We start from the raw sequence: 71768 nt of genomic DNA on the forward strand, positions 1-71768 counted from the left end.
GATGACAATAATCATACATATAACCTTCTTTTTCCACTAAGTTATATTTAAACTAAAGCTGCGCACCCACTAACTTAACCAATGGCAGTTTCCAGAGGACGCGCACCAGCTTTTCTTTCTTAACCATATAATAATAATAAATAATAAAACTTTATTTATTTGTATAGCACCTTTCATGACATGAAATGCAGCTCAAAGTGCTTTACAGAACAATGGAGAATAAAAGAAAAGCAAGGCAACGACATTAAAAAATAAGCAGCAAATAATGCAGTACAGTGAGGACATGAAAAATAAAAAATAAAAGATCAATTAAAGGCAATGATATAACCTCTTGTTGTTGTTTCAGCCATCAGTTATCATAGATGCATTCTACCATATAACCTCTTCTTGTTTCAGCCATCAGTTATCATAGATGAATTCTACCATATAACCTCTTCTTGTTGTTTCAGCCATCAGTTATCATAGACGCATTCTACCATATAACCTCTTCTTGTTGTTTCAGCCATCAGTTATCATAGATGCATTCTACCATATAACCTCTTCTTGTTGTTTCAGCCATCAGTTATCATAGACGCATTCTTTGGGGGAAAAGAGACATTTTGAATGAATTAATCCTTTGAATTGTGATTGTTTGTTTGTTAACAGCACAAATATGCTGAAATTCAAATGAGCAAATTCTGACACATACCCTCTCCGATGTCGTCATAGATATCATCATTATGCCTGTTTAAAATGAAAAATAGATCCGTCAAAAATGGACATACACAGAGAGTAGACTAGGCCATATTTTGCATAATCATGAGCATATTGTCTCTGAGCTGGTTCTGTGTGTGTGTGTGTGTGTGTGTGTGTGTGTGTGTGTGTGTGTGTGTGTGACAGAAATAAACTCACTGTTCAACATTCACCAGTGCCACATAGCCAACTGAAAAAAGAACAGCATATGTAAGTTTTGAAGTTGTACACACCCACTCAAACCAATCTGTTATAATGTCAAATAATTGTAATGCAAGAAGCTTACATTTCCCATCTCTATTCCTGCCAATCAGTTTACCATCAACAGCTTCTTGAATGACATCAATCTCTTCTTCTGGGTTCAGAGGCAAATCCTTGTTCCCCAATTTGTTATTGGTCAGAGTCGTTGCTATAGTAACACTGTACAGCACCTGGATTTTGCCTTCAAACTAAAACATGGAAAACATAGATGATGATGATGCGGTTAAGACAAAAGTCAAGACTGTATGTGGAGAGAGAGGTTTGTTTGCTAAGCCGCCTATGTTTTCCTTTAAAAGAGCCCCTACTCTGAGGGATAAACTCATGCACAGCTATCTTCCACCTATTAAAACAGACTATGAATAACGCTTTAGAAACCAACATTTCGGCAGATGCAACTGCCTTCTTCAGGGTATGAAGACCCTGAAGAAGGCAAGCCTATTGTATTGTATTGTACTGCATTGTACTGCATTGTACTGCATTGCATTGCATTGCATTGCATTGCATTGTATTGTATTGTATTGTATTGCTTTATCTGACCTGTGAAGCACTTTGGTACAATTGTTTTTTAATAAATGTGCATTATAAATACTTTTGAATTGATTTGATAGCAAGAGCTCTTACTTTAAACCTCTTCCTGAACGCCTTTTCTTCTTTGTCAAATGTCTTCTTCTTCTGTGGATCCATCACCTCTATCTTTCCTTTAGTGGTACTTTGTGGGAGACTATGGAAATAAAAAAGACATACAATGTATACAAATGAAGAAAAAAGACACAATTGCTCATTATTATAAATAGCAATGTCCATGTGTAACAAAACAAACTTTTCAGTATTACCTGTATTGCCACTAATCGGTGTATGATGGTTATGTGTACACTATGAAAACTTGCAAAACCTGTCAGTCAGTCCGTCACACCACCATATATGGCCGTCAGTCCGTCACACCTAGTGACACGGTATATGGTCGTCTCCATATATGAAGATCACGACACTGACCTCAGCAAAATCTGGATAGCCATACATGAAGACTGCATCATCACCTAGATCTGCATATATGGAGCCGGCCAGCAACTCTACATCTGACCTCAAACCCTTAGATCTCCATATATGGAGCTGACCTGTTCTGACATTCCATATCTTAATCCTTCCCCATCCGTCCTTCCTCTTCGATGTCTCCCTTTTCACTGATACCTGTCCATTCAAACTCTAGACGGGTCCGTTCCAAAGTTATTAGCGCAGCCACGAGCCGGCGAAAACTAGAGTTCTCAACAGGCCCGGAAATTAAGGCCCGGCCCTACCTTGACCCTAACCGGGCGTGGCCCGAGGCCCCGCCTGCCCTTACTAATTAGCACACATTTCTCACCCTACCCGCCCCGGCCTGAAAACCATATTGGTGTTATGTTGTTGTGTGCTATGTTGTTTTGTGCAATATGGTTATGTTATATGTGTTTTTCTTGTTGGAACAGACTGAAGATGAATATCCCTGAGGGGACAATAAATACTATTATTATTATTATGTGTGCTTCTGAGGCTTACCAGTTGAGAAGCGGTGGTGGGGGCAGACAGTCCTGGGATCCAACATCATCATAAAAATCATCTGAGGACATAAGCACGGTTTATTTTACTTTACTTCAGTCAACTCTAGCAGTAATTATAATACCAGAACTTTGAGAGTTGTAAATCACAATAATATGTGTTTTAAAATGGCATTGGTAAAAGCTGAATTCAAATGTTAACACATTTACCTTCATATCCAATCGGTGGTGGTGGTGATAGAGGAGGAGGAAAGCCTCCATATCCAATTGGTCCGGGTGGTGATAGAGGAGGAGGAAAGCCTCCATAACCAATTGGTGCGGGTGGTGGTGGTAAGCTGAAAAAGAGAGTTGTTTACTATTGACTTACATACTGTATACAGTATGTAATTATCTATAGAGGTTAAATTGCTCATACATTTAGAAAGTTCTATTGGGTGTGGTTTGGTTTGGTTTGGTTTAAAAGCATGTGTAGAAGCCATCCTCACTGTTTAGTATGTCTATTTATTATTGCTATTATTATCATCACAATTGTTGTATCATTTGGCATTATTGGGTTATTATGTATTTGAATCACTGTTTGGACACCATGGGCACGCCTCCCCAGGCCTAATTGATTGATGGAGACTAGAGAGCATATGTAGGCCTGGGTGATTGGGGAGCGGCATGCACCAGTTTCTACCAGATAGACAGACAGACAGACAACACAGAAGAGACAAATGCCAGAAGGGGCTGTTTGTAATATACCATCACTGCACTTTAAAGGAAAGTAAATACAAACAAAATGACAATGAATCTGTGGACTTCTTATATCTGCGTACATCCATATTCCCTAGGTGCATCAGTGGGTTTGTTGGCTATAAGGTAGAAATGTTTGGAACCAACAAAGAGCCACAACAGCATAAGAAGAAACCTCATAGTACAGAACGGTGGTTGCAATAACAGTGCCAACCAATAGGTGTCTCTCAAAGACAAGAATATCAAATTCTAAAGCTAGAGAAGGGATAAAAATTGAATGATATGTTCTCCATACAACCTTTAATGGTAGTGGAAACAGTAGTATTATATTGATATTATTACCATTCATCTTCGACCTGAACATAATCATCGTCATCCTCGCCTGTTTTAAAAAAGTGTAAAAATGTTATAACAAAGAAAACATTATTTGATTACAAATAAATTAATAATACATGTCGTTGTGAAGGAGATCCCAAATAACCCATCACTCACTATTTTGGCCTTGTGCATCACTGAAAGAAAACAGGTCAAAAGAAAGATTACTGAAATGTCTGAAGGTTGGTTTTAGAGAGCTTTTGGGCTGTATTTTGCGTGTCTTAAGTACCAGGTCTTAACTTAAGACCTGGAGGCGTGATCAATGCCATTTGGCTATTCTGAGTGGCCAAAGAGCATTGACCACGCCTCCAGGTCTTAAGTTAAGTAATAAGACCTGGTACTTAAGACACGCAAAATACAGCCCTGTGTCTCTTAGAAGTCAAATTAATGTTTCAGAAATGTAATCTCATTGCTTGTTTTGGTGGCATTGTTCTTTTTTACCAACCTGGAGAAATCTGATTGGGCCCCAATGTCATCATAAATTTCAGAGGTAGTAGACGCAAGCGCATTTGATCTGAATCGTTTCAAACGATCCTTAGAATCAATAGAATCAATAGAATCAGTATTCACGTAGCCATCTGAAACAGCAGAGAACATCTCATGAACACACTGTGTGTGTGTGTGTGTGTGTGTGTGTGTGTGTGTACTGTTTACTCTTCCTGTGGTCCAAACACTCATACAGTAACAGTACTTCACAATCAAATTAAAACATAACAGCCTACAATGGAATTCTACCATTACATAGGTAAAAAATAATTGAAGATTTTGGTCTTCATACCTTCTATAAATTATATCACTGAATTACAAACAAATTACAAACAAAACATTGTATATCCAATTACTCATAGTTCAAACACTTCTTTACTAGCCACTGCTTCCTTCAATTTATTTTTAAAGCTTGATTTATTGTCTATGCTTATCAGATGTGGCGGGAGCCCATTCCAAAATGTGTTCCTGCTCTATACATTGCCCTTCTCTTAACCCATTCTGAACGGGCACCCATTTTGGTGTCAGCATCATGTTATGCTTTAGCTATTTAAAAATAGCAGATCTACAAGCTCATATCGCGCCACCGAGTGGCGCGATACGAGCTTGTAGGTCTGCTATTTTTGAAAAATCGAAGAGCGACTGAATTTTTTAGAATCTGATCTCAGGTCAGAATGGGTTCGTCAGACCAGTGTGTGTCCGGCGGAAACCTCGTATGAATCTGATCTCAGCTCAGAATGGGTTAAGTAAAGTGTGTGCGTGCATGCGTACTGAGTAACTTACAGCAGCCATCTGTGTTCCTGGCCAGCCATCGCCCCTTTGGGTTGTCTGTGATTCGTATTATCTCTATGGTCTCTCCTTTCTTCAGAGACAGGTGTGTCTTTCCTTCTTTAGGCCTACAGTCTAGTCGTACCGTTGCCTCGTGGAGTACCTGGACTGGCCCTTTAATCTTTAGGCGTGGAAAAACAACTGTCAACTATCTTTGCTACTTGACTTGAATTCATACAACTTTAACACAAGGTCTATATGTTTCAAACCATTGAGTATGATTGAATGAATGCAAGAATAAAGTGAGTAATTTCATATTATATTGTAGTGATATTTAAAGTAATATTTAACTTTGGTAGAACCTTGTGCTGTACGTCAATACAACCCAGGGCACGAGATAAGTCCAAATATTGTTTATCATCTTTATCTATTGTTTCTGTGCTCTATGATCAAGGAACCAGAAGTAGATATTCCTTTTGCTCTAATTTTATGGTGAGAATGTCTCAAATTCAAACTTTTAGCACATAAACAAATGCAAACTGCTTTGTTTCTTTTATATTAGTATATTTGACAGAATGCACTTTGTTTGTATTAATTTTAAAGTGTTTCAACGTGCAATGAATAATAGTTGTATTTATATCAAGTCCATATAACCACTAACCTACGGTCCTACCAAAGTTGAATATTGTGCAAATCCAGTAAAGTATAAAATATATAACATAACATGTCTGGAGAGTGGGCCTATCCCTTTACCTTAAAAGTCTTTTTGGCTGCTTGTTCCCTCTTCTCGTTGGCTTCCTGTAGTTTCTTCTCCTGCTGTAGCTGTTTCTTGTCCTTTTTCTTAATTTCCTTTGGTATGTTGGTTTCAATCGTCTTCAGCTCTGGCCTGATTTGTGAAAATAGATTGGAACATAGAACTAAAAAGGTAATATTTATATAGCGCTTTTCTAGGTACCCAAAGTCGTAGGGTAGAGCAAGATATTGCAATTTCGCCCAGGCCGTAGCGTAACGGTCTGGGCACCGGACTGGTAATCCAGTCGCAGTGTGCCGCGGGTTCGACTCCCGGACCCGACACGGCCTTTACTGCATGTCATCCCCCCATCTCTCTCCCGTTTCCTGTCAGCCTACTGTCTGTCCCTTCAAAAATCAATAAAAGGCGTAAGCCGCAAAAAAATATCTTAAAAAAAAAAAAAAAAGATATTGCAATTTCCAGCTGTACACAGTACTGTACTGTATGTCACACACTGTTGCTAATATCCACCTGTGTCTGTGCTAAATACTCACATTGAGAAAAAGAGAAAAAGTCAAAAATATATATCTCACCATTTTTCATCAACATATTCATACGTATCCTCCCCATCGCTGCATTCCGCCTGTAGGGAACAAGATTATTAACCCATTAAAACCAGGAAAGTCTCATTTTAGAAAAGTTTTCGATTTCATCTGGTCTTTAAGGATGCCGTGTGTGGAATAATGATTACCTCAATCTGTTGCGATAGATGCCCTGCAGAAATAACAGGCCAATGTGAAAAGGGTGGGAAAGAGAACAGAACACAGGAGGCGTAATATGACAATCGAGTTTCTTCTTATTTTAGTTTTGGAGTAAAATGAAATACATCTGTGTTGTGAGATGACAGACAGGTGATACTCGGTGTATTGACTGAAAATTTACCGGCACCTCGAGAGGGAAGACACGGTGTGGGCTGCACGACCTCATCAATATCTTCATAGTTGTCATCATCAGAGCTCCACTCCTGTTCCACCGGTGGGCTCCTACTGTACAACACGTCGAGACAGGAAAGTTGCTAGTGTAAGTAATGTTGCCAGGAGACATTTGTTTTTTATCTGATTGTTTGGTCATTCCCATGGAAATGGTTACGGATATTAAACTTTCAGGACAGTCTGTTATTTCTTACCACCTGAAGCAGTGCGTATGGATAGCCTACTGTAGCTACAACAGAAAGAAAATCTTCACAACTGGGTTGTTTACATGTTTACAGATTGATTTGTTCCTCAATACTCATTATGAAAGTGTCAGACTTGTGTGAGAGAGAGATATACAGTATATATAATCAGCGTCTAACAGAAGACCTACTCAGACCTATTGTGGCCATTCAATATTAAGGTCAGAATCTCAGCATTAAAACAAATAAAGGACTGACAGAGCTAGGCTTGAAGCAACACAACGTAGGGCAACAATAACAGCTTCTGTCTGATTGTGTTTTGCTTTTCAGAAACCCACACATCACTTGCGATGAAGGAGAAACAGTCACTGCACTGCGTGTACTGTATGTACAATTGGATTCATTCACTAAAACACTAATTTCTGATGTGACATAATAAGTAACGTTTTTGGACATACAAGTTTTCCATACGACAGCAACGATAATATAAAACACTCAAATGCATAACTTTCTACAGAGTTAATTTGGTTCCATTTGTATCCTCTCAGAGTTACAGATTTGGTTATTATTAACCAATAATTTAGCTGGAGACCCCCTAGAATCCTCACCTACAAGGACCCCTGGGGGTCTCTTGACCCCAGGTTGACAACCAGTGCTATATAGCATTTGTTCAGCAATATGCTGACAGCATTATAAGACATTCTATTCTAGTATTGTGCTAGCTGTACTTACATGGCAAATGAGTGGACACCGTTGGATGCCTTGGTCTGGAGACATCCTGTTGTATTGCATGGACAGTATCACATACAAATATTCCAAAAAGTCAATCCTGCATATTACTCCACAATGCGTGACTATGAATCCCACCACAGATTTAGATAGACCCAACTGATTGGCTCCCGGGAAGGCATAGTTTAACTTTTACTGAGGTTAAGGTTAGGTTTAGGGATTTTACTGACGTTAGGTTTATGGTTAGGTTTAGGCATAGTTTTACTGAAGTTAGGTTTAGGGTTAAGTTTAGGCATAGTTTTACTGAGGTTAGGATTAGGGTTAAGTTTAGGCATAGTTTTACTGAGGTTAGGGTTAGGTTTAGGCATACAATAGTGTCAAAAACGAGAACTGTGGCCAATGATCACAACAGGGTTTGCGTAGAGCTGCAGTGGGATCCATAACGCCTCAACAATAAACCAATGTACTTTAAGGAACAAGGAACAAACGGCCAGACATGTAGCCTACCAACTAGGAAAAAATCTAAAGAAGAAAAAAAAGTTTCCAAAATATTTGGATGTTGGTGGAATGTGTCATATTACTTAAAAAAATGATTCAATTTTACAATCTCACATCAATATTCTCTCACCATCATTCAGAGATACTCCATTCTTTTGAAACAACCGTAAGTCTACATCAGGTGGCCTATTAGGCTTCTGTGGAGGCAGAGAAAACATATTAGGAAGGGGCTTCTTCTTTGGAAGAGAGGGATCCGTTCTCTCCGTAAGTGGAAAGGGTTCATCTGGTGTTCCTGACTTTGGTTTTTGGGTTGTCAGAGGTGTGGGGATTACAGAGGGTTTGGGGGCGTCTGGGAGTTTGGGGACGCCTGGGAGTTTGAAGGCATCTGGGAGTTTGGGGACGCCTGGGAGTTTGAAGGCATCTGGGAGTTTGGAGACGCCTTGGAGTTTGGGTTTGGGGACATTTGGAAGATTAGGGGAAACAGCGGTAGATTCTGACTGATGCTCTTTCCATGGGGGGCTGCCTGTGGCAGGAAACACTTTGGCCTTGTTGTTGAATGCTGCATTCACTGGTGGTTTGATCACTGGAGGCCTGGGAAAGGGAAACGTGGAAGTGTCTCTGTTTCCAGGTGTTTCTGCAGGCCTGCATCTTAATGCTGATGGCTTGGGGAATGGGGGCTCAACATCCTCCATGCGAGAAGCCTCAGTTGTGGCACCCTCTGATAGAGTCTTCTCCAGAGCAGCCATCTTGGCTTGAAGGGCAGATCCTATCCTGGGCTTAGTTGCCAGTTTGGGCTGAACATTCTCAATAGCAGGGCTGCCATATTTGAACTGAGCCATGTGCGCCATTATGTTGAATCTCTTTCCTACAAAGAAACAACAAGACCATTTTTAAGCCTCGAAAAGCTTACCCTGATATCTTTCCAGCTCTCTCCTTGTACATCTTTTGTTCACATTTTAGGGATGAAAATGTAAAAATAAACAATACATTTTACTAACACATGTGCATCGCTGGTGACAGGCAGAAACCTTATCTCCATAATCTAAGTTTTTGTTTAGTTTTATTTTCTCCCCAGTAAATTAATGCCCTACTTGATCATACCACAGCATCATACAGAAGCATTAAAAGTAGCACATATGTATAAATAAGCTATATATTTGAGCTTGTAATGTCGATCTGCTACTTTATTTCTTTATTTGACAGTTTGGTGAAGACAGACAGGAAAGAGGGAGTGAGAGAAGGGGAGAGACATGCAGCAAAGGTCGTCATGAACGGGACTTGCTGTCAGGCCAGACCAGATTGACAGAAAGGGACGTTTTTTACCATATTTGCCTAGACTAGAGAACAGTGCCAGAGGCTCCATGTCAGAGAACAAAGCCATGAAAACTGTAGCTGTTTGTTTGTATCAATTCTAGGCCTATATGCTCACTTGGATCAAGTTAAGTGCAAAACTACTAATAAATATGCAAACACAATTCAACCTGTGGACAATGTGTTCCTTTGCCTGCGTACGGTACTACCTAAGTTTCAAGGAGCGTTGACTTGTTTGTTTGTACATTAATCCTACTTGTACATTAATCCTACTTAATCCTACTAAAAGCAGTACAGTATGGAAAAGCATTTCTCTTTTTTTTCTCACACATTAACCTCCCTCCCCCCACGTCCCCCGTCATCCCCCCTCCAAGTGACTCCATTCCAATGTCTCTGTATAGTCCTCGTTTTCTTCAGATGGAATACATATGGCATCAAAACACGTAACGGGGGCAGCAGGGCAACATCACTTCAGAGTGTACATTTCAGAGGGAGAAAAAGAAGAAAGAGTGGGCAGAAAAAGAAAAAAGAAAGAAGACGATGACAAAAAACATGAATGAAAAAACATGACAGCATCTTTACAATGCAACAGGAAAGAAAATGCACATACCTTTTAATTAATACGTTGAGAGGATCTGCTCAGGGATACTGATGCTACACTGTCCTTCACAGACAATGCAGGAAGTGCAATGAATATCACTGTTAAATGAGAAGTAGATTCTATGAATATTCTTCTTCTATGTCACAGATACAGCCGTGGAGCAGCATGGACTACACACGAACATTGTCAGGTTTACAGTATAGTGACAAACAGTGGCTTCTGTTCAATTTGTTTTTTGTTTTACTAAAATGTAGGCCTATTGTCCTTTATACACTACACATTACATGCAGAACTACATGTGACAAAACATTGCCCAATAAATTACATGTTAAAATTTAAAATAAACAGTCTCACCATCATCCCAAGCGAGAGAGAAGAGCAGCTCACTGAGGGTGCACGTAGGAACTGATCTACTTCTTCAATTCTGACTTCACATGAGTCAACATCTTTTCTGAAAGACACGTGTGGTATATACGTTGCTGTGTGTGAGAAGAGTGAAGTAACTTCCTACATTCCTACAACAACACACACACACAAACTGCCAAAATTGTGTTGGCAGTCCATGTAGGCACTATATGTCATTGTTTTTTTTAACAGCAGATAAGGAATGTGTCCAAGACAAATGTACCTTGGAACAATAAGCTATCTTAACTTTTCACATACACTGTATGGAACAGGACTATGCCATTGTACCTCATTAACATCTGGTGCTTATTTTTGTTTTGTGTGCTCATCCAGAAGAACCAGAGATAGCTCCACAGCAGCATTCTTCCCCATGAGGTTTTCATTGCAGTCAATCGTTTACAAAGACATTGGGTTACTACTGTTCCCCCACAGACTGAGGAACAGTTTCTTCCCACAGGCTACCAGATTAAATTATAGTGAAAAGTGAATGTGCAAGAACTCTTTGTACTCTCTTTTTTTTTTTTTTAAGATATTTTTTTGCGGCTTACGCCTTTATTGATTTTTTAAGGGATAGAAAGTAGGCTGACAGGAAACGGGAGAGAGATGGGGGATGACATGCGGTAAAGGCCGTGTCGGGTCCGGGAGTCGAACCCGCGGCACACCGCGACTGGATCACCAGTCCGGTGCCCAGACCGTTACGTTACGCTACGGCCTGGGCCTCTTTGTACTCTCTTTGACTGATATTCTTGCCCTGTGTTTGAGTGTTTTAGGTCTTTTTTATCATGTTTTTATGATCATGTTTTATTGTATTATAGAAGGGAGAGTCTAGGCTCTCTCGAGCAGAGACGATGTACTCCGAACCAGTTTAGTCCAGAGTGATATGCGGCCGCTAGAGGCGAGATCAACGTGAGACTGATGACATATTGAAGCACTGCCACGGAGAAATTATTATGGACATATCAGATTTTTGTCCCGCTGTTTCCGGTTCATCGTTTCTGCCTGAGAGAGCCCAGATGCAGGCAGGAGGAGGGAACTTGTGAACTCAATACTGCCGCAATCTGGAGGAGTCAGGTTACCTAAACAGTGCATCAGTGTCAATAAAGTGAATCTGAATCTACATTGTCTAACCACAATTTGTCACATTTGGGTTGATGGTGCAAACTAAGCTGCTAACTCAGCACAAAGTTGTTACAGTAACTATGTGTATAAACATTGTTGGTTTTCGATAATAATATCAGTGCTTTAAACAGTCAGAAAAGTATGGGGAGGGGGGAAAAAAGTATGTTAGGTAGATGCAACCATATATAATGACATATATATGGTTATATGTACCGTATATAATAATATATTTAGTCTTCAAACATTGCATTTCTTACTACCACAGCTAATAATTCAATCACTAAGACTTCTTCTTGATGGTAATACATTTAATATTAAAACAAAATACTGTATGCATTTATGATTGACAGGTACGGGCTAAAACAGTCATACATCTCATCAATAAGGAAATGTATTCAATGGAATGGGTAAACATGACATTATATCAAAAAGGTGCATTCACTAACCCAAGTACCAACAGTAAACTTTGACAATGAGCAGAATATTCCTTTTTCTAAGTATCTCTATTAAGCAGCACAGTTTCCTCGAGTTTGGTTCCTGAAAAGAGTGTGTCAGAAGTGTTTCAAAAGAGTGTGGTTGCTGAAAGGAGTGTGTCAATGTCCTGTATAGCTCTGGATGTTCTCTGCAGTGCCGCAGCAATGCAGTCGTCATCCACTGGTTCACTAGAAGCCTCTGCTTCCATTGCGCTACCTATCCTCTCATGAGAACTTTTAGGAGTTCCAGGCAGATTGCTGTTCTCCAGCAGAACTGGTAAGACGTTAAAGAACATGTTTATTCAGTAGTGTGTACCAAAGCTAGGACAATATGAGGGCCAAATCAATTGGTATACAATGCCAAATACAGAGCTTGAGTTAAAATGTAAACCCCACCAAAACATCCGTTTATGCACCCAGCCCAAAACCATTTAAAACCTGAAGGATACAGTTAAATCGTTTTATCTTCTCCAGTTCTGTATCTACAAGGTTTGACCTGAAATTGGAAAGAAAGTCAGTCAACAAACAGCAGTTCCTCTTTGTTAAAAACACCCCTGTACGCCCCATATACTATCACACAACAAATAGTGGTGTATATACTGTATAATGCACGTCGCAAAGCAATGCGTTGTGACCTTGTAGATCTGCCAAAATTGAAAAAACGAATAATAATTTAAAAACATCTTAACATTTTTCAGTGAAACACCACCTACCAGCTTTGTTCCACCTGTGGCACTAAAATGCCATGGTGTAAGGCTGCACCACTGCATACCTCTTGTTCAAATGACACTGGCTGAGAAGAACGTCTGTTCTGTACACAGGAGGAAAACGATGTAATTTAAATTATATATTTTTATTACACATAGAATGTAGCTCATTCATGGAACGCCCTACCAACAGCCAATAAGACATGTGAATCCCTCGACTCCTTCAAAACCGCTCTCAAAGGGCACTTACGGACGGCTGCAATTCGAAACTGGCCCCCGTAAAATCTGAATCCCCCCGCCCCCTTTCCACCTTACTGTATATGTTTCCTTCCCCTTTTTACCTCCTTACATGATTTCCTGTTTGTTATATAAAAGTGTATATCTGTTTGTCTCTAAATGTTATGATGATTGAATTGCAAAAGGTGGACCCTGTTGTAAACAACTGAAATGCACTGGTTTCTGATTTTTAGCTGCGTTTTTCCGTCAGTTTTCCAAAAAACGCATCCAGTGTGCAACCACCTTAACAGTCTTTGTATTGAGTTGTGCTTTCATGTGAAATGTACCCATTCTGCAAACTGTTAATACTTAAATCAATCAATAAATCACTCAAGGGGTTTTAATAGAATGCAACAAAATTAGGTTTGACAGAAAATGGTCAAACAAATACAGGACCTGTTTTACAGAAGTGTATACATATGCAACACTACTGATAAGATAACATGTCTGTTATCACGTCTATCTGCAATGCTTAACATTCATGTGACGTCCACCCGGGTCTTAACCACAAGATTTCTCAATAGAAGATCTGAGCAGGGAGACCAATTACAACAACAACCACAGTTTCTATGTTAGTTATAATAAAATAATTATGGATTGTAGATCACACTCTAACCTGTTCCAAACAGCTGGGTGGGACTGGAAGCGTTAACGAGACACTGGCCTGGTTGTAGCACGTTAGGATCCTGCAAACAATGCAACATGCAACACGGATGAAAGAGTGCTGCAGTTGGCATCAAATCCATTCGACTGTGCTGTTTTAGGCTCGTCACAACCACAATTCATCTAATTAGCCTAATCAATTAACCTAATCGCAATTATTTGAGATAATCTCAATCATTTTTGCATAATGGAATCATCCGCAATTTTATAAATGTCTGCCTTGTTTACGAATTCAAAAAGGCAAACAGAAATACAAATTGTATAACGACGGTTCCAATGTTCAATGCAAAAAAACGCAATTAAATCATTAATCACAAGTATTTGTATGACAATTAATCATCAGCTTAAAGTTGGAACCGTGACATGGCATTCTAGCTCACTGGCTCTCAACATCGGGTCTCGGGGGCCCCCAGGCGTTCTTGAGGGGGTTCCCCTGACAGTAGACCCTTACATGTCCGTAACTCAGAGAGTCTATACATTTTGGTAGCAGTTGTAAGTTACATTAACAATAATTTACACAAACGTAAATCGTGATCCTAGAGATACATTTTTTTTAATTACATTTGGGTCCGTGATCTAATGGATCCTTGAAATGAAAAAGGTTAATAGTCTCTCTTCCAACTTACCTGCTCGCAAGACTCACAATAGAGTCCACAGAGTACACCTGTCCAGGTACATCCGGTGGAAGGCTGTTTAGATGATGCGTAACCTCTTTCACCTAGAAGACAGTTATATACATTTATAATCATTTAGATTGTGAAAGTAGGATATTATTTTTATTGATTTTAATTGCACAATTTCAAAAGATTTTTTTTAAACCCATTTAGACCTGAGGCACATTTCTGAAAAATGGTTACCTTTCAGGATTCAAATGCAAAGTAACTAAAGTAGCAGATTAGATAAGATCAGCCCAAAAGCAAGCATAGCAACAGCTAATATGATGCTGAGGTGTTCCCGGCTTGCCTTGAAATGTATAACCAGTAACTACGTATGGGTGTTAAGATCTACAAGCTCACAACGCATCTCATGAGCTTGTAGCTTGTAGACATTTTTTAAGCTCAGCTCAAGACCCACTTCTACATTGCCTTTAATTGATCTTGTATTTTTTATTTTTCATGTCCTCACTGTACTGCATTACTGCTTGTTTTTTAATGTCGTTGCCTTGCTTTTCTTTTATTCTCCATTGTTCTGTAAAGCACTTTGAGCTGCATTTCATGTCATGAAAGGTGCAATACAAATAAAGTTTTATTATTATTATTATTATTATAGACCGGCAATCTTTCCATATTAGTGGTACGACAGTATGTACATGACAGTTTACCTCCACTGAGTGGGGCTCAGTTCTGTGGTGGGTGAAATAGCTGTTAAGTGCACCGTTAGACCGGATGACTGATCCATCACCTGGGGAAACCTCTATCACTGGAGTACTTCCACTGAGGATCCTACATAGGACACACGCACACAAACACACACGGTGCATTTATATTGCGCTTTTATCCAAGCCGCTTTACATAGATTGTGCATTCTTGTGCATTCTTATTCACCCATTCACACACAATCATACACCAATGGAGGAGGAAACCACACACACACACACACACACACACACACACACACACACACACACACACACAAACAAAAGCTGAAAGCTCAGTACAGTACCTGTAGATCACTCCTTGACACCAAATGACTTTGATCTGCTCCGATGGAAGTTCTGAATGTTCTCCGTCTGACAGGAATAGATCGTTGAACTTCCACCTAACACAGATGATTAGATTCAGATTCCAATTCAATGTATAAACCACCAAATAATCCTGAAATAGCATAAACCTATCCTAAAATGACCCTTATTCAGTATTCAGTTATTACTCTCGTCCCATTGGTAGCATGTGTCAAGTGTCGCCTGGCTGTGTCGGTGTCTGCAGAAGTATTAAAGTGCCACTTCACCCCTTTTGCAACCCGATCTTATTTTAATGATGAAGAAACACTTTCCTGGCGTTTGTGTGTGTGTAATATGTGTTTTTAGATATTTTAGTCATGACACCATGTTCATGTCCAAAATTTGACATGAAAACGTGGTCTCACTTCCTTCCTGGACTACAAGTCACCCCTCCATGCAGCCTCACCCCTCTCCACAAGGAGGGAGTGCACCAAAGCATTATGGTAATCGTAGGAATGCAGCAATCCAGTCAAACCCTAGTCACACACAGACTTCATTTTGTTTTTCTGGCCATAGGGTGCAAATTTCAAATTGTGCTACTGTTATCTACTACAAATACTATTAACATTGAGTGACTGCCGTTTCTTCCAGCTGTGAAATGTCCCTTTAATCATTTCTGGATGTTGTATACATCTCTGGATTATATTTTGTGTACAGCTCCAAAGCGTGACTAAATCTCAGGTTGGCAAGAAGTGAAGGAGAGAATGGAGATGAAGTGTGACGAGCAGTTGGGCTGCTTTCCGTTGCACCTGGTGAGACACTTATAGGCACCAGAAAGGTGGACTGCTCTTTTTCCCTCAGTCTATACCAAACCTCTTTGCCGCACTGTGAGCTTGTCGATCGGCTATGGTACATTTGTCAGGTTCCATTGCTCTGTATTTCCGTTTACCTAGATAAGAATTTGATTGATTGATTGATTTAAAACTTTAGTAACTAGTTTGCATAAACACAGGAACACAGGAACGTACAGTTCAATACAAGGTCTGCTAAATGGGTTTAAACCCATGAAAGCCTATTGGCTTGTTTACTTCATAAAAAATAGTGTCAGAAATGTCAGAATAGGTTTTATGTACTGCTATTTCGGTTATTAGTTAAGTAGTCAGACGTCAGGTTTCCATAGTGGTTATGGAAGTGTTATTAGATTTTTGGTTTAATGTATGATTTGGTTCCAGCTCAACCCTCTTGCACTAGCTCCTAACGTACATACCTCGTCTTACATTATGTTTAAAACTGTTTCAATGTAATAAAACATAGTTTTTGCAAACCCCCCCCCCTGCCCAGTGATAACAATGTCATGTGACACGTTGAGAGCTTGTAGATCGGCTATTTTGCTGAACGTATGAAGTGGCCTACGTGGTTAAAATGGGTAAGTCTATCCCTTGTACCTGTGCTGATGAGGCGAGGTGCAAGTGAGAGGAAGTGCCTCTGGAAGACAAGATTTCCTCTCTTCTTCACAGGATTCCACTGTCGAGTTCATCGTCCTGCATGTCTGGCTGCAGTCTACATCTCCAGGAGGCTTGGAGCGACGAATGGCCCTGTGGTGGCGAGCCACAGTGACAGGGTAGCGCCACATGGGGGCGATATGAGCGCAGGAGCAATGCTGGACCACTGCAGTGGAGCGGTACATCTTCTCCGGCTTAGATGATGAAAGGAGAGTAAATATACGAGAGAATATACGTAATAGAAGATTAAGATGAAGAGAACAGAACAAAGATAACAAAACAATATAAACAAGAGTTCACCCGTAGAGTAGAGTGCAAACCTCTATCAAGTCCTAGAAATCGCCCCAGTTTGCTTATCATTTAGTATCGTAAAGTTAGGCCTGCTGGTGGCGCTAGACAAGAGGAAAGAACAATTAATGTGCACAGCACAATTTGTGTCTTGTATGCAAAAGGGTAACCTCAACCCTCAACGGCCTCTGACAGAAATATGCCCTATACCCCTCCCCTACTGGGCGGGGATTTTCTCGCTTTTTACATGGTAAATGGTAAATGGTGCATTTATATAGCGCCTTTACCCAAGGCGCTTTACATAGATTGTGCATTACATTCACCCATTCACACACACATTCATACACCGACTGCGGCGGAAGCCATGCAAGGTACCAACCAGCACATCGGGAGCAATTTGGGGTTCAGTGTCTTGCCCAAGGACACTTCGACATGTAGACAGGAGGAGCCGGGATTCGAACCGCCGACCCATGGATCATTGGACGACCTGCTCTACCTCTTGAGCCACAGTGAGTTGGGCGTTGTCATCTTCTACTACCGACTGAAAACCCATTCTGCCAGCCGCAGCATAGTGGTCTAGTGACTCGACTTTCAATCCACACCTCCTGGGTTCGAATCCTGCTTGTGCCACTATTTTTGTGCCAACCACAAATAACTTTTTTTGCAGATAAAGTGAAGTTTTAGACCGTGACGGAGTCTGTGAGGTTAGAGTTAGGGTTAGTGTACATTTATCACACTGTATTTCTATGAGAAATGCATTAATCAGATGGTAATTCTATCAGAAAGACATTTATCACACTGTATTTGAAGGTGAGGAGGGTGTATGTGAAGGCGAATGTTTGTACAGTATGTTTGTACACATAAATATGAGACATGCCGAATGCATTGCAGGGGGGCCTTTACCTTGGGCTGAGCAGTGCGGTGGGTGCTATTCTGTGGAGAACAAGATCTGTGCACCTGCTCCTTCTTATTTCTCTTTCCTTTAACCTGATCATCATTATTGGTGGTCTGGGGATTGCTCTGTTGGTGGTGGTGGTGGTGATGCTGTCCGACTGATGTGCCGCCAGGCTCTCCTCCGCTTAGAGCACGCGACCCGTGGTGGTGCTGCTGATTTGGAGCCTGACTTAGACTGCACATGAACTCTACAGAGAACTCCTCCCCCGAGGAGGACAGCGTCACACTGGCCCTCCCATCCACTGACCTGATGAGGGTCTCACCACAGGCTCCGACCTCAGCAGCACCACAGGAAGACGACTCAGGCCACTCCACATATGAGTCAATACTGAAAAAAGGCTAAAAGGAGAGAAAGTAATCATGATTTGCTGGTGGATGAAGACGACCCATGAATCTATTATTATACCACCTGGATTAGGCTTTGACAATCTGTCAATATTATATTGATATCTTGACTTTTTGATATAATATTGTGATGTTAGTGGCATAAGTGTTGCTTTTACTATGTGTGTGGTATAAAACATATATTACAGGTATGTATGTACACCGTATATAGGTGCGCACTGTGATCTTTTGGCTATGAAAAGTGTGCCATGGCAAGTGGCTAACACTTCTACAATGTATATCTTATAAATTGCCTATTTTTTTACAAATTTGAAACGTTATAAAGACAATAGGTGTCAAAATATTGTGATTTTTGACCACATGGCCCAGCCCAACCTGGAGGATTACAGAGCGATTCGTTGTGAGCTTGTAGAACAGCTATTTTCAGCAAAGAGGTTTGGTGTAGAGGGAAAAAGAGCAGACAAAGTACAGAGTTCAAGGTCAAGATTACTACTATTACTATACTATACTAAGTATTGAGTGTTTAAGTGGTTAAATGACGTAAAATACACATTAACGTGAATCCAGCACAACAGATGACAGTGCTGTCAAACAAGTCTATGAATATGAAATGAATATGAAAAACTTTAATCTGCAACACAATTTCATACAATATGTAGTGGGGGTCCCTTGCTGAGTGGTCCTTGGGCTGAAAAACGTTGAAGACCCGCACTTTAGGCAGAACAATTAGCATACCAGAATTATGTGAGGAGGAAAAGACACTGTACAATACTAGCCCTTGTTACCTTTATACGAGCAACAGGGGTAAGTTCCTCCGGCAGGTATGGCCGAAGGGCATATTTATTCCTGAATGCCAATATATCCACCATCAAGTCCTACAAATCAAAAGGTCACGTTGGAGTGTCAGAGTGGGTCACAACATCAATGCCAGCAGCCATATTTACAGAAACATATGATGTAGGAGCCATTATTTAGATTATTTCCAGTATTATTTTTGACCACTTGGTGGCGGGTTTGAGAAGCACAGCACTGGGTGTGCATTTATAAGGTGACACAGGTGCCCGGCTAGACACAGGGATTGGGGAGCCAAACCGTTCCTACCAGCAGCACTCAACAACCACAAACAGGCAGAAAGGAAAGAACCATATTCAATATAACTGGTATGTTTGTCATTTCAACTGCTCACTTCTACTCAATAAATAACACTCAAACTGGATCAAAGACTGGACATCCATCTGTTACTATTTTTCTGTGTGTACTGCGTGGAATCACTCCTGTAAAGTAACTGCAAAGGAGACAATAGGACCTGGCTGGAAGGTGAAAAATGGCAGTTACTTTCACTCCACTACATTTCAAAGACAATTGTACTTTTTACTATGGTATATTGTACTTGTATTATACAATTAACACTGATCAAATTTCAATTGTAGTGAAATTAAGTAATATCTTACTAGGAGGATTTACAGTATATATACTTTGACTCAAGTACTGGGGTTCTGTAGGCTACTTTGTCAGTTTTCTTCAGTTAGTTCAGTTGGAATTGATTGATCAGTGATCAATCAATGCCTTGCACAGTTTTCCCTGGTTACAATTTAAGTCAAGCCCTGAAACGTGGCTATATAGTCAAGTCTGTACTCTGTATGTCATGTAATAATGACTATAGCTTGGCTAGCTACTTCTGTAGTACCTTGTAGGTGCTGATGGCAAACCTGGTCCTCTGTCGAACCTTCTCAGAGGTGTACAGAGGATGCATGGCCGGGTCAGGGGCTTTGACCAGCACGAACTCAGAACCGCACGGCGACAAGAGCACACGCGACCCGTCCTCATAACGTACATCCAAAGACTCGTCCGCGTACATAATCATCATCACAGCGGCCACGTTGGAACTTATTGTTGCCGTCATGTTCAGTTCTTCAACTTCTTCTCCGAGTTGACAACAGCTTGACTTGACAGCAGACACTAGACAGCAGTTATTTTGCAGCCTTGCAGGGGCGGGGGAACTCAAACAGCGTGACGTCATCAGACAGAGACATTGGTGTGTTTGATTGATTGAAGTATTTATTAACAGTTCGCAGAATTACAGTACATTTCAAGCACAAGTTGCACAACTCAATACAAAAACGGTTAAATGTGGGGTTGGTTTGATTCTCTTTAATCTCTTGTCATGGGACTAGCGGATTAGCCATTAAAGGCATTCAGTCTTTATTGCTTCACTTAATTAATATCAGCAGGCCTATAGCCTACATTCCGTTGTTAATACCATAACGTTATATGGCCCAGTGAAAGACACATGTTTTTGTATACAAAGTGAGGATGCCCCTGAAAACTAAAAAGAAAACAGACCAGATTAATTTCTGTGCATCTGTTTTGTCTCACTGTTATCCTGTGCTGTGCTAGTGTGCTTACATTTATGTAAACTTTAATTGATCCCTGGGGTAAGCTCCTATGGGAAAGCTAGAGTAGTCAGTAGTGAAGTAAAACACAAGGTAGGCCTTGGTCTAACAATAACAGGCAGAAGAGGGGAGTAGCCGTATGGACTACTATAGGCTCACTAGGGAGATAAGAATAGGCTACACAGACAATAGACTTGTCACTTAATTGTCCTAACTTTAGTATTTTATCAATACATTTATATTGTACAATCACCAGTGATATGTATACTAATTTACTGTACAAATTCACCCATGAATGAGCTTATAGGCCTATGTATCTCAACAGTTAACAGTAAGACTGCATTTGTCTGTTTTGTCAGAAGGCACAATTGAAATTGAATCAAAAGAATAGTGGGTGTCTGGATAATGTTAAGTATATCAACAGTGAATATAATGACATTGAATACAATTTAGACCCAAGACCTGGATCATTTCAAAAGCTTAAATACAGTGCAGTTAATCATATGCTTTCCTTTCAGTATATGTAGGCCTCTTTACATACATACATACATTATGTAGTATGTATGTAGGCCTGTGTGTGTGTGGTGTCATTAAAAATGCCACAATTGTAGCCTACATGAGAAATAGATTGATAGTGATGATATTGAAACAGAATAGTCACTCACACTCACACATTATTTGTATAGGACTTAAACGTCCAACAACCCAGTACAAGTAGCCTACCACTCGGAAAAGTATGTGTATCTCTGTCTGTGGGGTGAAGATTTGGAATGGCTTGACAGAGGATGTCAAACACAGCAGTAATATATCACAATTCAAAACATTGCTCAAGCATATTACCGTGGCTAAATATAGTTTACCATTATGTGTGTGTTTCTGTACGTAGGTATGTGTATTTAAAAACAATAATGTTTAACTAAAAGTCATAATCACTATGGATCCTGGTGGATTTCTACGGTGACACGGGTGTGGGTTGGGTGTAGGGTTATTTGTTTTTCTTTTTGTTGTCTCTGATTAATGCACTGTTAAACTGATAACTATGCTGAGCATCTCAAATGCTGTGCTGTGAGAAGGATGGGCACATGCCTTTTTATCACCTTCACGGGGCTGTTTCTTTTTTTGCTGATGTAAACTCTGTACTTGATTGTTCTGTGAAGACGTTAAAATAAACTAAATGTATAGTACCCTAATTTCAAGTAAATTCAATTATATTCAAATATAAACTTGTATTAAAAATATAACATCAGGGATCCCTAGACCCCAGGGTGTGTTATGTTCTGTTTTAGAACTCATAAGGGGAATAAAATTGATATGGCTAGAAAGAGATAGTTCTAGCCACTAAATGTTTTCTAGTCAATAAACATTGGAATATTATTACACAACACAACCAAATGTACAAGATGTCTAACTAAGCTATGCTGTAGATTTAATTAAAATATATATTGCTATTGGACAGCATATGATTTGCACTATATCAATTCAAACATACAGTAAAACAAATATTGTAGGCTATGCCTTTTTTCTCACCGGGAACACCCACTTAAAGCGACTTTCTCAGGGAAGAAAATAAATCACTTCTGTTGGATAAGATAAGTGAGATTAACCCATAATGCACCCTCAACCAAATAAGGGACAACAATGATCAATTTTTGTGATTCTAAAAATAAGATGTGCTTTTGTAATATGCTGTGTATTTATTACTATTAACAATTGTATTATGTTCACACATAGGCTACAGGTTCAAGTTCACATTAAAATGCAAAACACTGCAAATCCAAATAGTCTCATTTAATAACTTCACAATTGATTAAAACCTGTAAACTACACAATACACTGTACATTAAGTATTTATACTGACAGTCTGCAGTATTATTTTTTGTACTTCGCAACCACAAAATATGTAGTCCACCGAGCTAAGAGAAGAGCTCCAAACAACACTGTGTAGCTGAAGAGAACAAATTTCAGGACTTCTCTGAATGTCCGAAGGAAGCGGATTGCCAAGGGTTCCACATCGAATGTTATCACCCCTTCCACATCCATAGGAACATATTCCTTCTGCTGTCTGCGAGCAGTGTGTTGAGTAAGATGTCCCATATTCTCTCCTCGTCCCATTGTTCTGTAATCAAACAGATCCTTCTGTCATGTCTCCCCATTTGAAATCTAATTGTTGGGAGTTATGTTAGAACTCGATTAGAGTTAATGGACTACTACAGTAGTTAAGTTCATTTAAATCAGAAATGAGCATTGGCTAAATGTGCAGGCTCTGAGTCATCATAATGGCTTTTATAAGTGAAGCCACAGCAGAAGAGCATTATTAATAATGTATTTGTAAATTGCACAAAATGGGTTCAGTATTGATCCTTTCTCCTTTAATGTATACCCAGGAATAACCTAGGCTACTGAATACTTAATTGCATTGTACTTTGTACAAAACATTCTCTACTTTATAAGCTTTTGTAAGTTTCTTGTAGAAACAATAACACTTTTACATTACTGATCAAAGCGCTAAAAAAACACCAGTTGATCGCACATTTAAAGCTATTTAATTATGTATCCTATGAAATCAAACATTGCCACATGTATGCATGTCTTTGCACATTTCACTTTGACATGTGTGCCAGTGCCAGACAAAATGCTGAAGAATCAAATACATGCAAGAATAAATTAAACATATATATTTTAATAATCTTACCTTTTTGTTTGTGCAGGACAGCAGCTGATCAGTTAGTAAATAGGCTCCTGTGCTGCGAGCCCAGAAATACCAGTTGATGTCTGTTGCCTCACTCGTTTCAAGTCCTTATGGCAGAGGGGGAGGAGTCTGAGGCAATTAAACTGATTGCAAGGGTAAAGGGTCTGAACCTCTTGGGTTTTTCCTAACAGAAAGTTAAGCTGTACAGTGTGCACCTGCTCCTCAGAGAAATTCTAAAACAAGCCATTATCGATTTTTTTCCTTTTTTTAATGCTACTAGTAATTACTTTTACATTGAGCTAAATTATATTGTAGTTTGCTAGCCTGCAAATAAGCAAGGGGCCGCTTACACATTAAAGTAAGATACCTAAAAAGGACATACCCAGTAAAGTATCTTTAGTGGGGGGCTCTCTGCATCTCCCGCTGGGTTCGGAGCCCTTGTGCTCATGGTGTAAGGCACGGACTCCCTATCGATCGGAACAAGAGATCAAACCCGCTGCTCAAACGCAGTTATCTTCCTACCGGAACATGGAGCAAATGGCTTCCTAATTCAATCAGTGTCCTGCACTGTCAAATCATGGGCCACTATGGGCTAAGATCTCCAGACGGCAGAGGGCCATTATCGGCTGATCGGGAGGCCTGTTACTTGGTTAATTGCTCCTTCAGAGAGCTGGACCGCCACTGATGGATACACTCCCATCATCATCCTCTCCTTTCTGCCCCTTGCTCTGATCACCACTGCCATCTTACCTTTCACCATACAATACAGTATGATGCATACAGTGGATGCTACGTATCGAGTTATTCAATTACACGTCTACGATTACTCGAAACTGTTGCATTTACATATTTTATTCAGCATAATAGCCAAACAAAATGAAGAAAAATACAAAAAACAAAACTGGGTTGTAATAGAAAAAGAAATCTACCCAAAATGAAATCTAGAGCAGTGGTTCCCAAAGTGGGGTCCGGGGACCCCTAGGGGTCCTTGAGAGAGTTCCAGGGGGTAAATGATAGTTTGGAACCAAATATACCGTTATTGGTCTGTAACTCTGAGTGTGTACAAATGGAACCCTTTATACACGCTCAAGAGTTAAATTAACATTGATTTTACCATTTAAATTGGGGTCCCTGCCATTCAATGGGGCTGTAAAAACCTTCTCTTACGGGGGTCCCTGGCATTATAGTCTCTTCAAATCCATATTATTATTTTTTATATATATATAATATATATATATATAATTAAATGGGGGTCCACAGGCTAATTAGTGTCAATTTGGGGGTCACATGAAAAAGTTTGGGAACCACTGATCTAGAGCAGCAAAACATACAATATTGTTTTTAAGCGTCTCATAAATTACATTTTCTCCAACATTTCAAAAGTTTCCATCATACATACAGTATATACATACATATAGTACACTGCACAGTGCACATGTTGACAAAAGCTGAAAATATCACACTGTACTGTAAATATAACACAATGTACTGTATAAGCTAGGATTAATATGGAATTATGGATTATTATAGGGTGCAGTGGAACATTTCAAAAGCTTAAGCCTGGTTTCACTATCCTCCGTTCAGCTCGACCAGACTACGTTGAACACGTTTTTGCTTTGCTGTTCTCCTTTAGTTTCAGTTACTTTCACTGCAAACAAACAACTGAATGGCATCATGGACTTTCTTCAATTCAGGAAGCAGAGGATTGAATTCGTTCTGGAGCATGAGCAGATTAAGGGCAGATATAGACCGTTTCCAAGCCCTTACCAGAGGCGTTAAAGAAGCCAAGAAGAAGCTGGAGATACTGACGACCATTCCTCCAGAGCAGCAGGCTGAGGCCAGAGAGCTGCATGGCGCCAATGCACACAAATTCCAACAAGTGACTGCATTGAAAGATTCCATCGCAGAGCGGACTCAGGCCCTGACCAAGCTGAAGGTGGCTGTGAGCACCAGGAACGAAGACAACACCGCCCTCCAGTCTCAGATCCTGCAGTCTCCAGAGGAGCTGAAGACCCAGATGGAGAAGATGAAGGAGTCCGTGAAGATTGAAGAACATCAAGGCTGCCACGGTCAAGGCAGATGAGTTCCTGGTGGAGCTTCAGAGCAAGGCGCAGGTTCTGAACCACGCTGACTCTGAGGTGCAGCTCATCTGCACTCTCCTGCAAGACCTGCACACTGGCCTCGCGAACAACAAGCAGCATGTGGTGGAGGTGGACAAAAGCGTGGTGGCGTTAGAGGGGCAGCAGAAGGAACTGAAGAGCCTGACCACGGATGTGGACAGGGAGAAGTTTCGTTTATTTGTCTCGGTCATGGTTTATCCAACATTAGAGAAGAGGTCACATGCCATGAAGTTGGACAAGATGTCCAAACAGCAGCTCCGCCGACAGAATACGAGGGAGACGGCGGAGCGCCACCACCAGTCTGTCATGAAGAAGTGCGACCAGATCCTTGAGAAGCGACAAGAAATGGTTGACGAGAACCAGAAAACCTAGGAGAACCGGCAGCTAAAGGTGAAGATCCAAAGCCTGGTGGATACTTGCATCAACACGTGTAAAGCACAGGATCTGTAGGACCGTCTGTCTGCCGCTCTGGATCAGCTGCACAAACAGCTTGTAGGAAAAAACAGAAGACGTTGTCACAAGATTTAACGGCACGATTTCCGGAGTGTTTAACCCATTATTACAACCGAGGAAAGTATCCGTGTCCGGACTGTCCAACTAGAGTTGGACGTGAAGGACCGTTACTGTATTTGTGTGCGTTTTATTTGTGAATGCTCTGGGGGTTATGTTGTGGTACAGGACTGTTACTTTAAGTTGGGCTGTATTGGGGGGGTACGCATGGTTGGTACAGGCGCTGAGAAAAAAAGAGCGGGCTGTAATTCCCCATGTTCAGTAGCCTAGTTCTGGTGCTATGAGAGAGAGCTAGCAAAAAGAGTGTTCTGTGGACGTTTACATGCTGTTGCTATAAATAATACAAATCACACCCGTGTGAAGTGAGGGGCGCTCTTATCATCAATTACAACATAATGTTTGTTTAAGCAACGGGTGCTAATGTTTGTTTTAGCCGATCAACAAGCTCGCAGCGTAGATCCACTGTAGACATCAATGAGACAACTGCAGAACACTGACATGGACACAGCAGGCAAGGTCTTTTGGTCTAAAAGGGCGTTTGATGCATCATCCAGCTGTGTGTGCACAAACGAGCGTGCATGTACCTCCTAGCTGGGGGGGCGAGACTCAGACTGGTTCCTGCGACTCAGGCCTGTCCATGAGGGATTTGACCCAGCTGGTGCCATTAATCAGTTTGGTGGTGGCGATGATGTATTCCATGCCGCTGTCTTCCATCTGAGAAAGGAAGCGCAGGGCGGCTATCTCTGCGTACGTCACTCCTCCGAGGAAGAACACCAGCGTGGTCCGGTTCTCCCCCTGTTGGCCTGTAAGACGGCGAGAAAACAGAAGGTGATCATCATAATGGCATTATTCTCATTTCATTAACATGAATTAATTAAATGAAATATTAAGTATCTAAGCAGTAATCCATTCATATCTTTTAGTTAATAAGACGTGTTATTGTATCCAATCTGTATGGTAGAACAAGGGTTCCTGAACTTTGCAGCTCACGACCCCCCAAAATAATAATATTTGAAGTGAACTGGGGACCCGCACCTTGACAAGCACTACTACAAGCAGAAATTGTAGTAGGCATTATATTTAGTTTGACTCGGTTCCACAGATCGTGAAAATAGTCAAACTACAAGCCACAACATGACCCAGCACAAACACTTATGGAATGCCGTAAGAAAGGCAATACTTCATTTTGTTATTACTTTTGGGTAAATTTATTAAGGTATTTATACGTAGCCGTGTAATAAGCGGCATAATTGACACCGCGCCGGTCATTGAGGCGGTTGGAGGTGGTCAACCTGTGGTCGGGTTGGACCACACCGTCTTAGAACCTGTGGTCGGGTAGGACCACACCGTTACCGAATGCCAAAAGATATTGCACGAACTAAGCATTCAGAATACTGAATACAAAGCAGACCCTTGTTTTGACTCCATCAGATTCAATCAACAGTTCAACACTGTAAAATCCTGTGTCAATTACAGTGGAGTCAGAAGTCACTACACAGCTATACCTGGGAGCATGTGCTTACAAAAAAAGGGAAATGAGGACTGAAAATCATTATACAGTATGTCAAACATTATACTAGTCTGCTCCATTGTTCTACAACATAATTTTGGAATCTGACTGATGAATAAATAAACTAAACAGAGAGACCTCTATTATCACCTTTTAAAAACGAAAGAAGGGTACAAACAAGTAGAAACAAGCCCCGCTCCCTTATACCCAAAAGCATAGTTCCAATTAGCACATTTCACATGGTGTATAATAAAATTCACAATTCAACATCTGGACACGCCCTACGGCTGCAATAGCCAATGTCACTGAGATCCTAACACTGGATCTCAGTGACAAATGGGCAGTTGACAGCGCCTTTCTCCTCATCCTCTCCAGTATCAAGACAAATGAAACAACACAAACAGAGACCCCGACAGTCGGCCCCATCCCATTGTCAGCTGCGTGTTATAAATTATCAGTTGACGTATTCGTGTCTTATCTACAAGCTGCACACCAGAGGTCATTCGCTTTTATTTGGATGCCTGTTTGGTGAGCAACAAACACAGGAGTTTGCATGTTCTCCCCGTGTCCCCTAGGGTAGGTAGCCTCACAAAAAACATGCAGTAATCCTGGTCTCTATACTGCTTCCCCTGGCCAGCCGGGGTGCCTGATGGAGGGGAAAAAGGAACTGGTTCGAATAATGTGTTCCTTCCATGCACTACGTCCACCTGGGGAAACCCCCCCCTGTCAGGTGAAAAGAAGCGGCTTGGACTCCTCATGCATGGAAGGAAGCATGAGATCAGTCCGTTGCTCTCCCCAGGTTGGCAGAGGGAGTGTACTAGCGCCCAGGATTACATTAGATAATTGAAAAAAAAGACCCAGTTTCTGCTGGTCCTCACGTTTCTTGTGAAGCCCAGCGGGCAGCTGCTGTCTCTCCTCGAAATGAGGACCCGGGAGCATCTTCAGAACCTCTTCAATGCTGCGCCAGCCGGGCCGGGCCAGAACCTGGGTCAGTCTGATGCTTAGGGGCGCGTAGCCACTGTACACATAGGAGATGTCGTTGGGGTTCTGGAGAGAACAAAATTAAAATGAAGATGATGAACTGCTCTTTGTTTGTGACTGGCTCCTGTAAAAATGTCTAAGCTTATCACTGGAATGTACCGCCACCCCATTCTGCTTTATTACTACTCATATATATGATGTTTTGCATTATTGTTTGTCTAAATGTCTCCATGAATTCAATACACAGGACCTCAACGGAAATAAGCCCTTGGGCTTTTTTGGGTTATCCTTTCAGCATCCTTTTTTTGAACCACTCACCACTGTGCCTTTTTGGAAACTATTCAATCAATCAAAATGAACAAACCAGTTTGCCAATTCTGGCTCCTGAGACCTATCTATCTACCCTAGTAGATAGATAGACCTTTATTGATCCCCGTGGGGACATTCAACTGCCATAGACCCTTGTTGGTTTTCTAGCTTACCAGTTAGTTGATTGCATTCTCCTAGTGTCCGTGCCATGTTGGTTTCTAATCATGTCTAATCATGTCTTGTAGTGAGACAAAGAACACCAGGGACCTAATTTAGAATCGTTGCGTGTGCACAAGTCCGGACTTGAGAGATGTGCACTCCGCTTCCCACACAAATGTTGGGATTTAAAAAATAAGACATGGCAAGAAAATGTGCCTACTGCCTACCTCTATGGAAACTCTCATCGCATGTGTGGACATTCAAAGTCAAAGTCGTACGATTAGACACATACAACATTTCTCCACATTTGACCCATCTCTTGGAGCAGTGAGCCGCAGCATGCGCCGCGCTCGGGAATCATTAGTTGATTTGACCCCCAATCCAACCCATTGATGCTGAGTGCCAAGCAGGGAGGCATTGGATTTCATTTTTACAGTCTTTGGTATGACCCGGCCGGGGATCGAACCCCCGACCTCCCAGTTTCACACAAGACAGCCTAACCACAAGGCCACTGTCTGGTATCATTCTGGATGTAATTATTACAAACTACCACATCTGTCCGATATTTCATATCTAGTTTACAATATCTAGTTTATTTTCTAGTTTACAATATCATTGTCATCAATATCATACAATGTCATTTTCTTAAAACTTAAATACCGGTACTTTTTACTTGGCATTAGTAAATAAGAATAAACGTTTAACAGAGTGATCACACATAGGCTATAGAGGGTATGCGCGTGACATCATCATCAAACCAGGAAGTTATGCAGGAATGCCTACTGAGTGGCTAAAAACTACTTTCTGGCCTTGACAGCCCATGCATCCAAACAGAAAAGTCATCTCTAATTGCATTAAACGACAATAAATATATTAAATAAATAGCCTTTATAATAGAGGGTATGCGCATGGTTTTGACTTGACCTTCGACGTGCCTTGGGTACAAAATGTTTGAAATGTCTATGACAAGAAGCTCATCTCAATTCTCAACCACTGCATTATGAATCATTAGTATACATGGAACTCAATGCAGTTTTATAAACGTAGCCCAAGATGAACACAATCCACCTGGAGAATCAGGCATAACCCCAGGGCTAGTGTCACAAACCACTGCTTCACAGATATTAAATGAATGAAATGACCATAAACAGAATGAATTCCATTGTTCTCTTCTCCGGGCTTACCTGTTCATTGGCGTCCTCCATCCACAGCTTAAGGGTCTTCCTGATGGTGGGGTAGTTGTTCCTGGAGGTCGACTGGGGTTTCAAAAGGCCCGTCTTCTCAAGGTTGTTGAGTGTCAGCATGTGTTCATAGCCATAGGTCTGCGTCAAAAGGTAAACCATAGTTATGGAGTTGTTTCACTGCCATCAAAATTATAAAACAATACAGTTAAAGCAATATTAACCCATTTTGACCTGAGATCAGATTTTAAAAAATGTCTTCTAAATCCCGACAGTTTTCCGAAAAAGCTATGTTTCTATGTCAGTCGTTCTTTGATTTAAAAAAAATAGCAGACCTACAAGCTTGTAGCTTGTAGATCTGCTATTATTCAATAGCTAAAGCATAACATAATGCTAACACCAAAAGGGGTTCACGCCCAAAATGGGTTAAACTTTGGTAGAACCTTTGTGGTATGTATCGCTCAGTGTGTCACACTTGCCTAGTGTGGGTAGTACCAGGAAAATATATAGAAAATAACATCCAGGCAGTCCTTGATGCAGAGATGCTGTTAGTCTTTATTCACACATTTTTGCGTTATATTTAGAGAGATACTGGAAAGGTGGCCGTAGCTCCTTCCACCTCCACAGTCCTACTTTGACTGCCAGGCAGTGGGAGGCCTCCCTACATATAAAGGCTAAGCCCCTCCCACTGGAACACACCACCCTGAATTGATTCCACAATTACAGTTTACACCAGTACTTCATAATGTCCAGGGACAACACATATTATTCATCACATATTATTATACATCACTTATTATTTAATCAATGAACCATATCATCTAAACAATGAGAAAGCAGGGTACTCTAAACAAACCCTCATACTGTTGGTATGTTCCCCACACCCCACAGGATAGTTGCTCCCTACTATGGAGACAAGCAATTAGCAATCAAGCATCAACCAATATACATACACACCCAAAATAATATAATTCTATGCAACATACACAATAAATAATAATTAAAACTTTAACCATTCAGTCTCAGTGGCAGGCTGAACTGCCACACAGTGGTTTTTGAACTTTTTGTGGCAATTTTTGAAAATGTTCACTTATTCCCTTTTCAACAGTAGCAAATGCTTTTAATTGATTTACGATATATCGCTACATGCCAAGAAAACACTTGAATTCTACCTGCAAGATTTCCCTTTTGTAGTAGTCCAACACCTTCTGCTTGAGGCCATTGTTGCAGACAGACTGCATACACACTAGACGCAGAATCTTGATCAAGGGATCCTTCTGGGCAATGCAGTCTTCTATATAAGTGTTCACCTGTATTGAGAAAACAATGTGCAAATGCATTTATTCCAACACATTCTAACCGTACAATATTAGGTGAGAATGAGATCAACTTAACCCATTCTGAACGGGCACCCATTTTGGTGTCGGCATCAGGTTATGCTTTAGCTATTTAAAAATAGCAGATCTACAAGCTCATATCGCGCCACCGAGTGGCGCGATACGAGCTTGTAGGTCTGCTATTTTTGAAAAATCGAAGAGCGACTGACATTTTTAGAATCTGATCTCAGGTCAGAATGGGTTCGTCAGACCAGCGTGTGTCCGGTGGAAACCTCGGATGAATCTGTTCTCAGGTCAGAATGGGTTAAAAGATATACCCACACACACTGCCACTTGCACGTTCAAGATAAGTTTGTAATGTAGGCAACGTTTCGGCCGTGTGCCTCAGGCATCATAACATTAACATTCAGGCTACATGATGATCTTGTCTTAATTATATATTTAAACTGGAGCAGAAAAAGAGGTTTCTATTCTTTGGAACCACTTCTCATGCAAATGCAAACACAGACCATGAATAAGTTTTTTAGAAATTTCTAGTATAACCCATTCTGGGTGGGAACCCCTTTTGGTGTTATAACCCTTCTGAACGGGAACCCCTCTTGGGGTTCTGTACAGTACCGTATAATCGTATATATATATATATATATATATAAAAACGCCTTCTAAATCCTGACCTAAGTTTTCTGAAAAACTAACAAATATTTAACATTTTTGAATACTGTGTATATATATATATATATACACAGTATTCAAAAATGTTAAATATGTACTTAGGTCAGGATTTAGAAGGCGTTTTTGGAATCGGCCTCAGTCCAAAATGAGATAAAACAAATGAGGATGTGTAGCTAGGTACTGTACCTTGTCTGTGTCGACCCCTGTCATAAACTCCTGCTCAACTGTCAGATTGTCAAAGAAGGCCTCTGAAGCTGAAACAGGAGACATTGGAAACGATAAATGCTATATACTGCTGGGACTGCTGCCCGGCTCACAAATGATTATATAAAATGTATTCTTCAGCAAAGAGAGATTGATTTTGGCTGCAAGTAGCAAAACGTTTATTCCTAGGAGACAAACTTTTGCAATGCCAAAATGTCTTTTCGCTTTATTGGATTTTTCGTTTCTTTCTTTTTCCCCCATCTATTTCACAGTATAATAGAAGAAACCACATCAGATTGGATATGGTTGCTGTGGGGGAAAAGACCCCTTGAGATGTACCATCTCGTTTTCATGGTATTAATGGTTTAAGCCCTGTTTTTATACAACTGTATTGACAAAAATAGCCAATCAACAGCTTGTAGATCGACTACTTTAGCATTTTTTTAAACGTTTGTACGTTTTGGGACATTGGTTTAACCCTCTAACACCCGCATTAATTTCTACTTGCAAAAAATAGATTTCAACCTTACTACTATTTTGTACTACTAGGACTAAGACTAAAAAATGTGTTAAAAAAAATAAAGTTTGATGAAAGATTTAATGATGATGATAATAATTATATAATAATATAATAAATTAATAATTTACATTTGGGGGATATATTTCACAATAATGAATAAAACATGTTTTAGACATTCTAATGATCACAAAAAAAACATATATTACAATTATTGTACCTACTTTTATTAGGGTAAAGGTCAAAAGTCTTAGGTTAAAAATGTTCAAAATCCAGACATTTTTAATTTGTGTGAATTTCAGCCTCTGTGGGGGGTATTTATATGCAGATATCATGACCAATGGCATTGAAATGGCATTGCAATGAACATCACTGATGACGTTTAGGTGAAAAAAGAACAGAAAATAATAATAATAATTTAGTAATTAATTAAAATAAAATTGTTGCTAAAAAGCAACGCTGGGTCTTAGAGGGTTTAATACCATGCCTCAAAAACAGGGACAACAGGTTGAAAATGAAAAGTATTAACAGGAGCTGTTGTGATTAAATAATTTCCTGAAAAGTAACGGCTTTCGACATACAAAGTTTCTGCCCGACAGTCACGATATGAAGGAAAGGACCATGCAGGAAGGAAGCTTATACTGTAGTGTACATACTGGTGATGTCCTTGATGAGCTCAGCTATAGAGGTGTGGTTAGCCAGCGAGCTCCTTGCAGCCTGCATGTGAGGCAACTGGGACACAAACTGCTTTATTTCTCCCACTGTTTTAGCGTTGTGGCGTTCCTGTGAGATAAGGGAAAACAAAATTAGCCCTCAGACAGCTCGTCATCCAGCATGTTAACTCGGACAAAGCAGAACATTTTTGGAAAAGTCTATCACAAGCCAACAAGAAGCTAATTTAAAAATCCATCAAACAGCACACCAGGAAATGAGTCTGGGCAAGTCAGGCAATTAAGAAGATGTTAACACCCCAAAGGTGTCAGAGAGAAATAGAGAGCTACTTATCTACAGTATGTTAGCTATTCTATCTATATTAGATCATAAAATCTAGTAGTGTAGTCAAGTGTAGTGTGTGTGTGTGTGTGTGTGTGTGTGTGTGTGTGTGTGTGTGTGTGTGTGTGACTGTGTACATTAAGATATACATTACTGTAGTGTATATGAATGGCGGCTTAATTCATTTCCAGGTCTCTTTCTGAATCGCAACTCACAATTATACAATCGCCTGTCTAGAATATAACTAAAAAGAATAGTAATAATACTGTAGGAGTGTGCCGGTTCTATTGTGCTTTTTATTAAAATGATCCAATCCTAAAACACAAGTCCAGAGCCATGACAACTTAAATGTGTATTCAATAAGACTTTTTAGGATAGAACTATAAAATAATAACATAACAAAACAAATGAAACCTCGACTCCAACACTATGACATTTAAATAAGCTACAAGTTATTGAAATTGGTAACATTACCAAGAGCATCAGGTTGTAAAGTTTGCTCATATTAAGAGTCAGGAGCTCAGGCCAGTAATGGTATATGCATTTGCCACTAGGAATAGCACACAGGTTTGACTGCAATCAATACTTTTGATTACAGGGCTGCATCTATAAAGGAAAACTAATTAGTGCAAGATTTGGACAGTATTGTATCTTTTAGTAATTGTCATCACCTGTCCAGATCTATTGGTTTTCTGTTGTGCACTTGCCAGAGAGATTACAATCAGATTTCATTAGTTGTGGCGTCTTCTTGACCATGTAAAGCATTCGCTTATACAACCTCTCTCTCTTGCCCAGTCCATAGTCCCTGTACCAAAGAACACCTCCCTGGCCAGCCTGAATGACTGTCATCCGGTTGCAATGACCTCTGCTTATGTATTGTAACCCTGCATCACCAGGCTTTCCACACAGAGAATAGCCTGAGTTTCATTCCAAACTGACCATTGTCATCCAGTCTAGGCAACAGCTAGTCAAGGAAGAAAGAAAAAGTGGTTTCCGGTTCCCCACATAACCATTCAGCTTGGAATCACTTGCAGACAGCTTAAGGATCTTTTAAAATCATCCAATCTGATGGCAGACTCCATCGGATAGTGCACCTGCTTACTACTACTGCGATTATATGACTCTGCTGCACTCTTAACTTATTTTAAACGTTTGCTTTATGTAAATGTTGGTTTATGTTTTGTAAGTTGCAACTATTTGCTACCCTAAACAGGGCTCCCTCGTAAAAGAGATATTTTATCTCAATGGGATAACACATAGGTTAAATTATTTTTACATCTCATTTGTTGGATCAATCCACCATCAGATAATATTAGAGCTACAGCTAGCGCAGCAGAGTGGGTGGACGAGTGGGAGCTGGTCATTCTGCAATCTGCATGTGTTAATGCATTAAAATTTGGATGCATTCATTCCTTAAATTGGTAATCATCCTGATTTAATGCACAAATGTTGGCAGCCCGACTTTAATTACAGTCCAGTACAAATCCTATTCTTAATATTATCTTGTGTATATTGTATTGCTGTCTCTGCAGTGCTTGTACCTGTGCCCCTGTATAAATGAATAACAAATAAATAACTCTTGAGTCTTAGCTCAGACATTTATAATATCATGCTCATGTTGCATGAAGTATGTAGTAAGCCTTGCAGAGCCATGAGGCCCATAGGGCAGGAGCCTATCTCCTGTTTCTGTAGCGTGAGGCAGCTTGATGTACAATTACTCCCTCGTCTGGACATGACGCTAGTATGTCACAGGGACTTAACCCCAATCCAACCCTTGATGCTGAGTGCCAAGCAGGGAGGAATTGGGTCCCATTCTTCAGATTCTTTGATATGACCTGACATGACCACATCCCAGGGCAGACACTCCAACCACAAGGCCACTGAGCTGGTCTGGTTGCATGACAGTAGCTTCTAAATACATATACAAAGTAACAGCGGATGTGTGCGTTGGTGAGACGCACCTCGAAGGCAGCAGAGATGATTTTGGCTTTCCTGCTGAGCGCTGCACCAACTGCGTTGAAATTCTTGTCACGGATCTCGGCGTACAATTCCTCTGCAGAGTTTAGCTGCAACTTCTTGGCCTCTGTGGGTAAATCTTTACCTCCTTCACCTTGCTTCTTCTGAGCAAACTTCTCAGGAGGCAACTTGACATACCCTAAGATACAGGAGACATAAATTGTTATAGAAGACTTACCCTACCATACAGGAGACAAAGAGAGACCGAAAAATGTGCGTAGGCAAAAAAAGAAATAATGTAACAATGAATAAGCATAATACACCACAAAAACGCATTCATAATTAATCCATTCCTGACCATTAGTGATCCCATAGACCTCATCAATGAGTCCCTCGTAGGTGAGCTGTGTGGCCAGCGGGGTCAGCAGGTCAACATTACGGTCTAGAAGCAGTAGAGTATCGAACACTGGCAGGATCTGGCTCTGGCTTCCAGCAAACTCCCTCTTCATTCTCAGCATCATATTGGCTACATGCTGCAAACCAGAAAAAAACATTGTTATTATCTTCTTTTAAAGTCATGCTGTGTAAGATTAATTTCAGTAGTCTTTTGAGGCGACACCTATCGTAGGTCCTAGGACACCTTGGCCTAGCGTATTGTCAGAAATGGTATTGATCAATGTTCATTTGTTCAAATTAATAAATGTGACTCTTTTGTTTTGAGTGTGTCATGGCGGCAACTGTTCAGGAGGAGAAAAACACTCCAAAATTAGTTAATAACACAGGCAGAATCTTCACATACTAGAGCATGTCTGAAATAAATGTCACAGATGAAATCGACATGTAAATATGAAATAGATGCTTAAACATGTAGCTAGGTGTAATGTTAGAGTGCACAGAAGTGAACCGTAAATTTGAAGCTATGATTCCCTGCTTCCATTTGCTATTTTTCAATAGCTAAAGCATAACATAATGCTAACATCAAAAGGGGTTCCCGCCCAAAATGGGTTAATAATGTTTATTTAGACCAAGTTGTCAACAAAAACATTTATGTGGAATGGTTATTATAAAAAAATATTAAAAAGTTTACACAGTATGACTTAAAAGTTCATTTATATCCTAGAACTAGACTATTGCACCATACTCACCCGTGCACACTCTCCTTTCCCATAGATCTGTGGAATTGTACCATACAGTGCCTGTAGGGTCATGAGGCCTTTAGCAGTGTGGTATAAACTTGTTTGATCGTTCTCAAGATAGCACTCCTACAGGAGACAAAACAGGGGTTAAATAAGTCTCACTAGATGCACACGAGAACTGTAAACCTCAATGAGAGATGAGGCATTTACATTCACTCTGTAATTGATTTTGTAAGTGGAGCATATCTCACGCTCGGACATATCATCGCTGTCGGGTGGAAACCTTGCATGTTCAAATCTGTACATTTTCAGGAAATGGAACAAAGGAACCTGTGTTCTGAATACTTTGCGCAACACAAACAAGTTGAAATATAGACATAAAGGGCCCGATTCACTTTCCCGTTGGTAGTCTGATAAATTTCTGTGAATTTTGCTGAGGGCCCCTCTTTCTCAAGTCTGCTCGGATGCAGACTTGCATACCGTAGGACCAAAGCTTTCTGTATGTCATTAGAATGCCTTATTCTAGACTACTAATGTGGGAATATTGGAAAATTCCTTTACACCCAAAATATGGGTGTAAACAGCTTGAATGAGTGAATCGGGCACAAAAGGTTTCTGCCCAACGGCAACGATATGCTGCAATAGAGCGCCAAAGACCTGACGTCACTCGCTCGTCCCCTCGATTCCCCTGGTTCACGGAAGAAATTTCTCCATGGAGAATAACATGGGCTCATCTTAAAATCGTTTCATATAATCGTTGTGGTCCAAAAATAAACAAGCTGTCTCTGCGTTATTGTCAGGGTGGTGTCTTTGTATAGTTTGGGACAGTCAGTCACTCATATATGATACTGTTTCAAGCGAAAATGTAACTAATTCAGTAGCAGTAACAATAGCGTTTTCTCTCAGTCAGTTGATTCTTCATATATGAGTGAAGAGGCCTGGATGATTTGTTTATTTTTCTAACACAGTTCTTACATGAGCCGATCTAAAATCCCCCTATGGGGATTACAATGCAAATAAAAAGTACATGAACCCGCGGATCTGCTCCCTCTACCGATATTGACATCAGACTTCGGTGCTCTATACATTTGTGCCATGTAGAGGTTATACACACCCTGAAGGCACCTTCAGACTCCATGGAGAGTAGGTCACCGTCGTAGGGTATCAGGTCCAGGATGTACTCATCAATGTTGATGAAAGAGCCGAGCACGCCTTGCTCTTTGAGCCTCTGCTCACAGAGCATGCTCCGTCGTGGAACAAACAGGATGTGGAAGTCACGTGGGGAGTGCATCTTATCCTCACTAGAAGTATATGAATTAATAGGGGTTTTGTTCACGTGTCATGATACAGTACATCCCACATTGGATTACAATAGTGTTCCCAACACTTTTTACCCCGCCTTCTTACATCTGACAAAGCTGAGACTCTCCCACACACGCACACTACTGTGTTTTCACAGACATTTAAAGCCATTTACTCAAACAATGTTAGTGTGCATCACAATGATGTTACAGTACACATGTGGAGTTAAAAACAGATTTTGTGCAGTGTGTTTGCCATGTTGGACCAGCTCCAAACAGAAAAGCCTTCACACCTATCAATATCAAGATTAGGGTAACAAATGTACATACTGTATGTGCCAAAAATATAGCTCTACAAGCTCACAAGTCACAACGCACCTCGAAATGTGATGCATTGTGACTTGTGAGCTTGTAGATTAGCTATATTAGCTAGTCGTAGTTTCACTGTACAAGCAGTTTGTACTTATGTAGACATGCATGGCTTAATCTTTGAGACAAGCATATGCTACAGGCAGGATCAACCAGGTAACCTCCGTCGGTCAGGGTTCGAATTTGATTATTTGTGTGTAGATACGTACGTTGTTGTTAGAAATAAACAAACGTGTACACAAAAAACACTGCTTCTTGATTATTCAATTAACCCTATATGAGCCAGATTAATTTACATTAAATGTTAAAGATTAAAGATTTTCAATATATATTAGCCGTTTAATTGCCCAGCCACACCCCCAATTTGGCTGGACGGTCTCGGACCTCAGGTTGGGAACCACTAAACTACAAGATACAAATGAAATAATACAATAAAAAGTATAGATTTACGGTACACATTATTGTATTTGGTACCATTGTAATAGATACAAGAGATAACAAGCGCAAAACTATTAAGTTAATAGTTGACACATGCATTGCTTGCCTCTCGCGTGCAGGAAAACAATTGTGTCATTTGAATAGTTCCACCGAAAGCTAGATTTTACAAACCTGAAGATATTCTCAGCAATAATGTCCATAAGCTCCAGTCTGGGACGAACAAAGAAGATGATGTTTTTGACATCGGCAGATGGGAGGCGCCCTCCCTTGAGGGTGAACATCTTCTCCACTTCATGTTCCTGAAAAGCAGTCATTGTACAGTTGTACACCGGTCCTTAGCTATAGTCAAGACTGCATGCGTTCAGAAACATGATGGGACAAAATATCCCTTTAAGTCCATTTAGGTTTCATCAGTGTCAGACACATTAGCTCATAGAGTCTAGCAACAAAAAACAATAATATTAACAACAACAAACAAGCAGCAGAGATCTCACCTTCAGTAAAGAATACTGGGCTATCAGTCCAAAAGGTCCTGTGAGATATTCATCCCAAACTATGGCCTAGTAGTAAAATGACAAATGACAGACACACAGTTTACATGGAAGTGCTGGGCCAATAGCCTACCAGATATATCTGGTATGGTATGGTATGGTGGTATGGTATGGTCAGAGTGGGTATAGTATGATATTATTATGCCGATAGACATAGTTGTAATACAACATATATAAAACATAATTATATATTTTTTTTTATTGCCACTGTTGGACAAGATAATTTGCAGCTGCCTGGTGCCCTGAACAGTTACACCTTGTCTGTCACATCATAACAGTTTAAATGTCAACCTTCTTTGTAGATTGTTGGTGTTGTTGTCACTTACCTTACTCCCTGCACATTTGTCTAAAAACTCCCGAAGCTCCTTTCTCGCTGCTTCTCTCAAGATGTTTAGATTGACTCTTCCGTAAGACAAGTGCGCTGCCATTTTTTACTCCAGCTCCAAACCACTGACCAGTAGCAGTCAGGTGACTTCAACCCAACTATCATGTGACCCAATAGAAACACACAGCACAGGGTTCGATTTCATTCCAACCTGTGGGCCGAGGCCCACTGGTAGGCCGCGAGTATGGAAGTCCATAGGTCTAAAAAGTAAATAATAAATACCAAAACTTCAAATACATCAATGGGGGGGGGGGGGAATAATAAATAATACTGTAGTATTTTTTTTTGTGTCTTCTATATATTTCATTGCAGTATTTATTATTAAGATTTTGGTATTTATTATTACATTTTGTTGTGCTGTGCATGGCCTGGGCCGTTTAGACAGTTGCATGCGCGCGCTGTACCGGAAGTAAACAAAGATCTTCCACGCTGCCGGCTCCGTCTTTTGAGCTAATTTAGAACTTCCTGTCTGAGAGCTAGCTAATTTAAGACATCCGGTTGCCTTCAGAATAAAATAAGGTTATTTAATTAATAATTATTACATTACATTATTAGTATTATTATTACATTACAGTTATTGTAAAGACACACATTATGTTTCTGTGTAAAAATAAGTAATTAAATAACATCAAAAAGTTATCTAAATGGATAAATGCTATTCACTGGAGTGAATATTCTATTATATTCTAAAAACGATTTATAAATCCTAAAGCCTTGTTTATACTTCACTGTGCAACGGTCCTATGCTGGACAATAGCAGATGCAAACTCACAGCACATCTCATTCAATACACTGAACTTGCAGATCTGCCATTTTTGAACACACTATAAAGTTAACCATTTATCATGCTGCTCTACGTGGCACTGCATTCTGTGACATTAAACCAAATGGCATTTTCCACTCTATGACACTACTGTTCTACATTTTTGTCTAATAAAATAGGCTATTAATTTAATCAATCAAACTGCATTAACTAACAGAGATACTACTAACCAAGCTATCCATGTCAACATGCTCTATAGGAGTCTCAATAACAGGTATAAGTAACGTTTAATGTTTAGTAATTTTTTATGTAGCAGAAGAGGCCATTCATTGAACAGAGTTTTGCACAATTTTAACATCCCAGATCGATTGAAATATGAATCTACTGTGCTGTGCTACACCATGATATATTATGGTATAATATTGTTCTTTAGCTACATAGAAGTGTATATTTGTATGTCTCTAAATGTTTTGATGAATTGAACAATGTGGACCCTGTTGTAAACAAGTGTAATGCTTAATTGGGTCGTCCACTCACAGTTAAGTCTTTGTATTGAGTTTGTGCTTGAAATGTACTGTAATTCTACAAACTGTTAATAAATATTTCAATCAATCAATCAAACCAGAGCTAGACTACACCACGATATATTATTAGGAGTACAATAACTTTGCATTGTGAATAAAAAGGTATAGCCACAGTGGGGTTGCAGTGTAATGCTGAAGGTTTAATCACAGGGCTGTCTGCTTTATCTATTATGATTAAACGTGCATTCTGGTATTGTGAATCAATGATTGAGAAAAACATCAGAGGGGTTTGAACCCGTGAAGTTATATAAAGTTTAATTCAAAGTCGGGTGTCTAAACCGCTAGACCACTGAGGACGCTGCCAGAAAGGGGACTCATGTCTGTATTGACTATTTATAAGCCGTGACGTAACCCGCTTCCGGGTCTTACTCAAGAAAGCTCCACGTCCTCGCGGGCGTGGCCTCACGTCATACCCGGAAGGAAGTGCCGCCCCCCCTCAAATCAAGAAAGCTCCACGTCCTCGCGGGCGTGGCCTCACGTCATACCCGGAAGGAAGTGCCGCCCCCCCTCAAATCAAGAAAGCTCCACGTCCTCGCGGGCGTGGCCTCACGTCATACCCGGAAGGAAGTGCCGCCCCCCCTCAAATACGGAAGAGACGCGTGGAGGGGGTTTTGCTCAGTGTTGTTTTGCCACGTCACCATGTCGGTCGTCGTCGTGTCCGCCGCAGCAGCAGGTACGTTCAATGTTATTTAATACTTAACGTTGTTGTTGTTCAAACATCTGTGATCACTTTATATGTTAACTTGTTGTGATGTTTATATATTATGTTCGTGCCACTCTGTAAAACCGTGTTCCAGTAGCCCAATGGTTACCCTCGGCGCTTAGTAGACAACAGGGCCCGGGTTCGAGTCCCCATCGAGGACTGAGAGTTAGCTTCATTCTTACCAAACTAGCACAATTGTTTTAGCTTTTCTCGTCGAGGTCCATTATTCATTCAGTATTTGAGCCTAAAAATGGTGGTCCCGTGGCTCAGATACGGAATGAATAAAGGACCTCGACTTGATGCAAACAAACAGTGTTGTGTTTGTTAAGAAGAAAATAAACTCGGTCATCGACTGGGAAGTGAACCCGGGCCCGGATGTTCACATACCATCGGCTTAACCATTCGGCTACTGGATCATGGTTTTATAAAGTAGTAGTAGTAACATATATGAACACAACACAGTAGGAACAGAGCATTCTGGGATGCACGCTAGTTCGTTAGCTAGCTAGCGTGCTGCCGTCGTGAACGTGCACAATGATAGTCAACGGACCAGCGCGTTCATGTGTTTGGGGCCAGGCTGCAATACCTTCATTCGGCCACTATGTCCATTTCGCCTCAGGGTTTCCTCTGGGTGCCTTCTCTATTCATAATATACTCTATGCTCACAATGGTGGTCCGTGGCTGAATAAATAATCGACTAGAGGTGAACAGAGTAGTGTTTAGATGGTTCTGTTATGACTGCATGCTGTAGTGTTTAGATGGTTCTGTTATGACTGAATGTTGTAGTATTTAGATGGTTCTGTTATGACTTCCCCTCTGCATGTTGTAGTGTTTAGATGGTTCTGTTATGACTTCTCCTCTGCATGCTGTAGTGTTTAGATGGTTCTGTTATGACTGCATGTCGTAGTATTACTATTTAGATGGTTCTGTTATGACTTCCCCTCTGCATGTTGTAGTATTTAGATGGTTCTGTTATGACTGCATGTCGTAGTATTTAGATGGTTCTGTTATGACTTCCCCTCTGCATGTTGTAGTGTTTAGATGGTTCTGTTATGACTTCTCCTCTGCATGCTGTAGTATTTAGATGGTTCTGTTATGACTTCTCCTCTGCATGCTGTAGTATTTAGATGGTTCTGTTATGACTTCCCCTCTGCATGCTGTAGTGTTTAGATGGTTCTGTTATGACTTCTCCTCTGCATGCTGTAGTATTTAGATGGTTCTGTTATGACTTCTCTGCATGTTGTAGTATTTAGATGGTTCTGTTATGACTTCTCCTCTGCATGCTGTAGTGTTTAGATGGTTCTGTTATGACTTCTCCTCTGCATGCTGTAGTGTTTAGATGGTTCTGCTATGACTTCTCCTCTGCATGTTGTAGTGTTTAGATGGTTCTGTTATGACTTCTCCTCTGCATGCTGTAGTGTTTAGATGGTTCTGTTATGACTTCTCCTCTGCATGCTGTAGTGTTTAGATGGTTCTGTTATGACTTCTCCTCTGCATGTTGTAGTGTTTAGATGGTTCTGTTATGACTTCTCCTCTGCATGTTGTAGTGTTTAGATGGTTCTGTTATGACTTCTCCTCTGCATGCTGTAGTGTTTAGATGGTTCTGTTATGACTTCTCCTCTGCATGTTGTAGTGTTTAGATGGTTCTGTTATGACTTCTCCTCTGCATGTTGTAGTGTTTAGATGGTTCTGTTATGACTTCTCCTCTGCATGTTGTAGTGTTTAGAATGGGGGTGGGCAACTTTGACGATAGAGACTATATTTCCACAGTCCACTATATTTCCACTCTCACTCCAGAGGGCCACGTTGCATATTACTGTTGTAGCAAAAATAGCCGATGTACAAGCTCAAAATGCGTCGCAGTGCAACGCGTTTGGGGCTTATTGATCAGCTATTTTTTCCCCAAGACGGTGGATTGTGGCCCATGCCTTCCTGCTGTTATTTGTCATGTTGGTGTTCTCTATATCTTTTCGTCCTGGGCATGACGTTAAACTGTTCCGTTCGAGAGGACCGGCGACCCTCGAATGTAAACAGCCACGAAAGGAAACTATGTGTGTGTGAGGTGTTCTCTATCATTTCATTCCAGTACTACTACTTTGGGTAGTGGCTGGACGTTTGTGTAGATATTGAAAAGGAGGGGGCGAGCAGGCTACCTTGTGGTAGGCCGTTCTTTTGGGCTTTCCATTTACTCCTCTGGTCATTTAACTGGACATAGAAGCGCCTGTTGTTGAGGAGGCTTTTCCTGACCATTGTGCGGTGTTGGACAGTGTCGTAGGCAGCAGAGAGATCTCTGAATGCTGCTCCAGTTATTTGTTTTCCCTCAAACCCATCCTCAATGTGTTGGTTGAGGTTGAGCTCTGTCCAGCACAGGAGCGGCCAGGACGGAAACCACCTTGGTCTTTAGTCAGCTTGGTGTCTATGAGTGGCATGAGGCGTTGGAGTAGCAGCCTCTCTTCTAGGTGATGCAGAGGAGGGAAATGGGTCGGTAGCTCTTTGTGGATAATGGGTCTTTGCCAGGTTTAAGGATTGCAACCACTTTGGCCTTTTCCCAGACAGAAGGGATGGTTTTCTGTGCTATGCATGTGTTCAGCATCCCCACAAGCCAGGTCTTTGCGTTGGGTCCCAGGTGCTGTAACAATTCTGCCAGTAGGTCATCAATCCCTGCTGCTTTTCCGGGTTTCAACTTTCCCATTGCAGTTTCAAGTTCTTCTAGGTCGAAGGGTTTGGTTTGAGGGCTGGCTGATTGTGCTTGGTCTGATACCACTGCGCAATGGTATTCTCCTGTGGGTCGGTGGCGGTCTTGGTCACAACTGGTGGCCAACAGTTGTAACCAACACCGCCACCGACTCACATAGAATACCATCGCACAGTGGTATCAGACCAACCACAATCAGCCAGCCCTCAAACCAAACCCTTCGACTTAGAAGAACGTGAAACTGCAATGGGAAAGTTGAAACCCGGAAAAGCAGCAGGGATTGATGGCATACTGGCAGAAATGATACAGCACCTGGGACCTAACGCAAGGACCTGGCTTGTGGGGATGCTGAACACATGCATAGCACAGAAAACCATCCCTTCTGTTTGGAAAAAGGCCGAAGTGGTTGCAATCCCTAAACCTGGCAAAGACCCATTATCCCCGAAGAGCTACCGACCCATTTCCCTCCTGCATCACCTACAAGCTCTATGAGAGGCACTAACATTTCTGAACAGACTATATTTACATCAATATGTCTGGGTCCCCACCTACTCACTCAGGGTTGACGTGTCACACCTGCAGTGATGGGAGGGGTACCAAAATGTGGTGTTTTGATTGGTTGATGGGGGCACTCCCTTAGTATAAAAGTGTATGTTTTGTGTACACATGACCTGATGAAGATCAAATAGATCGAAACGTTGTCAGTATTTCAATACAGAACGTTTTTTTTATACCTGTGAAGTGCGGGCTCCATCCAATACCTACACCAGTTGTGATGCAACAGAGTTTGCTGTGACCGTTGTGAATTATGGGTGGTGTGGTTTTTGCCAAGACGGTGGATTGTGGCTCATGCCTTCCTGCTGTTATTTGTCATGTTGGTGTTCTCTATATCTTTTCGTCCTGGGCATGACGTTAAACTGTTCCGTTCGAGAGTACCAGCGACCCTCGAATGTAAACAGCCACGAAAGGAAATTATGTGTGTGTGAGGTGTTCTCTATGGGTTGGGTTTCAGGTGGTTGTATTGTAGTAGCTTGACATTTCTTGGAGGGCACTTTCAAGGACAGACTCAATCTTCTGGAAGTCTGCTTGTTGGGTCGTAATGCAGAGGTTGTCGGCGTAGATGAAATGCTGGCATTAGGCATTGGGTAGTGGCTGGTCGTTTGTGTAGATATTGAAAAGGAGGGGGGCGAGCACGCTACCTTGTGGGAGGCCGTTCTTTTGGGCTTTCCATTTACTCCTCTGGTCATTTAACTGGACATAGAAGCGCCTGTTGTTGAGGAGGCTTTTCCTGACCATTGTGCGGTGTTGGACAGTGTCGTAGGCAGCAGAGAGATCTCTGAATGCTGCTCCAGTTATTTGTTTCCCCTCAAACCCATCCTCAATGTGTTGGGTGAGGTTGAGCTCTGTCCAGCACAGGAGCGGCTGGGACGGAAACCAGCTTGGTCTTTAGTCAGCTTGGTATCTATGAGTGGCAACGAGGCGTTGGAGTAGCAGCTTCTCATATAGCCTTGTAGGTGATGCAGAGGGAAATGGGTCGGTAGCTCTTTGTGGATAATGGGTCTTTGCCAGGTTTAAGGATTGCAACCACTTTGGCCTTTTCCCAGACAGAAGGGATGGTTTTCTGTGCTATGCATGTGTTCAGCATCCCCACAAGCCAGGTCTTTGTGTTGGGTCCCAGGTACTGTAACATTTCTGCCAGTAGGTCATCAATCTCTGCTGCTTTTCCGGGTTTCAACTTTCCCATTGCAGTTTCAAGTTCTTCTAGGTCGAAGGGTTTGGTTTGAGGGCTGGCTGATTGTGCTTGGTCTGATACCACTGTGCAATGGTATTCTCCTGTGGGTCGGTGGCGGTCTTGGTCACAACTGGTGGCCAACAGTTGTAACCAACACCGCCACCGACTCACATAGAATACCATCGCACAGTGGTATCAGACCAACCACAATCAGCCAGCCCTCAAACCAAACCCTTCGACTTAGAAGAACGTGAAACTGCAATGGGAAAGTTGAAACCCGGAAAAGCAGCAGGGATTGATGGCATACTGGCAGAAATGATACAGCACCTGGGACCTAACGCAAGGACCTGGCTTGTGGGGATGCTGAACACATGCATAGCACAGAAAACCATCCCTTCTGTTTGGAAAAAGGCCGAAGTGGTTGCAATCCCTAAACCTGGCAAAGACCCATTATCCCCGAAGAGCTACCGACCCATTTCCCTCCTGCATCACCTACAAGCTCTATGAGAGGCACTAACATTTCTGAACAGACTATATTTACATCAATATGTCTGGGTCCCCACCTACTCACTCAGGGTTGACGTGTCACACCTGCAGTGATGGGAGGGGCACCAAAATGTGGTGTTTTGATTGGTTGATGGGGGCACTCCCTTAGTATAAAAGTGTATGTTTTGTGTACACATGACCTGATGAAGATCAAATAGATCGAAACGTTGTCAGTATTTCAATACAGAACGTTTTTTTTATACCTGTGAAGTGCGGGCTCCATCCAATACCTACACCAGTTGTGATGCAACAGAGTTTGCTGTGACCGTTGTGAATTATGGGTGGTGTGGTTTTTGCCAAGACGGTGGATTGTGGCTCATGCCTTCCTGCTGTTATTTGTCATGTTGGTGTTCTCTATATCTTTTCGTCCTGGGCATGACGTTAAACTGTTCCGTTCGAGAGTACCAGCGACCCTCGAATGTAAACAGCCACGAAAGGAAATTATGTGTGTGTGAGGTGTTCTCTATGGGTTGGGTTTCAGGTGGTTGTATTGTAGTAGCTTGACATTTCTTGGAGGGCACTTTCAAGGACAGACTCAATCTTCTGGAAGTCTGCTTGTTGGGTCGTAATGCAGAGGTTGTCGGCGTAGATGAAATGCTGGCATTAGGCATTGGGTAGTGGCTGGTCGTTTGTGTAGATATTGAAAAGGAGGGGGGCGAGCACGCTACCTTGTGGGAGGCCGTTCTTTTGGGCTTTCCATTTACTCCTCTGGTCATTTAACTGGACATAGAAGCGCCTGTTGTTGAGGAGGCTTTTCCTGACCATTGTGCGGTGTTGGACAGTGTCGTAGGCAGCAGAGAGATCTCTGAATGCTGCTCCAGTTATTTGTTTCCCCTCAAACCCATCCTCAATGTGTTGGGTGAGGTTGAGCTCTGTCCAGCACAGGAGCGGCTGGGACGGAAACCAGCTTGGTCTTTAGTCAGCTTGGTATCTATGAGTGGCAACGAGGCGTTGGAGTAGCAGCTTCTCATATAGCCTTGTAGGTGATGCAGAGGGAAATGGGTCGGTAGCTCTTTGTGGATAATGGGTCTTTGCCAGGTTTAAGGATTGCAACCACTTTGGCCTTTTCCCAGACAGAAGGGATGGTTTTCTGTGCTATGCATGTGTTCAGCATCCCCACAAGCCAGGTCTTTGTGTTGGGTCCCAGGTGCTGTAACATTTCTGCCAGTAGGTCATCAATCTCTGCTGCTTTTCCGGGTTTCAACTTTCCCATTGCAGTTTCAAGTTCTTCTAGGTCGAAGGGTTTGGTTTGAGGGCTGGCTGATTGTGCTTGGTCTGATACCACTGTGCAATGGTATTCTCCTGTGGGTCGGTGGCGGTCTTGGTCACAACTGGTGGCCAACAGTTGTAACCAACACCGCCACCGACTCACATAGAATACCATCGCACAGTGGTATCAGACCAACCACAATCAGCCAGCCCTCAAACCAAACCCTTCGACTTAGAAGAACGTGAAACTGCAATGGGAAAGTTGAAACCCGGAAAAGCAGCAGGGATTGATGGCATACTGGCAGAAATGATACAGCACCTGGGACCTAACGCAAGGACCTGGCTTGTGGGGATGCTGAACACATGCATAGCACAGAAAAACATCCCTTCTGTTTGGAAAAAGGCCGAAGTGGTTGCAATCCCTAAACCTGGCAAAGACCCATCACCCCGAAGAGCTACCGACCCATTTCCCTCCTGCATCACCTACAAGCTCTATGAGAGGCACTAACATTTCTGAACAGACTATATTTACATCAATATGTCTGGGTCCCCACCTACTCACTCAGGGTTGACGTGTCACACCTGCAGTGATGGGAGGGGCACCAAAATGTGGTGTTTTGATTGGTTGATGGGGGCACTCCCTTAGTATAAAAGTGTATGTTTTGTGTACACATGACCTGATGAAGATCAAATAGATCGAAACGTTGTCAGTATTTCAATACAGAACGTTTTTTTTATACCTGTGATGTGCGGGCTCCATCCAATACCTACACCAGTTGTGTTGCAACATAGTTTGCTGTGACTGTTGTGAATTATGGGTGGTGTGGTCTTTGCCAAGACGGTGGATTGTGGCTCATGCCTTCCTGCTGTTATTTGTCATGTTGGTGTTCTCTATATCTTTTCGTCCTGGGCATGACGTTAAACTGTTCCGTTCGAGAGGACCGGCGACCCTCGAATGTAAACAGGAGTAGCAGCCTCTCTTGTAGGTGATGCAGAGGAGGGAAATGGGTCGGTAGCTCTTTGGGGATGATGGGTCTTTGCCAGGTTTGGGGATTGCAACCACTTTGGCCTTTCTCCAGACAGAAGGGATGGTTTTCTGTGCCATGCATGTATTCAGCATCCCTACGAGCCAGGTGTTTGCGTTAGGTTCCAGGTGCTGTATAATTTCTGCCAGTATGTCATCAATCCCTGCTGCTTTTCCGGGTTTCAACTTTCCCATTGCGGTTTCGAGTTCTTCTAGGTCGAAGGGTTTGGTTTGAGGGCTGGCTGATTGTGGTTGGTCTGATGCCACTGTGCAATGGTAATCTCCTGTGTGTCGGCGGCGGTGTTGGTTACGACTGTTGGCCACCAGTTGTGATGCAACAGAGTTCGCTGTGACCGTTGTGAATTATGGGTGGCTCCCTGAGGTCCTTGATCCCCATGGGGTCCAACAGTGGCCATTGAAGCGTGCACACACACATGCACACATGGACCTTTAAATGAACAACAACACAAAAACTAAGGCGCTGGTGTCGGACTTCTGGTTTACCGGAACGGGGTTCAACTCCCTGCAGTGCCCTGCTCAATGTGTTGTATTTCATTCATTGGTCCATGGTCTCAGGTCATTGAGCGGCGCGCTATAGTGCGCGATTCTTCATCTCCATCCAATAACTACACCAGTTGTGACGCAATAGAGTTTGCTGTGACTGTTGTGAATTATGGGTGGTGTGGTCTTTGCCAAGACGGTGGATTGTGGCCCATGCCTTCCTGCTGTTATTTGTCATGTTGGTGTTCTCTATATCTTTTCGTCCTGGGCATGACGTTAAACTGTTCCGTTCGAGAGGACCGGCGACCCTCGAATGTAAACAGCCACAAAAGGAAACTATGTGTGTGTGAGGTGTTCTCTATCATTTAATTCCAGACTTTCCTTCGTTCATTCCCAACTTCACTGTCTATCTCCTGTGTTCTCCATTCATCTTGAGCGATACACAGTCGTCTGATGTGCGGGGGGAGGTGCCGGCTAGCGCATAAAGGCACGGGACAGGTGTTGTCTTGACGCATCCCGTGTTGATGCGACAGGTGTCATTTAGGGCTGTGTCGACCAATTTGGTGTGACGTGATCGGCTCCAGCTTGAGCAGGCATACTCTGCTGTAGAGAAAGACAGGGCCATGGCAGTTGCACAGATTGTTTGTGGGTCTGCGCCCCTCTTGGATTTCACTAGTTTTCACAGGATGTTATTGTGGGTGTTGACCGTGGCTTTTGTGTTCTCCAGGTGTTTTTTGAAGAAGAGTGTCCTGTCCAGTGTAACTCCAAGATACATGGGGTGGGTATGGTTGGAGAGTTTGTGACCATCCCAAGTGACGCTCAGTTCTTTTTTCGCGTCTCGGTTCCTCAGGTGGAAGCTGCATAGTTGGGTTTGTGTGTGTCTTTCTTTTTCTGTCTTTCTTTCTTAGGACGGAGATCAAGGTAGACGCCGTTGGAAGGCTCAACACAAGCCGGTGCCCCTAGAGATCCATCCCAAAGCTTCCCTCAGGGAGCCCAGCAAGCCAGCTAGCCAGCAAGCCTGCCCAGTCAGCGAACGCAGCCAGTCAGCTCCGCCAGTCAGCCAGTGTAGATAGTCAGGCTGCCAAGCCAGAGCATATCAGCCCTTGCAGTCAGCCACTGCAGCCATGCCAGCCTTGCTCAGTCAGCTCAGCCAGGCCTCTCTCGAGGCCTGGCTCTCTGTCTGCCTGGCCCGGTCTGCCCCGCCCTGCCTTGCAGCAACAGAACCAGCCTTTCTGGCAAGCCAGCCAGCTCAGAATGCGAGCTGAGCAAGCCAGTGCAGCAACAAGCATAGACTAGGTTACTGCAGCCTTACTGTGCAGCCACAGCCACTCAGCGGAGATCAGCAGGAGCTGGCCAGGCTCCAACCCTTGCAGCGCAGCCTTAGGCCGGATAGTCCCCCTGCCTGCACTTTGTTGCCTTCCTGGCCTGTCTGCCTGCCTAGGCGCCTCGGTCTTCCTGTCTGTCTGCCTTGGCCTGCCTGTCTGAAACTGGTTAAGACTAACTGCGTGCTTGCCAGCTGCGCTGGCTTGCTGAGCTCGTATTCTGAGCTGGCTGGCTTGCTAGCAAGGCTGGTTCTGTTGCTGCAAGGCAGGGCAGGGCAGACCGGGCCAGGCAGACAGAGAGCCAGGCCTCGAGAGAGGCCTGGCTGAGCTGACTGAGCAAGGCTGGTATGGCTGCAATGGCGGACTGCAAGGGCTGATATGCTCTGGCTTGTCAGCCTGACTTTCTACACTGGCTGACTGGCGGAGCTGGCTGGCTGCGTTGGCTGACTGGGCGGGCTTGCTGGCTAGCTGGCTTGCTGGACTCCCTGAGGGAAGCTTTGGGATGGATCTCTAGGGGCATCGGCTTGTGTTGAGCCTTCCAACGGCGTCTACCTTGATCTTCATCCTAAGAAAGACAGACAGAAAAAGAAAGACACACACAAAGTCAACTATGCAGCTTCCACATGAGGGAGGCAGGCAGGCAGGAAGGCAGGCAGGCAGGCACGCAGGCAGGCACAAGCTGCCTGCGTGCTTGCTTCGCCCTCCAGTTGCTGCTCCAGTTATTTGTTTTCCCTCAAACCCATCCTCAATGTGTTGGGTGAGGTTGAGCTCTGTCCAGCACAGGACGGGACGGAAACCACCTTGGTCTTTAGTCAGCTTGGTATCTATGAGTGGCAACGAGGCGTTGGAGTAGCAGCTTCTCATATAGCCTTGTAGGTGATGCAGAGGGAAATGGGTCGGTAGCTCTTTGTGGATAATGGGTCTTTGCCAGGTTTAAGGATTGCAACCACTTTGGCCTTTTCCCAGACAGAAGGGATGGTTTTCTGTGCTATGCATGTGTTCAGCATCCCCACAAGCCAGGTCTTTGTGTTGGGTCCCAGGTACTGTAACATTTCTGCCAGTAGGTCATCAATCTCTGCTGCTTTTCCGGGTTTCAACTTTCCCATTGCAGTTTCAAGTTCTTCTAGGTCGAAGGGTTTGGTTTGAGGGCTGGCTGATTGTGCTTGGTCTGATACCACTGTGCAATGGTATTCTCCTGTGGGTCGGTGGCGGTCTTGGTCACAACTGGTGGCCAACAGTTGTAACCAACACCGCCACCGACTCACATAGAATACCATCGCACAGTGGTATCAGACCAACCACAATCAGCCAGCCCTCAAACCAAACCCTTCGACTTAGAAGAACGTGAAACTGCAATGGGAAAGTTGAAACCCGGAAAAGCAGCAGGGATTGATGGCATACTGGCAGAAATGATACAGCACCTGGGACCTAACGCAAGGACCTGGCTTGTGGGGATGCTGAACACATGCATAGCACAGAAAACCATCCCTTCTGTTTGGAAAAAGGCCGAAGTGGTTGCAATCCCTAAACCTGGCAAAGACCCATTATCCCCGAAGAGCTACCGACCCATTTCCCTCCTGCATCACCTACAAGCTCTATGAGAGGCACTAACATTTCTGTACAGACTATATTTACATCAATATGTCTGGGTCCCCACCTACTCACTCAGGGTTGACGTGTCACACCTGCAGTGATGGGAGGGGCACCAAAATGTGGTATTTTGATTGTTTAATGGGGGCACTCCCTTAGTATAAAAGTGTATGTTTTGTGTACACATGACCTGATGAAGATCAAATGGATCGAAACGCTGTCAGTATTTCAACAAAGAACGTCTTTCTTATACCTGTGGTGTGCGGGCTCCATCCAATACCTACACCAGTTGTGATGCAACAGAGTTTGCTGTGACCGTTGTGAATTATGGGTGGTGTGGTTTTTGCCAAGACGGTGGATTGTGGCCCATGCCTTCCTGCTGTTATTTGACATGTTGGTGTTCTCTATATCTTTTCGTCCTGGGCATGACGTTAAACTGTTCCGTTCGAGAGGACCAGCGACCCTCGAATGTAAACGGCCACGAAAGGAAATTATGTGTGTGTGAGGTGTTCTCTATAGGTTGGGTTTCAGGTGGTTGTATTGTAGTAGCTTGACATTTCTTGGAGGGCACTTTCAAGGACAGACTCAATCTTCTGGAAGTCTGCTTGTTGGGTCGTAATGCAGAGGTTGTCGGCGTAGATGAAACGCTGGCATTAGGCATTGGGTAGTGGCTGGTCGTTTGTGTAGATATTGAAAAGGAGGTGGGCGAGCACGCTACCTTGTTGGAGGCCGTTCTTTTGGGCTTTCCATTTACTCCTCTGGTCATTTAACTGGACATAGAAGCGCCTGTTGTTGAGGAGGCTTTTCCTGACCATTGTGCGGTGTTGGACAGTGTCGTAGGCAGCAGAGAGATCTCTGAATGCTGCTCCAGTTATTTGTTTCCCCTCAAACCCATCCTCAATGTGTTGGGTGAGGTTGAGCTCTGTCCAGCACAGGAGCGGCTGGGACGGAAACCAGCTTGGTCTTTAGTCAGCTTGGTATCTATGAGTGGCAACAAGGCGTTGGAGTAGCAGCTTCTCATATAGCCTTGTATGTGATGCAGAGGGAAATGGGTCGGTAGCTCTTTGTGGATAATGGGTCTTTGCCAGGTTTAGGGATTGCAACCACTTTGGCCTTTTCCCAGACAGAAGGGATGGTTTTCTGTGCTATGCATGTGTTCAGCATCCCCACAAGCCAGGTCTTTGCGTTGGGTCCCAGGTGCTGTAACATTTCTGCCAGTAGGTCATCAATCCCTGCTGCTTTTCCGGGTTTCAACTTTCCCATTGCAGTTTCAAGTTCTTCTAGGTCGAAGGGTTTGGTTTGAGGGCTGGCTGATTGTGGTTGGTCTGATACCACTGTGCGATGGTATTCTCCTGTGGGTCGGTGGCGGTCTTGGTCACAACTGGTGGCCAACAGTTGTAACCAACACCGCCACCGACCCACATAGAATACCATCGCACAGTGGTATCAGACCAACCACAATCAGCCAGCCCTCAAACCAAACCCTTCGACTTAGAAGAACGTGAAACTGCAATGGGAAAGTTGAAACCCGGAAAAGCAGCAGGGATTGATGGCATACTGGCAGAAATGATACAGCACCTGGGACCTATCACAAGGACCTGGCTTGTGGGGATGCTGAACACATGCATAGCACAGAAAACCATCCCTTCTGTTTGGAAAAAGGCTGGAGTAGTTGCAATCCCTAAACCTGGCAAAGACCCATTATCCCCGAAGAGCTACCGACCCATTTCCCTCCTCTGCATCACGTCTTTCTTATACCTGTGGTGTGCGGGCTCCATCCAATACCTACACCAGTTGTGATGCAACAGAGTTTGCTGTGACCGTTGTGAATTATGGGTGGTGTGGTCTTTGCCAAGACGGTGGATTGTGGCCCATGCCTTCCTGCTGTTATTTGTCATTATGGTGTTCTCTATATCTTTTCGTCCTGGGCATGACGTTAAACTGTTCCGTTCGAGAGGACCGGCGACCCTCGAATGTAAACGGCCACGAAAGGAAACTGTGTGTGTGAGGTGTTCTCTATCATTTCATTCCAGACTTCACTGTCTATCTCCTGTGTTTTCCATTCATCTTGAGCGTTACACAGTCGTCTGATGTGCGGGGGGAGGTGCCGGCTAGCGCATAAAGGCACGGACGGGACAGGTGTTGTCTTGACCCATCCCGTGATGATGCGACAGGTGTCATTTAGGGCTGTGTCGACCAATTTGGTGTGACGTGATCGGCTCCAGCTTGAGCAGGCATACTCTGCTGTAGAGAAAGACAGGGCCATGGCAGTTGCACGGATTGTTTGTGGGTCTGCGCCCCACTTGGGAGTTCACTAGTTTTCACAGGATGTTATTGTGGGTGTTGACCGTGGCTTTTGTGTTCTCCAGGTGTTTTTTTGAAGAAGAGTGTCCTGTCCAGTGTAACTCCAAGATACATGGGGTGGTTATGGTTGGAGAGTTTGTGACCATCCCAAGTGACGCTCAGTTCTTTTCTCGCGTCTCGGTTCCTCAGGTGGAAGCTGCATAGTTGGGTTTGTGTGTCTTTCTTTTTCTGTCTTTCTTTCTTAGGACGGAGATCAAGGTAGACGCCATAGGAAGGCTCAACACTAGCCGATGCCCCTAGAGATCCATCCCAAAGCTTCCCTCAGGGAGCACAGCAAGCCAGCTAGCCAGCAAGCCTGCCCAGTCAGCCAACGCAGCCAGTCAGCTCCGCCAGTCAGCCAGTGTAGAAAGTCAGGCTGCCAAGCCAGAGCATATCAGCCCTTGCAGTCAGCCATTGCAGCCATACCAGCCTTGCTCAGTCAGCTCAGCCAGGCCTCTCTTGAGGCCTGGCTCTCTGTCTGCCTGGCCCGGTCTGCCCTGCCCTGCCTTGCAGCAACAGAACCAGCCTTTCTGGAAAGCCAGCCAGCTCAGAATGCGAGCTGAGCAAGCCAGTGCAGCAGCAAGCCCAGACTAGGTTACCGCAGCCTTACTGTGCAGCCACAGCCACTCAGTCTAGACCAGCAGGAGCTGGCCAGGCTCCAACCCTTGCAGCGCAGCCTTAGGCCGGACAGTCCCCCTGCCTGCACTTTGTTGCCTTCCTGGCCTGTCTGCCTGCCTAGGCGCCTCGGTCTTCCTGTCTGTCTGCCTTGGCCTGCCAGTCTGAAACTGGTTTAGACTAACTGCGTGCTTGCCAGCTGCGCTGGCTTGCTGAGCTCGTATTCTGAGCTGGCTGGCTTGCCAGCAAGGCTGGTTCTGTTGCTGCAAGGCAGGGCGGGGCAGACCGGGCCAGGCAGACAGAGAGCCAGGCCTCGAGAGAGGCCTGGCTGAGCTGACTGAGCAAGGCTGGTATGGCTACAATGGTTGACTGCAAGGGCTGATGTGCGCTGGCTTGGCAGCCTGACTTTCTACACTGGCTGACTGGCGGAGCTGGCTGGCTGCGTTGGCTGACTGGGCGGGCTTGCTGGCTAGCTGGCTTGCTGGACTCCCTGAGGGAAGCTTTGGGATGGATCTCTAGGGGCATCGGCTTGTGTTGAGCCTTCCAACGGTGTCTACCTTGATCTTCGTCCTAAGAAAGAAAGACAGAAAAAGAAACACACACACAAACTCAACTATGCAGCTTCCACATGAGGAAGGCAGGCAGGCACGCAGGCAGGCACAAGCTGCCTGCGTGCTTGCTTCGCCCTCCAGTTGCTGCTCCAGTTATTTGTTTGCTGCTCCAGTTATTTGTTTTCCCTCAAACCCATCCTCAATGTGTTGGGTGAGGTTGAGCTCTGTCCAGCACAGGACGGGACGGAAACCAGCTTGGTCTTTAGTCAGCTTGGTGTCTATGAGTGGTATGAGGCGTTGGAGTAGCAGCCTCTCTTGTAGGTGATGCAGAGGAGGGAAATGGGTCGGTAGCTCTTTGAGGATGATGGGTCTTTGCCAGGTTTGGGGATTGCAACCACTTTGGCTTTTCTCCAGACAGAAGGGATGGTTTTCTGTGCCATGCATGTGTTCATCATCCCCACGAGCCAGGTCTTTGCGTTAGGTTCCAGGTGCTGTATAATTTCTGCCAGTATGTCATCAATCCCTGCTGCTTTTCCGGGTTTCAACTTTCCCATTGCAGTTTTGAGTTCTTCTAGGTCGAAGGGTTTGGTTTGAGGGCTGGCTGATTGTGGTTGGTCTGATACCACTGTGCGATGGTATTCTCCTGTGGGTCGTGGCGGTGTTGGTTACGACTGTTGGCCACCAGTTGTGATGCAACAGAGTTCGCTGTGACCGTTGTGAATTATGGGTGGCTCCCTGAGGTCCTTGATCGCCATTGGGTCCAACAGTGGTCATTGAAGCGTGCACACACATGCACACATGCACCTACACACAGGGGCACATGCGTATGCACACCTGGACCTTTAAATGAACAACAACACAAAAACTAAGGCACTGGTGTCGGACTTCTGGTTTACCGGAACGGGGTTCAACTCCCTGCAGTGCCCTGCTCAATGTGTTGTATTTCATTCATTGGTCCATGGTCTCAGGTCATTGAGCGGCGCGCTATAGTGTGCGATTCTTCATCATTGTTGAGGATTTTTTAAAGGTGAAAATCAAGGAAAAGCAAAAGGCTATAGTCCATGGTCACGGACCGCATACTGGTCAAGGTCATTTATACTGGTGAAGATCATTTACTAGTCTTCTAAAGGTCATTTATACTGGTGAAGATCATTTACTAGTCTTCTAAAGGTCATTTATACTGGTCAAGGTCAATTACTAGTCTCATGAAGGTAATTTATACTGGTCACAGTCATATACTGGTCACGGTCATTTCTACTGGTGAAGGTCATTTATACTGGTCAAGGTCATTTGTACTTGTCAAGGTCATTTATACTGGTCAAGGTCATTTACTAGTCTTATTGAAGGTAATTTATACTGCTCAAGGTCATTGATATTGGTCAAGGTCATTAAGTGGCACGCTATAGTGCGCGATTCTTCATCATTGTTGAGGATTTGAAAAAAGGTTAAATTGCAGAAAAGCGAAAGGCTAAAGTCCATGGTCACGGAGGGCATACTATAGTATGTTGTTTTTCTTTTTTTTGTGGTGTGCGGGCTCCATCCAATAACTACACCAGTTGTGATGCAATAGAGTTTGCTGTGACCGTTGTGAATTATGGGTGGTGTGGTCTTTGCCAAGACGGTGGATTGTGGCCCATGCCTTCCTGCTGTTATTTGTCATGTTGGTGTTCTCTATATCTTTTCGTCCTGGGCATGACGTTAAACTGTTCCGTTTGAGAGGACCGGCGACCCTCGAATGTAAACAGGTGTTGGGACAGGGTCAGGTGTTGTCTTGATGCATCCTATGATGATGCCACAGGTGTCATTTAGGGCTGTGTCGACCAATTTGGTGTGACGGGATAGGCTTGTAGGTGATGCAGAGGAGGGAAATGGGTCGGTAGCTCTTTGGGGATAATGGGTCTTTGCCAGGTTTAGGGATTGCAACCACTTTGGCCTTTTTCCAGACAGAAGGGATGGTTTTCTGTGCTATGCATGTGTTCAGCATCCCCACAAGCCAGGTCTTTCCGTTAGGTCCCAGGTGCTGTATCATTTCTGCTAGTAGGTCATCAATCCCTGCTGCTTTTCCGGGTTTCAACTTTCCCATTGCAGTTTCACGTTCTTCTAGGTCGAAGGGTTTGGTTTGAAGGCTGGCTGATTGTGGTTGGTCTGATACCACTGTGCGATGGTATTCTCCTGTGGGTTGGTGGCGGTCTTGGTCACAACTGGTGGCCAACAGTTGTAACCAACACCGCCACCGACCCACATAGAATACCATCGCACAGTGGTATCAGACCAACCATAATCAGCCATCACTCAAACCAAACCCTTCGACCTAGAAGAACTTGAAACTGCAATGGGAAAGTTGAAACCCGGAAAAGCAGCAGGGATTGATGACCTACTGGCAGAAATGATACAGCACCTGGGACCTATCGCAAGGACCTGGCTTGTGGGGATGCTGAACACATGCATAGCACAGAAAACCATCCCTTCTGTTTGGAAAAAGGCTGGAGTAGTTGCAATCCCTAAACCTGGCAAAGACCCATTATCCCCGAAGAGCTACCGACCCATTTCCCTCCTCTGCATCACGTCTTTCTTATACCTGTGGTGTGCGGGCTCCATCCAATACCTACACCAGTTGTGATGCAACAGAGTTTGCTGTGACCGTTGTGAATTATGGGTGGTGTGGTCTTTGCCAAGACGGTGGATTGTGGCCCATGCCTTCCTGCTGTTATTTGTCATTATGGTGTTCTCTATATCTTTTCGTCCTGGGCATGACGTTAAACTGTTCCGTTCGAGAGGACCGGCGACCCTCGAATGTAAACGGCCACGAAAGGAAACTGTGTGTGTGAGGTGTTCTCTATCATTTCATTCCAGACTTCACTGTCTATCTCCTGTGTTTTCCATTCATCTTGAGCGTTACACAGTCGTCTGATGTGCGGGGGGAGGTGCCGGCTAGCGCATAAAGGCACGGACGGGACAGGTGTTGTCTTGACCCATCCCGTGATGATGCGACAGGTGTCATTTAGGGCTGTGTCGACCAATTTGGTGTGACGTGATCGGCTCCAGCTTGAGCAGGCATACTCTGCTGTAGAGAAAGACAGGGCCATGGCAGTTGCACGGATTGTTTGTGGGTCTGCGCCCCACTTGGGAGTTCACTAGTTTTCACAGGATGTTATTGTGGGTGTTGACCGTGGCTTTTGTGTTCTCCAGGTGTTTTTTTGAAGAAGAGTGTCCTGTCCAGTGTAACTCCAAGATACATGGGGTGGTTATGGTTGGAGAGTTTGTGACCATCCCAAGTGACGCTCAGTTCTTTTCTCGCGTCTCGGTTCCTCAGGTGGAAGCTGCATAGTTGGGTTTGTGTGTCTTTCTTTTTCTGTCTTTCTTTCTTAGGACGGAGATCAAGGTAGACGCCATAGGAAGGCTCAACACTAGCCGATGCCCCTAGAGATCCATCCCAAAGCTTCCCTCAGGGAGCACAGCAAGCCAGCTAGCCAGCAAGCCTGCCCAGTCAGCCAACGCAGCCAGTCAGCTCCGCCAGTCAGCCAGTGTAGAAAGTCAGGCTGCCAAGCCAGAGCATATCAGCCCTTGCAGTCAGCCATTGCAGCCATACCAGCCTTGCTCAGTCAGCTCAGCCAGGCCTCTCTTGAGGCCTGGCTCTCTGTCTGCCTGGCCCGGTCTGCCCTGCCCTGCCTTGCAGCAACAGAACCAGCCTTTCTGGAAAGCCAGCCAGCTCAGAATGCGAGCTGAGCAAGCCAGTGCAGCAGCAAGCCCAGACTAGGTTACCGCAGCCTTACTGTGCAGCCACAGCCACTCAGTCTAGACCAGCAGGAGCTGGCCAGGCTCCAACCCTTGCAGCGCAGCCTTAGGCCGGACAGTCCCCCTGCCTGCACTTTGTTGCCTTCCTGGCCTGTCTGCCTGCCTAGGCGCCTCGGTCTTCCTGTCTGTCTGCCTTGGCCTGCCAGTCTGAAACTGGTTTAGACTAACTGCGTGCTTGCCAGCTGCGCTGGCTTGCTGAGCTCGTATTCTGAGCTGGCTGGCTTGCCAGCAAGGCTGGTTCTGTTGCTGCAAGGCAGGGCGGGGCAGACCGGGCCAGGCAGACAGAGAGCCAGGCCTCGAGAGAGGCCTGGCTGAGCTGACTGAGCAAGGCTGGTATGGCTACAATGGTTGACTGCAAGGGCTGATGTGCGCTGGCTTGGCAGCCTGACTTTCTACACTGGCTGACTGGCGGAGCTGGCTGGCTGCGTTGGCTGACTGGGCGGGCTTGCTGGCTAGCTGGCTTGCTGGACTCCCTGAGGGAAGCTTTGGGATGGATCTCTAGGGGCATCGGCTTGTGTTGAGCCTTCCAACGGTGTCTACCTTGATCTTCGTCCTAAGAAAGAAAGACAGAAAAAGAAACACACACACAAACTCAACTATGCAGCTTCCACATGAGGAAGGCAGGCAGGCACGCAGGCAGGCACAAGCTGCCTGCGTGCTTGCTTCGCCCTCCAGTTGCTGCTCCAGTTATTTGTTTGCTGCTCCAGTTATTTGTTTTCCCTCAAACCCATCCTCAATGTGTTGGGTGAGGTTGAGCTCTGTCCAGCACAGGACGGGACGGAAACCAGCTTGGTCTTTAGTCAGCTTGGTGTCTATGAGTGGTATGAGGCGTTGGAGTAGCAGCCTCTCTTGTAGGTGATGCAGAGGAGGGAAATGGGTCGGTAGCTCTTTGAGGATGATGGGTCTTTGCCAGGTTTGGGGATTGCAACCACTTTGGCTTTTCTCCAGACAGAAGGGATGGTTTTCTGTGCCATGCATGTGTTCAGCATCCCCACGAGCCAGGTCTTTGCGTTAGGTTCCAGGTGCTGTATAATTTCTGCCAGTATGTCATCAATCCCTGCTGCTTTTCCGGGTTTCAACTTTCCCATTGCAGTTTTGAGTTCTTCTAGGTCGAAGGGTTTGGTTTGAGGGCTGGCTGATTGTGGTTGGTCTGATACCACTGTGCGATGGTATTCTCCTGTGGGTCGTGGCGGTGTTGGTTACGACTGTTGGCCACCAGTTGTGATGCAACAGAGTTCGCTGTGACCGTTGTGAATTATGGGTGGCTCCCTGAGGTCCTTGATCGCCATTGGGTCCAACAGTGGTCATTGAAGCGTGCACACACATGCACACATGCACCTACACACACAGGGGCACATGCGTATGCACACCTGGACCTTTAAATGAACAACAACACAAAAACTAAGGCACTGGTGTCGGACTTCTGGTTTACCGGAACGGGGTTCAACTCCCTGCAGTGCCCTGCTCAATGTGTTGTATTTCATTCATTGGTCCATGGTCTCAGGTCATTGAGCGGCGCGCTATAGTGTGCGATTCTTCATCATTGTTGAGGATTTTTTAAAGGTGAAAATCAAGGAAAAGCAAAAGGCTATAGTCCATGGTCACGGACCGCATACTGGTCAAGGTCATTTATACTGGTGAAGATCATTTACTAGTCTTCTAAAGGTCATTTATACTGGTGAAGATCATTTACTAGTCTTCTAAAGGTCATTTATACTGGTCAAGGTCAATTACTAGTCTCATGAAGGTAATTTATACTGGTCACAGTCATATACTGGTCACGGTCATTTCTACTGGTGAAGGTCATTTATACTGGTCAAGGTCATTTGTACTTGTCAAGGTCATTTATACTGGTCAAGGTCATTTACTAGTCTTATTGAAGGTAATTTATACTGCTCAAGGTCATTGATATTGGTCAAGGTCATTAAGTGGCACGCTATAGTGCGCGATTCTTCATCATTGTTGAGGATTTGAAAAAAGGTTAAATTGCAGAAAAGCGAAAGGCTAAAGTCCATGGTCACGGAGGGCATACTATAGTATGTTGTTTTTCTTTTTTTTGTGGTGTGCGGGCTCCATCCAATAACTACACCAGTTGTGATGCAATAGAGTTTGCTGTGACCGTTGTGAATTATGGGTGGTGTGGTCTTTGCCAAGACGGTGGATTGTGGCCCATGCCTTCCTGCTGTTATTTGTCATGTTGGTGTTCTCTATATCTTTTCGTCCTGGGCATGACGTTAAACTGTTCCGTTTGAGAGGACCGGCGACCCTCGAATGTAAACAGGTGTTGGGACAGGGTCAGGTGTTGTCTTGATGCATCCTATGATGATGCCACAGGTGTCATTTAGGGCTGTGTCGACCAATTTGGTGTGACGGGATAGGCTTGTAGGTGATGCAGAGGAGGGAAATGGGTCGGTAGCTCTTTGGGGATAATGGGTCTTTGCCAGGTTTAGGGATTGCAACCACTTTGGCCTTTTTCCAGACAGAAGGGATGGTTTTCTGTGCTATGCATGTGTTCAGCATCCCCACAAGCCAGGTCTTTCCGTTAGGTCCCAGGTGCTGTATCATTTCTGCTAGTAGGTCATCAATCCCTGCTGCTTTTCCGGGTTTCAACTTTCCCATTGCAGTTTCACGTTCTTCTAGGTCGAAGGGTTTGGTTTGAAGGCTGGCTGATTGTGGTTGGTCTGATACCACTGTGCGATGGTATTCTCCTGTGGGTTGGTGGCGGTCTTGGTCACAACTGGTGGCCAACAGTTGTAACCAACACCGCCACCGACCCACATAGAATACCATCGCACAGTGGTATCAGACCAACCATAATCAGCCATCACTCAAACCAAACCCTTCGACCTAGAAGAACTTGAAACTGCAATGGGAAAGTTGAAACCCGGAAAAGCAGCAGGGATTGATGACCTACTGGCAGAAATGATACAGCACCTGGGACCTATCGCAAGGACCTGGCTTGTGGGGATGCTGAACACATGCATAGCACAGAAAACCATCCCTTCTGTTTGGAAAAAGGCTGGAGTAGTTGCAATCCCTAAACCTGGCAAAGACCCATTATCCCCGAAGAGCTACCGACCCATTTCCCTCCTCTGCATCACGTCTTTCTTATACCTGTGGTGTGCGGGCTCCATCCAATACCTACACCAGTTGTGATGCAACAGAGTTTGCTGTGACCGTTGTGAATTATGGGTGGTGTGGTCTTTGCCAAGACGGTGGATTGTGGCCCATGCCTTCCTGCTGTTATTTGTCATTATGGTGTTCTCTATATCTTTTCGTCCTGGGCATGACGTTAAACTGTTCCGTTCGAGAGGACCGGCGACCCTCGAATGTAAACGGCCACGAAAGGAAACTGTGTGTGTGAGGTGTTCTCTATCATTTCATTCCAGACTTCACTGTCTATCTCCTGTGTTTTCCATTCATCTTGAGCGTTACACAGTCGTCTGATGTGCGGGGGGAGGTGCCGGCTAGCGCATAAAGGCACGGACGGGACAGGTGTTGTCTTGACCCATCCCGTGATGATGCGACAGGTGTCATTTAGGGCTGTGTCGACCAATTTGGTGTGACGTGATCGGCTCCAGCTTGAGCAGGCATACTCTGCTGTAGAGAAAGACAGGGCCATGGCAGTTGCACGGATTGTTTGTGGGTCTGCGCCCCACTTGGGAGTTCACTAGTTTTCACAGGATGTTATTGTGGGTGTTGACCGTGGCTTTTGTGTTCTCCAGGTGTTTTTTTGAAGAAGAGTGTCCTGTCCAGTGTAACTCCAAGATACATGGGGTGGTTATGGTTGGAGAGTTTGTGACCATCCCAAGTGACGCTCAGTTCTTTTCTCGCGTCTCGGTTCCTCAGGTGGAAGCTGCATAGTTGGGTTTGTGTGTCTTTCTTTTTCTGTCTTTCTTTCTTAGGACGGAGATCAAGGTAGACGCCATAGGAAGGCTCAACACTAGCCGATGCCCCTAGAGATCCATCCCAAAGCTTCCCTCAGGGAGCACAGCAAGCCAGCTAGCCAGCAAGCCTGCCCAGTCAGCCAACGCAGCCAGTCAGCTCCGCCAGTCAGCCAGTGTAGAAAGTCAGGCTGCCAAGCCAGAGCATATCAGCCCTTGCAGTCAGCCATTGCAGCCATACCAGCCTTGCTCAGTCAGCTCAGCCAGGCCTCTCTTGAGGCCTGGCTCTCTGTCTGCCTGGCCCGGTCTGCCCTGCCCTGCCTTGCAGCAACAGAACCAGCCTTTCTGGAAAGCCAGCCAGCTCAGAATGCGAGCTGAGCAAGCCAGTGCAGCAGCAAGCCCAGACTAGGTTACCGCAGCCTTACTGTGCAGCCACAGCCACTCAGTCTAGACCAGCAGGAGCTGGCCAGGCTCCAACCCTTGCAGCGCAGCCTTAGGCCGGACAGTCCCCCTGCCTGCACTTTGTTGCCTTCCTGGCCTGTCTGCCTGCCTAGGCGCCTCGGTCTTCCTGTCTGTCTGCCTTGGCCTGCCAGTCTGAAACTGGTTTAGACTAACTGCGTGCTTGCCAGCTGCGCTGGCTTGCTGAGCTCGTATTCTGAGCTGGCTGGCTTGCCAGCAAGGCTGGTTCTGTTGCTGCAAGGCAGGGCGGGGCAGACCGGGCCAGGCAGACAGAGAGCCAGGCCTCGAGAGAGGCCTGGCTGAGCTGACTGAGCAAGGCTGGTATGGCTACAATGGTTGACTGCAAGGGCTGATGTGCGCTGGCTTGGCAGCCTGACTTTCTACACTGGCTGACTGGCGGAGCTGGCTGGCTGCGTTGGCTGACTGGGCGGGCTTGCTGGCTAGCTGGCTTGCTGGACTCCCTGAGGGAAGCTTTGGGATGGATCTCTAGGGGCATCGGCTTGTGTTGAGCCTTCCAACGGTGTCTACCTTGATCTTCGTCCTAAGAAAGAAAGACAGAAAAAGAAACACACACACAAACTCAACTATGCAGCTTCCACATGAGGAAGGCAGGCAGGCACGCAGGCAGGCACAAGCTGCCTGCGTGCTTGCTTCGCCCTCCAGTTGCTGCTCCAGTTATTTGTTTGCTGCTCCAGTTATTTGTTTTCCCTCAAACCCATCCTCAATGTGTTGGGTGAGGTTGAGCTCTGTCCAGCACAGGACGGGACGGAAACCAGCTTGGTCTTTAGTCAGCTTGGTGTCTATGAGTGGTATGAGGCGTTGGAGTAGCAGCCTCTCTTGTAGGTGATGCAGAGGAGGGAAATGGGTCGGTAGCTCTTTGAGGATGATGGGTCTTTGCCAGGTTTGGGGATTGCAACCACTTTGGCTTTTCTCCAGACAGAAGGGATGGTTTTCTGTGCCATGCATGTGTTCAGCATCCCCACGAGCCAGGTCTTTGCGTTAGGTTCCAGGTGCTGTATAATTTCTGCCAGTATGTCATCAATCCCTGCTGCTTTTCCGGGTTTCAACTTTCCCATTGCAGTTTTGAGTTCTTCTAGGTCGAAGGGTTTGGTTTGAGGGCTGGCTGATTGTGGTTGGTCTGATACCACTGTGCGATGGTATTCTCCTGTGGGTCGTGGCGGTGTTGGTTACGACTGTTGGCCACCAGTTGTGATGCAACAGAGTTCGCTGTGACCGTTGTGAATTATGGGTGGCTCCCTGAGGTCCTTGATCGCCATTGGGTCCAACAGTGGTCATTGAAGCGTGCACACACATGCACACATGCACCTACACACACAGGGGCACATGCGTATGCACACCTGGACCTTTAAATGAACAACAACACAAAAACTAAGGCACTGGTGTCGGACTTCTGGTTTACCGGAACGGGGTTCAACTCCCTGCAGTGCCCTGCTCAATGTGTTGTATTTCATTCATTGGTCCATGGTCTCAGGTCATTGAGCGGCGCGCTATAGTGTGCGATTCTTCATCATTGTTGAGGATTTTTTAAAGGTGAAAATCAAGGAAAAGCAAAAGGCTATAGTCCATGGTCACGGACCGCATACTGGTCAAGGTCATTTATACTGGTGAAGATCATTTACTAGTCTTCTAAAGGTCATTTATACTGGTGAAGATCATTTACTAGTCTTCTAAAGGTCATTTATACTGGTCAAGGTCAATTACTAGTCTCATGAAGGTAATTTATACTGGTCACAGTCATATACTGGTCACGGTCATTTCTACTGGTGAAGGTCATTTATACTGGTCAAGGTCATTTGTACTTGTCAAGGTCATTTATACTGGTCAAGGTCATTTACTAGTCTTATTGAAGGTAATTTATACTGCTCAAGGTCATTGATATTGGTCAAGGTCATTAAGTGGCACGCTATAGTGCGCGATTCTTCATCATTGTTGAGGATTTGAAAAAAGGTTAAATTGCAGAAAAGCGAAAGGCTAAAGTCCATGGTCACGGAGGGCATACTATAGTATGTTGTTTTTCTTTTTTTTGTGGTGTGCGGGCTCCATCCAATAACTACACCAGTTGTGATGCAATAGAGTTTGCTGTGACCGTTGTGAATTATGGGTGGTGTGGTCTTTGCCAAGACGGTGGATTGTGGCCCATGCCTTCCTGCTGTTATTTGTCATGTTGGTGTTCTCTATATCTTTTCGTCCTGGGCATGACGTTAAACTGTTCCGTTCGAGAGGACCGGCGACCCTCGAATGTAAACAGGTGTTGGGACAGGGTCAGGTGTTGTCTTGATGCATCCTATGATGATGCCACAGGTGTCATTTAGGGCTGTGTCGACCAATTTGGTGTGACGGGATAGGCTTGTAGGTGATGCAGAGGAGGGAAATGGGTCGGTAGCTCTTTGGGGATAATGGGTCTTTGCCAGGTTTAGGGATTGCAACCACTTTGGCCTTTTTCCAGACAGAAGGGATGGTTTTCTGTGCTATGCATGTGTTCAGCATCCCCACAAGCCAGGTCTTTCCGTTAGGTCCCAGGTGCTGTATCATTTCTGCTAGTAGGTCATCAATCCCTGCTGCTTTTCCGGGTTTCAACTTTCCCATTGCAGTTTCACGTTCTTCTAGGTCGAAGGGTTTGGTTTGAAGGCTGGCTGATTGTGGTTGGTCTGATACCACTGTGCGATGGTATTCTCCTGTGGGTTGGTGGCGGTCTTGGTCACAACTGGTGGCCAACAGTTGTAACCAACACCGCCACCGACCCACATAGAATACCATCGTCTGTCTGCCTTGGCCTGCCAGTCTGAAACTGGTTTAGACTAACTGCGTGCTTGCCAGCTGCGTTGGCTTGCTGAGCTCGTATTCTGAGCTGGCTGGCTTGCTAGCAAGGCTGGTTCTGTTGCTGCAAGGCAGGGCAGGGCAGACCGGGCCAGGCAGACAGAGAGCCAGGCCTCGAGAGAGGCCTGGCTGAGCTGACTGAGCAAGGCTGGTATGGCTGCAATGGCGGACTGCAAGGGCTGATATGCTCTGTCTTGTCAGCCTGACTTTCTACACTGGCTGACTGGCGGAGCTGGCTGGCTGCGTTGGCTGACTGGGCGGGCTTGCTGGCTAGCTGGCTTGCTGGGCTCCCTGAGGGAAGCTTTGGGATGGATCTCTAGGGGCATCGGCTTGTGTTGAGCCTTCCAACGGCGTCTACCTTGATCTTCGTCCTAAGAAAGAAAGACAGAAAAGGAAAGACACACACAAACTCAAATACGTAGCTTCCACATGAGGATGGCAGGCAGGAAGGCAGGCAGGCACGCAGGCAGGCACAAGCTGCCTGCGTGCTTGCTTCGCCCTCCAGTTGCTGCTCCAGTTGTTTTCCCTCAAACCCATCCTCAATGTGTTGGGTGAGGTTGAGCTATGTCCAGCACAGGAGCGGCCGGGACGGAAACCAGCTTGGTCTTTAGTCAGCTTGGTGTCTATGAGTGGCATGAGGCGTTGGAGTAGCAGCCTCTCTTGTAGGTGATGCAGAGGAGGGAAATGGGTCGGTAGCTCTTTGGGGATGATGGGTCTTTGCCAGGTTTGGGGATTGCAAATTTGCAACCACTTTGGCCGTTCTCCAGACAGAAGGGATGATTTTCTGTGCCATGCATGTATTCAGCATCCCCACGAGCCAGGTCTTTGCGTTAGGTCCCAGGTGCTGTATAATTTCTGCCAGTATGTCATCAATGCCTGCTGCTTTTCCGGGTTTCAACTTTCCCATTGCAGTTTCGAGTTCTTCTAGGTCGAAGGGTTTGGTTTGAGGGCTGGCTGATTGTGGTTGGTCTGATACCACTGTGCGATGGTATTCTCCTGTGGGTCGGCGGCGGTGTTGGTTACGACTGTTGGCCACCAGTTGTGATGCAACAGAGTTTGCTGTGACCGTTGTGAATTATGGGTGGCTCCCTGAGGTCCTTGATCCCCATGGGGTCAAACAGTGGTCATTGAAGCGTGCACACACATGCACAAACACACACGCACAGGCGCTCATGCATATGCACACCTGGACCTGTAAATGAACAACAACACAAAAACTAAGGCACTGGTGTCAGACTTCTGGTTTACCGGAACGGGGTTCAACTCCCTGCAGTGCCCTGCTCAATGTGTTGTATTTACATGGTTCATTGGTCCATGGTCTCAGGTCATTGAGCGGCGCGCTATAGTGCGCGATTCTTCATCATTGTTGAGGATTTAAAAAAAAGGTGAAAATCAAGGAAAAGCGAAGGTCATGGACCGCATACTGGTCAAGGTCATTTATACTGGTGAAGATCATTTACTAGTCTTATGAAGGTCATTTATACTGGTCAAGGTCATTTACTAGTCTCATGAATGTCATTTATACTGGTCAGTCATATACTGGTCACGGTAATTTATACTGGTCAAGGTCATTTATACTGGTCAAGGTCATTTGTACTTGTCAAGGTCATTTATACTGGTCAAGGTCATTTACTAGTCTTATTGAAGGTCATTTATACTGCTCAAGGTCATTGATATTGGTCAATGTCATTAAGTGGCATGCTATAGTGCGCGATTCTTCATCATTGTTTAGGATTTGAAAAAAGGTGAAATCGCGGAAAAGCTATAGTCCATGGTCACGGAGGGCATACTATCGTATGTTGTTTTTCACGATTTCGGAGGATTTGAAAAAAAGGTGAAAATCACGGAAAAGCTATAGTCCATAGTCTTGGAGGGCATACAAAAATGTGTGGTGCTATACAGGCCGTTCTGGAAAATTTGGGACAGAGGTTCATCGTTGGCATCCAGGGTGTGGGTGTGCAAAATGTGGCATCGACCGGGTGACGGACGGACACACACACACACACACACTCAGAGTGCAAAACATACTCTCTCCCCATGGCTTTGGCCTGTTGCCATACCGTTATTAATTATTGCCTACAATGTCAATTGTGAAATTACTTTACAGTTGAAATGCAAAATTTACAATTCAACGAATGGACCTCGTAAAACAAAACAAAAACCAAGGCACTGGTTGTGGTACTTCTGGTTTACCGGAATGGGGTTCGACTCCCTGCAGTGCTCTGCTCAATTTGTTGTATTTACATGGTTCATTTTTATTTTCTGCTCATTGTGTTGCCTTTTCATAGATGATAACCCCCAGGTTCTTTAATGTGTTTGCACTCCCTACAGTTAGGTTACCAAGTCTATTTATTTATTATTTCTGTTCACTAGAACTAGAACCAATTACCAAAGTAGGCTTTCTAATGACACAACTCGCCTTTGTTTTGATGTGTAGCAAAAACGTTCTTTTTATTTACGCCAAAGAGTAGAGGCTGGTCTGCATTCATGCGAGCGGGGAAGTTTAGAGTAACATAGCTCTAAATGAAACGCATTAGAGCTATGGACCAGAGCTAGTAGTCATAGCACTTCATGGTATATGCATAGTTTATATAGTTTCATTATATAGTTATATTAAACAGAGAGGACTGGAGTCAATTGGGTTATATATTATGTTTAACACTAATTTGAAGCTGTCAAAATCTGACAGACTTCTGGCAGCCATGGCCACGCCCACCTTTTGGTAACTTTCGGCCACGCCCACAAAAACAAAAAGGACCCCCCATGTCATGTACCTATTCTACATACTGTGGAATACAAATTTCAATCAATCACAGACAAATCAAAAGCGCAATCGATGAAAATGACTGAAAATCCCTCGAGAGTAACTTTTCAGTATTAAAAGTTAGCCTCTGATAGCTTATGTTTTGTAAACTGTAGCTGGTGATTGGGATTTACCTCCTATTTACTAACACATTATGACCACAATGTAATTAGGACAACAATGGGAAACGGGTCCCCAGGACTTTTTGTTTTGCTTTTAGCCCTAATACCTTATGGATATTTACCCTTTTCTTTTAATATTTTCTTTTGTGAAAAATTCCTTTACACTTGTGGTGTGAAAATTTGCTCAAGACAAGTTGTTGGTGATTTCTTTAAAACATTACATTATGTAATCAAACTCAATGAAAATATCTCAAATATTAATAAGACTAGTTTTGTGGCTTAGGGCGGCTATAACATTTTCTGTTATGCAGTCTCATTGATGCAGTCACGAAAGCCCTTGTATTGGATACAATATTTTGTATTGTTGTTGCATTCCTTGACCTCTCTTATCGGTGCTTGCAGCGCTATATAATTTTACATGATAAAATGTGACAGATGTGCAGGCCTCATACCTGAATGTTGCAAAAAGAAGACATTTAGTTCAGCAAAATGAGACATAGCCTACTCCCTATAATTTCAAATGGAGATAAACATTGTCCGTGAACTGGTTCAAGCCCTCTCTCCCTGCTCAATCCATGATTCGGCTATTTATTTTTTGCACATGCTATGTGAACTGCCAAACATGAGTAGGCCTATACAGCACATTGGGGATAACTTAATGGAAATTGTGATTTACGTTGTTGTTTGAATACGTACTAGCCTACTGTATATTATGTACTATGCAACTACAGTATGTTAAGTACAGAGAGACATAGCTAAATTATTACTGAAAAAGCTTTTAGGTAGGTGTCCTAATGAGGTCAACAGGTCGTGCTACTGAAAGGACACTTTCTTTTCTCACTCACACACGCACACACACACACACACTGTTGTAAACAAGTGTAATGCTTAATTGGGTCGTCCACTCACAGTTGACAGTCTTTGTATTGAGTTTGTGCTTAAAATGTACTGTAAATTCTACAAACTGTTAATAAATATTTCAATCAATCAATCAAACACATTTAATTTCTTTGTATATTAAAAACTGGAGTAAAAACCTAGTAGATAGATCGCCGACATATAGACAAACTCTTGATTTAGGCAGATATTTACACTACGTGATTTGATCTGTAATTCTGTATCAGCTGCCAGCTGGTGATGTATATGCCACGAGATTAGACAACACACACACACACACACACACACACACACACACACACACACACACACACACACTCTCTCTCTCTCTCTCTCTCTCTCTCTCTCTCGGGCCTGTGTGACAGACAGTCCACGTGGCATGTGTTTCCCCACAATGCCTACAGGAGGCACGCTTTCGCCCTTCGCGGTGTATTGTGGGTCAGATCTGAAGTAGCGGATGCGGCAGCGGCAGCATCAGCAGCACTGCACATCATCGTAGATTAGAAGAACAGAAGAAGAACGGGTCCACCAGATCCAGTGTGTTACTTATTATTATTATCATCATCACCGCGTCTGTTTCTCAGTGCCTTAAAATCGAGGAGAAAAGATGGGGCACAACGACGTGATGGGCCAGGCCGAGGATGTTGCGGACCAGGTGAGCACTCACAGCTCCCCGGGAGACAACGACTGTGACCCGGGGAGATGCTGCTGCTGAGCTCAGTCAGTCCCGTCCCCCGGTGGACGGAGAGCAGAGCAG

At 43.9% G+C, this 71768-nt stretch overlaps 4 protein-coding genes and 1 pseudogene across 5 annotated transcripts in view; 2 read left to right on the forward strand and 3 right to left on the reverse strand.

The window, feature by feature from the left end:
* Positions 1-475: 475 nt before the first annotated feature.
* On the reverse strand, positions 476-6400 carry LOC310871895 (FYN-binding protein 1-like; the record flags this gene model as incomplete). The annotated part of the gene is made up of 14 exons (XM_083783532.1): positions 476-578; positions 689-723; positions 892-922; positions 1019-1181; positions 1615-1714; positions 2527-2587; positions 2736-2860; positions 3603-3642; positions 3753-3772; positions 4081-4213; positions 4905-5070; positions 5643-5775; positions 6213-6262; positions 6371-6400. Coding segments are annotated over 14 exons (1107 nt in total), but the record flags the coding sequence as incomplete, so codon positions are not given.
* A 5399-nt stretch (positions 6401-11799) lies between these two features.
* Positions 11800-20257, reverse strand: cUnh5orf34 (chromosome Un C5orf34 homolog). Its single transcript, XM_083783842.1, has 11 exons — positions 20012-20257; positions 19110-19199; positions 17929-18318; positions 16681-16931; positions 15238-15333; positions 14897-15017; positions 14202-14293; positions 13529-13598; positions 12643-12740; positions 12379-12425; positions 11800-12203 (listed from the first exon to the last, which is right to left on the reverse strand). Exons 1-11 carry the CDS (start codon positions 20225-20227, stop codon positions 12019-12021), a joined length of 1656 nt encoding a protein of 551 aa, XP_083639968.1. The 5' UTR covers positions 20228-20257; the 3' UTR covers positions 11800-12018.
* A 3992-nt stretch (positions 20258-24249) lies between these two features.
* On the forward strand, positions 24250-25903 carry LOC310872245 (kinetochore protein Nuf2-A-like; annotated as a pseudogene). Its single transcript has one exon. The product of its transcript is annotated as a kinetochore protein Nuf2-A-like (transcript).
* Positions 25904-26642: 739 nt separating this feature from the next.
* On the reverse strand, positions 26643-40096 carry vps33a (VPS33A core subunit of CORVET and HOPS complexes; the record flags this gene model as incomplete). The annotated part of the gene is made up of 13 exons (XM_083784000.1): positions 39977-40096; positions 39594-39659; positions 39271-39398; positions 38106-38292; positions 37001-37117; positions 36214-36388; positions 35861-36054; positions 33563-33689; positions 32372-32439; positions 31349-31486; positions 30180-30317; positions 28425-28593; positions 26643-26839 (listed from the first exon to the last, which is right to left on the reverse strand). Exons 1-13 carry the CDS (start codon positions 40076-40078, stop codon positions 26643-26645), a joined length of 1806 nt encoding a protein of 601 aa, XP_083640126.1. The 5' UTR covers positions 40079-40096.
* Positions 40097-71460: 31364 nt separating this feature from the next.
* LOC310872249 (surfeit locus protein 4-like) overlaps positions 71461-71768 on the forward strand; it is a 13013-nt gene continuing 12705 nt past the window's right edge. The window contains exon 1 of the mRNA XM_083784004.1: positions 71461-71666. Coding sequence (XP_083640130.1) covers positions 71619-71666 — 48 coding nt within the window. The 5' untranslated portion in view covers positions 71461-71618. The remainder of the gene's footprint in view (positions 71667-71768) is intronic.

Source organism: Protomyctophum parallelum (genome assembly GCF_964188405.1).
Source record: "Protomyctophum parallelum genome assembly, chromosome: 15".
In the NCBI taxonomy this organism is placed as follows: domain Eukaryota; kingdom Metazoa; phylum Chordata; class Actinopteri; order Myctophiformes; family Myctophidae; genus Protomyctophum; species Protomyctophum parallelum.

Bases quoted from the DNA above. Each gene is read 5' to 3' on its own strand.
- cUnh5orf34 (XM_083783842.1), bottom strand. From the start codon at position 20,227: ATGACGGCAACAATAAGTTCCAACGTGGCCGCTGTGATGATGATTATG. The intron at 12,426-12,642 runs GTAGGTGGTGTT...TTCCAATTTCAG, and splicing joins CCACAGGTGGAACAAAGCTG to GTCAAACCTTGTAGATACAG. The intron at 12,204-12,378 runs GTATCCTTCAGG...ACGTCTTACCAG, and splicing joins GAAGATAAAACGATTTAACT to TTCTGCTGGAGAACAGCAAT.